The sequence below is a fragment of the Lontra canadensis genome, unplaced genomic scaffold (genome assembly GCF_010015895.1).
Source record: "Lontra canadensis isolate GAN:19392208 unplaced genomic scaffold, GSC_riverotter_1.0 scaffold34, whole genome shotgun sequence".
NCBI classification, from domain to species: Eukaryota; Metazoa; Chordata; class Mammalia; order Carnivora; family Mustelidae; genus Lontra; species Lontra canadensis.
In genome coordinates, this window is record NW_022631028.1 from 8,614,440 (window position 1) to 8,686,528 (window position 72,089).

A 72,089-nucleotide genomic window follows, 5' to 3' on the forward strand; every position below is an offset into this window, starting at 1 on the left:
TGCACTCCCATCTCCCCACTTTTTCCTGACCCTTCTCTTCTCTGCCCACCCAAATTCTCCATCCTTCAAGGGCCTGGGTAAGTTCTGTCACAGGAGCTCAATGACCAAACAAAACTCCAGAAAGGGGCAAGATATCTAGGGTTCTGGAGGCATGGCTGAACAGGTGCCCAAACCCCTTACCATGGCCTGCTTTGCCTTAGGAAAGAAGTCCCAGCGACTTCGGGAGCATTGGTTCTGTGGCCCAAGAATTCAGGTTAAGGGATCTTTGTTGTGACTGCGCAGTAGTTCACGGACTGGAAGAACAACAATTCATCTAGCTGGGAAAATTAATACAGGAAACCTGATGTAAAATGGAGTCAGGAGGCCCGAGGAAGCTCTCAGCACTACCACTATGGCTACCTGCATACCGAACAGGAAGAGACGTGCATTGCAAGCCAATACACCCACCTTCACCACTACCCCAGCAGGAGGAAGGCTTTCCTCCTCCTCCTCTAGCAACAGCCCAGCCCCTGAGATGCAGTCACAACTCAGCCAACGGAAAGTCTCTATACTCTGAGCTCCCAGTTGACGCTAGTGGATTTTTGGTTTTAACAGCCTTCCAGCTTCCCCCTTTCCTCCAGAGGAGAGCGTTCCTCTCCTTTGTTCTCTGGACTTGCCAGTGGTTTGGCGGTAATTGGCTTCTACCAGATTCTGGTTCTCTGCTACTCCTGAATAAGTAACTGGAGGTTTTATATCCAAGGTTAACATAACCCACTCCTACTGCTGGCATGCAGACGGTTACCAAGGTTTGTCCCCATTACGTGCAACACTGCAACAAGTGTAATTCTCTGCAAATCACTGGCTCCCGATCACAGACTCGTTATCCAAGCTCCTCTGGCCTCCCAATGAACCAAAGCTGTGAGGATGCTCAGGGCAGAGAATGCACCTGAAAAGGAAAGCCAGCAGGCTTCAGCTTGGTCTTTGGAAATGTTTTAAAGGGAAGGAGAGATGGTCAGTAGAGGGGCAGTCTTCTTTCTCGTCAACTGAAAAAATGCGTGGACTATTAATACTGGCTTCCCAGTGCTGCCTGGAGGTGAGGTCCTCCACGAGCCACAAAATGCCATACACTCACTGGTTCTTGTTTCCTTATTACAATTCCCGGCAGAGCTAACGCGACAGCCTCTAGGCTACTTGAATATAGGTGTTCTTCTTGGCACTCTTCAGAGATGGAGATAAGAGTGTATAGATCCAGCCATCCCAGTTTGTCTGAGACTGTCCCAATTTCAGCAACAGACATCCTAGAACCAACACCCCCCCTAACCCGTCCTGGGTGATCCAGAAGCCTTGGTCACACCAGGAGCGTGTCCACAGAGTACTTGGTGGCCCGCATCCAAGCAGGAAACCTCCAGTCCCCACTGCAAGGTGACGCTTGCTTGCGTGGTGGGGTAAGTCCACAGCAAGCTGCTTACTTCTTCATAGTGAAGAGGTTCTTCAGGGATAAGATCGGATTTTGCGCCTTCACTTATGGCTCAGAAATCACTTAGGGGAAGCTTGTGCAAGCCTGTACTCTTGAGAAAGGGCACTGTGCTTTCCAAAACTTCATTTTTTAAAAAAAAAGATTTTATTTATTTATTTGACAGAGATCACAAGTAGGCAGAGAGTCAGGCAGAGAGAGAAGAGGAAGCAGGCTCCCCCACCAAGCAGAGAGCCCAATGCAGGGCTCGATCCCAGGACCCCGAGATCATGACCCGAGCTGAAGGCAGAGGTTTTAACCCACTGAGCCACCCAGGCGCCCCTCCAAAGCTTCATTTTTAAGCCTAAATAATCACATTATTATGACAGAAGAAATCATCATACAGAAAAAATATAAACTTACTCAGCAAGATATTAGGAGGTGATGAGTCATGTTACAAAATGACCATCTATACCTTATTTCTGGTATTAGTCTATGTTCCTTGTGTGTGGGGGGGTGGGGAGAAGGGGCGGGAGGTCACCTTTGTGTTCCTCAGAGAGTATTTTAAAGATTCCTCATGTACTGAATATTCAACAAATATCTGGATAATGAATCTATGATTAAAACATTCATTAAAGTGAATATTAAAATATTTTATAAGTCATTTACTTCTTAAGAGCTGAGTCCTCTAAAATTTGCAAAGCTATTATCAATTGATGGGCAATTAGAAAAGGAAAATAAAGCAAGTTTGGAATAAAGCCATATTATTTGTTTCCCCAAAAAAATTGTAATTGCATAAAATTTTCAGAACTGCAGCTACTGAGCAAAGTGCAACATTAGGAATCAGAATTTGGAAACAGAATTTGAGGTCAAAGAAATCTCTGTGGTTACTCAATCTCTTTCCATTAACCAAGTGCTAGAATTGCATACTCCCAATACATAGAGATATTGTGATTTTTTTTTCCTTCTTTCCTGTTGGCTTTAATTTTTTACATATTATGCAGATGACATTAAGTTGCGTGGTATGGTATATCTTTAACAGTTCCTTAGTTTTGGGGCACCAGGCTGGTTCAATTGGAAGAGGATGGGACTACTGATCTCAGGGTTGAGTGTAGAGATTGCTTAAATAAATATAAAAGTAAAGCAACAGGGGTGCCTGGATGGCTCAGGCGGTTAAGCGGTTAAGCGTCTGCCTTCAGCTCAGGTGATGATCCCAGGGTCCTGGGCTCAGCAGGCCTCCTGCTCAGCAAGGAGAGGAGTCGGCTTCTCCCTCTGCCCCTCCCCCCACCACTCTGTTCTCTCTCTCTCTCTCTCTCTAACAAAATCTTTAAAAAATGTGGTTTCTAATGGGAGTTATGGTAAACCTGGTACCCCACAGACCACTGTGCACACGTGTTTTGGGTCACAAATATTTATCATCATTGAGCACGATCTTGGAGATAGCTAAGAATCACTTCTGTCCTTTCAAAACCTTCCAGGTCCCTCAGAACTAAACTCCGAATTACCCTAACTTGGAGTTAACTCTCTATCGTTCCTAAAATGCCCTAAAAGGGCCCTAAAGGGGTCATTCTTTCTTGCCTTATGGACTAAAATATTTCATATGACATAAAACATCATCTTGTCCATAAAATATAGTACTATCTTTTTCATGTTTTGCACAAGCATAGTTTAATGATGCAAATAATTTCCTATCGTTCATTCTGAGGGAAAATCATTAATAAAACCATACTCCTTGCAAGAATTGAAATTCAGCACTAAGAGGACACAGACCACCCATAAAGGCAAGACCTAAGTTCATAGTGAGGAAACAAGCCTAATGATTAGAGTGTCCAGATGGCAATGAGTAACTGAGTCATTCTCTGTCAAATTAAATAGCATCTTAATAAGTTGTTACATCACCCTGTTGATTTGATTTAACTGGAAGATGTCAGAAAATGAGTACAACCTACAGCAATATCATTTCCTGGGTTCATTAGCATTTGGCCTGGGAATCCTCTCCTTTTTTTCTGAAGGTGGAGTTACCTCCCCTCCCCACCCCACCCCCCAGTGATCTTTGGGTTTGTTTCCTTCAAAAGCAGCCCATGTTAAGAAGAGACATACCCCTAAACTGGAATTAAATTATTGGAATTAAAAAACTGGAATCCCAGTGTCTGGTCAAATCTTCTTTCAAAGAAAGAATTCAAACACTTCTTTTACCAGGCAAGCTGGTAAGTACAGGTTGTCATGGAAACAGGATGTATTCAAATTATACGAGAAATGACGTTCTTCATCTAACTAGGTGCTCATCTCCTCTAAATGGGGAGAAATTGTTGTAGCTGAAATCCATTATATTTCTTTCAAATCTGCATTAAAAACAATCATTTCCTTTATCTTATATAGGAATACACAGACACAAAACCTCACTCTCATAAAAGTGAGAATTAAAATTACTTGCAAAGGAACTGGTGCGTAAATAAAAAGACATAAAATGAAAATGAATCCCCTGATATAAATCTCCTGACACATAGTGAAGGGGTGGGAGGAGGGAAACCAGAGAATATAATACATCCTTCACCTGCAATGGGACATATTTTTCTTCAGTAGCATTAGTGACTATTTGTTATAGAATGATCTAGGCCAGCACAGTCCTCTAGAAGTTAGGGTGGCTTGTTACTTGTCACTGCCGCTGATTAGAGCAGAGGTCCTCGTTCATTTACACAAACCTACGGAAGACACAGAAGAAAGGCAATGCTGTGCTGAGCAGGTATTTCCTACTACTTAATAAGATAATTATTAAGAAACACATGGAATAAGCTAATTTTGTAGGGAGGGATTTACAGCATGGAAGCCCCATGAGGCCACCGTTGTACCTAAGAGGCAGCCTGAAATTTTTTTGGATCAAGGTAATCCTGGGGAAAACTCTTGTAATTTTTTTCAGGTGAAGATAATTTTTCTACTTCCCTCCAAAAAGAGAAAACAGATTTTTTTTTTTAAATTTTGCAGCCTAGAATGCTGAGGTGTCAAGAAAACCCATATAGCACTGAAGACAATAATAATTCAAATCAAAATGCCAACAACTCCAAAATAAACAAAGAATTCTTAAAACTCAACAAGAAGAAAATGAACAGCCTAATTTTAAAATGGGCAAAGATCTGAACAGACAGCTCACCAAAGAAAATATACAGATGGCAAATAAGCATATGAAAAGAGGCTTCACATTGTCTGTCATTGGGAAACTGAAAATTAAAGCAACGAGATTCCATTCCACTACACACCTATCAGAATGACCAAAACCCAAAACACTGACACCACCAAATGCCCCTGAGGACGTGGAGCAATGGAAACTCTAATCACACTGGTGCGAATGCAAAATGGTACAGCCACTTTGGGTGACGGTTTCCAGTTTCCCATAACTCTTACCATACAATCCAGCAATACAGCTACTTGGTATTTACTCAAAAGTAGTTGAAAATGTCTCCATACAAAAATCTGCCCCCAGACGTTTATGGCAGCTTCATTCACCGTTGCCAAAATATGGAAGCGACCTTGAACGTCCTTCAGTAGGTGAGTGGGTAAATGGAAGTGGCATGCCCATTAAATGGAATAGCATTCAGTGACAAAAAAGAAATGGGATTATCAAGCCATGAAAAGACATGAGGAAGCTTAATTGAATATGACTAAGTGAAAGACGTCAACCTGAAAAGGCCCTATACCCTATCAGTCAAAACAGATGATACTCTGGAAACAGCAAAACTACAGAGATAGCAAAAGGGTGAGTAGTGCCAAGGGTTAGGGGAAGGGAGTGTCAACAGACCGAGCAAAGGGGGTATTTTAGGGCAGTGAAACTCTTTTGTATGATCCTACCATGGTGAGCACATATAATCCTACATCTGTCGAAACCTACAGAATATACAAGACCAAGAGTGAAACCTAATGTAAACTATGGATTTGGGGGTGATAATGATGATTCACTGATTATAACAAATGTACAAATCTAGGGGAGGATTTTGATAGTGCGGGAAGTTGTGTATGTGCATATTTAAGGGAAATCTCTGTACTTGCTGCTTGATTTTACCATGAACCTAAAGTGCTTTAAAAATAAAGGCTATTGGGTCACCTGGGTGGCTCAGTCGTTGGGCATCTGCCTTCGGCTCAGGTCATGATCCCAGGATCCTGGGATTGAGCCCCACATCGGGCTCCCTGCTCGGCGGGAAGCCTGCTTTCCCTCTCCTAGTCCCCCTGCTTGTGTTCCCTCTCTCACTGTGTCTCTCTCTGTCAATAAATAAATAAAATCTTAAAAAAAAATAAAGGCTATTAAAACAAACTACCAGCAATGACAATAGGTACCATTTCATGAGTGCTTAACCATGTTCCACATTTACTTATCTATTTCACATAACAGTCTTGTAGGTAGGTATGATTATCATCCCTATTTTATACACTGAAGGCTCAGAAGGGCTGAAGAACATTCCCATAATCACACAGCAAGAGGTGGAGTTCAAACCCAAGTCAGCCTGGTTCCAAGTCTGTGTTCCTACATTTGCAAATTCATCTCTGGAGGACAAGTTCCACTTCCCTCCATTTATCTCTCTAACATTTAAAAGACGAGATGGGCCTTTGACTTAGGGAAGTTTTCAAATTATGCTCCCAAGTGTTTAAAACTAAAACACCTAGGAAAAGGGCCTGTGTACCTGGTGTACACAGCATATGTACACCTACTAAATAACGATATGGAATCTGGTGAACAACTGAGTTGAACTACAAATGAACAGTAGTGGAGCATTTGCCGTAGGGTTGGTTGAGTCCTTTGTTTTTGGAGAGGGGCTGCTTAAGAGATGTAAACCCACTGGTCTAAGAATCTCCGTGAACTCCAGACACAGAATTATAAAGAAAATTACACTGAGGCAGAGCATAATCAAATTGCTCAATACCAGAAAAAAAAAAGACACATGAACAGAGAAACAAAAATAAAGATTTGAGAAGATTTTTCATAGGAAATAATAAAAGCAAGAAGATAGGGAAGCAGTCTCCTTAAGGTACTGAAAGAAAAAAAAAGTCAACCTATAATTCTAGATGCAGTGAAATGTCTCTTCTGAAACAATGGGAAAGAACGCTGCCTCCAGAAAGATGGAGTCGACATGCTTTTCCCAATTCCTTGTACTTGGTACAGTGAAAAATCCTCAGTACTGCGTATAAACTAAACAGAAGAGGACTGTGAAAAGTGGCAAGAAGGTGGCACACCAGCTAGGAGCCTTAGCACCCAAGGAACAACATGGTGGTGAGTGCTGTGGGTTTTCTTTGTGCTTCATATATCCCAGATTTGGAGCTGGAAGAGCTGGCATCCTCGAAATGCCAATGAGCAGAGGCAGATAAAACCCAAGAAAAATTGGCTTTCTCTCTAGCCAAAGGACAAGAAAAGCAGCAGCCTGCCAAAAAAGAAAACTTTCAGACAAGAATTGCTATACACCAGCCAAACACCACAGAACATCTATGATCCCATCTCCCACCCAAGTCATCAAGGCCAACACAGGAGTGTAGGCATCTACCATCATGGGGGGAGGAGATTAAACAAAGAAACAAAGACAAGAACAAAAAAACCCCTCATGATCCAATAATATGCCATCTATTAAAAAAAACTCACTTCAAACAAACAATATGGGTAGGATGAAAAGAAAAGGATAGCAAAAGATAATGTAAACATTAATCTAAAAAATGTTGAGTGGTTATATTAATATCTGTTAAAGTAGACTTCAAAGCAAAGTTTACTAGAGACAAAGATACCACATAATGAAGAACAAATCAACTGAAGAAGATATAATGACCCCGAGTATGTGTGCACCAAACAACAGAGCCTCAAAATACAACAAAGAAAACCCTGAAAGAGCGGAAAGGAGATGGACAATTACATTTCAGAACTTAAACACCCACTATCAGCAATTGATAGAAATATTAGGCAGAAAATCAGCAAGCAAGGAAGAAAGATTCCAGAAGTTTCCAGAAGAAATGAATAACACAGTTTAGCCAACAGTACGTAAGTGACACATATTGCACTTCAGCAGAATACACATTTTTTTAAAAGATTTTATTTATTTATTTGACAGACAGAGATCACAAGTAGGCAGAGAGGCAGGCAGAGAGAGGGGAGGAAGCAGGCTCCCTGCTGAGCAGAGAGCTGGATGCAGGCTCAATCCCAGGACCCTGGGATCATGACCTGAGCCAAAGGCAGAGGCTTTAACCCACTGAGCCACCCAGGTGCCAAGGCGCCATTTTTTTTTAAATGCTCCTGGAATATTCACCAATGCAGATTACATCCTGGATATAAACAAACCTCAACAAATTTAAAAGAAACCACTAATAGAAAGACAGCAGGAAAATTTCCAAACACATGAAAACTAACAGTATACATATAAATAATCCATCGGCTAAAGGGAAATCTCAAAGAAAATTTAAATATACATACAACTAAATGAAAATGAAAATATAACATACAAACATGTCAGATTCAGGTACACACAGCTGAAAGGGAATTTTAGAGTGTGAAACGCTTACTTTACAAAAGAAAAAAAGTCTGACATCAATAACATAAATACCTACATTAATAAATTAAAAGGAGATGAGTAAAGTAAACCAAATCAAGAAGATGGAAGGGAAAAAAACAGCGAAAATTTAAAAATTAAAAAAAAAAAAGATATTTACAGACATCCAAAAGCTGAAAGTATCCATCACCAGCAGACCCATGCTACAAAGAATGTCACATGAAGTTCTTCAAGAAAAAGAAAAATCATACCAGAAGGGAAATTATATCTACAGAAAGGAGTAAAGAGTACTGGAAATGGTAGTCACATGGGTAAATAGATGAAAATTTTCCTTACATTTAAAATCTCTTTAAAAGACAATGGACTGGGTGCCTGGGTGGCTCAGTGGGTTAAAGCCTCTGCCTTCGGCTCGGGTCATGGTCTCAGGGTCCTGGGATCGAGCCCCACATCGGGCTCTCTGCTCAGCAGGGAGCCTGCTTCCTCCCTCTCTCTCTGCCCTCCTCTCTGCCTACTTGTGATATCTGTCTGTCAAATAAATAAATAAAATCTTTAAAAAAAAAAAAGACAATGGACTAAAAAATTAAAAAAGTAAAAAAAGTAAAAGAAATCGGACTGTCTAAACAACAACAAAACCTCACAAAAAACAAGGCAGTATGAGATTTAAAACACAAATAAAAGAAAAATATGTGACAATAGCACAAAGTTTGGAGAAATGAAAGTACACTATTTGTAAGCTTGTATACTATATGTGTAGAGGCACAGTATCCCCTGAAGATAGGCCATGGTACATTGAAGACTACACTATAAACCCTAAATAAAGCACTAAAATAACAAAGTAAAAGATTATAGCTAACAATCCAACAAAAGAGACAAAAAAAGAAATCATAAGGAACATCTAATTAATCCAAAAGTAGGTATAAAAACAGGGAAAAGGGAACAATGAGCAAGTAAGACGAGTAAAAAATAGCAAGATGATAGATTTTGATCTTACCACATTAAAATTCACATTAAATGTAAACAGTCTAAATATCTTAATTAAATGTTGGGATTGTCAGACTGGATAAAATAGCAAGACCTACCAATAATACTCCCTATCAGAAATACACTTGAAATGTAAATACAGAAAGGGGTGAAAAGTAAAAGGATTAAAATGTTTTCCTTTCTACAGGTAGTACACAAAAACTTTCAAGTTAACAAATATTTACTGAGCACCTACTATGAGCCAAGGATATATGAAAAAAATTGTTAAGAGAACAAAAGAACTGTAAGAATTCATTCAAAACCACACACTTGAGGACATGCACAAACACAGGTGCACACCCTAAATCCCAGGTTTAGACTGTAAGCAAAACTGTAAGTTACCTCGATCCTTAGCTTGATTTCATGAACATAATCTACCATAAAATAATTTTAAAATAAAAAAAATAAGAGTAGAAAAGATATACTGTGCTACTTCTTATCAAAAGTAAGCTGGAGATGCTATATTAATATCACACTAAGAGAATTTTAGACCAAAGAATAGTATGGAGAATGAAGAAGTTAAATTAATTATATAAACAAGTTAGTTCACCAAAATGACATAACAATTCTAAGCATTTTTACTCCTGACAACATAGCTCTAAGATACATGAAAAAAAAAAAAAACTGTTAAAGCACAAGAACAAATATGTGAATCCACACTTACAGCCCAAGATTTTAACACTCCTCTCAGTAATTGATAGAAGGGGTAGACAGAAAATCAGTAAGAATATAAAATATTTTAACTTTACTGAATATAAAAAATTCAAATTAACCTGGTTGTCGTTTACAGAATATTCTACCCAACGACCACACAATACATATTAAGGGGCACATGAAATGTTTAGCAAGACAAACCATATTCTGGACCATAAAACAACTCTCAATGTAAAAGAACTCAAGTCCTACAAGTACGTTCTCTGATACAATTGAATTAAACAAAAAATTAGTAAGAGTAATATCTCTGAGAATCCCCAAATATTTATAAATTAAATAAAAACACTTTTATATAACCTATGGTTTAAAAAAGACACCAAAAAAGAAATTAGAAAGTACTTTGAAATACAGGGCGTCTGGGTGGCTCAGTAGGTTAAGTGTCTGCCTTCAGCTCAGGTCATGATCTCAAGGTCCTTAGATCGAGCCCCTTATGGGGCTCCCTACTCAGTGGAGAGCCTGCTTTGTCCACTGTCTCTCCCCCTGCTCTTGCTCTCCCTCTCTCTCAAATAAATAAATAAAATCTTAAAAAGAAAGTATTTTGAAACGAATGCTTGTGAAATCACACAGGTCAAACTTGTGGGATGCTGCTAAGGCAGTAAATTTATAGTAGAATTTACAACACAAATTTAGGGAAGAATTTATAATACAAATGCTTAAGTAATGGTTTCAAATCAATGAACTTGATCATTAACTCATGTTAAGAAACTAAAATGAAGAGCAAATTGGACCCAAGAAAGGAAATGATAGAGATCAGAGTAGAACCCAGCAAGTAGAAAACATAGAAAATCAATGAAACAAAAACATAGTTCTTTGAGATAAAACAAAAAATTGATCAACCTTCAGTCAGACTGTTCAAGGAAAAAAACTGAGAAAAAAATCAGCAAAATCAGGAAAGAGGTGATATTAACACAGAGTCTATAGATAATAAGGGAATTCTAAGGATAATGGGGGAAGATTACTAACCTTACAACAATGATAACATTGATAAGCTGGACAAACAACATGAAAGACACAAACTACCGAAGTTTACTGAAGAAATAGATAACTCGAACTGCCATACATCATACATACATACATACATAACTCAAACTGCCATACATACACCATACATACATACAAGAAATGACATGTATAGTTAAAAACCATCCCACAGGGCGCCTGGGTGGCTCCGTGGGTTAAAGCCTCTGCCTTCAGCTCGGGTCATGATCCCAGGGTCCTGGGATCAAGCCCTGCAGAGGGCTTTCTGCTTGGCTGGGAGCCTGCTTCCCCCTCTCTCTCTGCCTGCTTCTCTGCCTACTTGTGGTCTCCGTCTGTCAAATAAATAAATAAAATCTTAAAACAAAAAAAAACATCCCACAAAGAAAACTTGCTCAAATGGTTTCACTGGTGAATTCTACCAAACACTTACAGGAAAAATAATACCAAGCACAAAAACTCTTCAAAAAAAAAATTGCAGGGACACCTGGGTGGTACAGTTGGTTGAAGGGCTGACTCTTGGTTTCAGCCCAGGTCATGATCTCAGGGTCGTGAGACTGAGCCCCACATCAGGCTCCACATTCAGCATGGAGTCTGATCAGGACTCTCTCTCTCCCTCTTCCTCTGCCCCTCCCCAGCTAAAATAAATAAGTGTTCTTCAGATAAATGTAAAGGAGGGGTACTTCCCAACTCATTCTATTAAGCCAGCCTCACCCTCAGAACAAACAAAAACAAACAGACAAAACAAGGACCAGAAAAATATCACTAAAAAAAAAAAAAAAAAGTAAAGAATCAATAACCTTCATGGATACAAAAATTCCAAACAAAATTTTAGCAAGTAGAATATAAGAATCTATAAAAATAATAATATATCATGATCAACTGGGATTTCTCTCCAGAATACAGCTTGGTTTAACATACGAAAGTCAATCAATACATCACTTAACAAATTATACTAGTAAATCCATGTGATCATTTCAATAGATGTCAAAAGCTGACAATCATTTTTTATTAAAAAAAAAATTCTCAGCAAAACAGGAATAGAAAGGAACTTTCTCATCTACAGGCATCTACAAAATCCTACAGCTAATATCAAACTTACTGGTGAAAACATGAATGCCTTCTCTTGATATGGGGAAGAGACCAATAAGGTCTGCTCTCATCACTTCTATTTAACATTGCACCAGAAGTTCCAACCAGTACAATAAGGCAAGAAAAAGAAACAAAAAGTATCTGGATTGGAAAAGAAAAAAATAAAAATGTCTTTATTTGGTGATAATACATTTATCTATGTGAAAAAAAAAACCTCACAGAACTTACCCACAAAAGCTACTAGAATTGGTAAGCTTAGCAAAGTTTCAGGATGCAAGATAAATACACAAAATTAAATTATGTATTTACATAATGGCATTGACAGAAACTAAAGTTTTTCAAAATGCCATTTATAATACTATGATAAATATGAAATGCTTATGAAAACATCTGACAAAAGATGTAAAGAACTGAGTGCTAACAACAGAAGATTACTGAGAGAAATTAAAGAAGACTTAAATAAGTAGACATATATGCCTTGCTCACGTACAGAAAGCTGTACTATCATTAAAGTGTCAATTCTCCCCAAACTGATCTACACACAACCCCAATTAGAATCTCAACAGGTCTTTCTGCAGAATTTGATAACTTGATTCTAAGATCCATATGTGAATGCTTATGGCTTAGAACAGTCCAAACAATTTGAAAAAGAACAAATCTGGAAAAATAACACTCCCTGATTTTAAAGCTTATTAAAAAGCCACAATAATCAATAAAGTGTGGTATTGGCATCAAGCTAGAGAAAGTGAACAGAATAGAGTGTCCAGAAATAGACGGAGACATATATGAACAATTGATTTCTTTGACCAAGATGCAAAGGCAATTGCATGTACAGTAATGTTCTTCCAACAAAGAGTGCTGGAACAAGAGGATATCCATGTGCAAAAAATAAAACAAAAACTTCAAGCCATATCTCACACCATTTACAAGAATTGGCTCAATGCAGAGCATAAAACTAAATGTAAAACTTAAAAAAAAAATAAAACTTCTTGAAGCAAACATAGAAGAAAATCTTTGTGACTCTGGTGTAAGCAGGAAAGGGACCAAAACTACATCTATAAAATAATCCAAATTGATACATGGGACTTTGTGAAGACGAAAATCTTCTGCTCTCCAAAAGACACTACTGAAAGAATAAAAAGATAAGCCATAGACCAAGAGAAAATATTTGTGACTCATGTGTCTGAAAAAGAACTTGCTTCTAGAACACATAAAGAACTCTCAAAAGTCAAGAAAAATAAGTGACTTAAGGGAAAAAAATGGACAAAAATTTGACCAGACTTCTCAGAAAAGAAGATATATAGATGGCAGATAAGCCCATATATATAGATGGCAGATAAGCAGATAAGCCCATGAAGATATATAGATGGCAGATAAGCCCATAAGTGCTCAATGTCATTAGTCATCATTTCCAACCTGGTAGAATTCTGTTCCTAGCCACACTACTGCAGAATAAAGGCAAAATAAGGGCATTTTCAGATGTATAAAAGTTTAAAACAGTTACCTCCAAATCACCTTTCTCAGGAAGTTTCTGATGTACATACAACCCCCTAAGAATGAAATGAAAGAACAAAACAAGAAAGAGAAAGATGTGGGTGTCAGGAAATGGGAGATGTGACATAGCTGCGAACTGAAGAGGCCAGCATGATTTTGATGGAAAATCCGAGGGCAACAGCTGTGCAGAGAGCTGTCCAGACCAGAAAGAAGAGAAACAAGGTTCCAGGAGAGAGGTCTCCAGGGATGAAAACACTACCGATCGACCAGATGATGAGAAACTTCAAGATTCTGTCAGAAAGTCGGAGGTCAAAGTGGCACATATCACATTAAGGGCGGGGAGGGGAAAGAGAAAAGATAATTATTCACTTTAAGGAAAACAAAACGGTGGTGCAATTGACACAAGGCAATTAATGTGATTCCCCTGTGATCTACACTATCCCACATGGAATCTCATGATCCCACATCTCACTAATGCTAAGCGGACTTGAACTTGTACTCATTAAGTGAGCTTTATGCAGGTTAGAAAGCAATTTAAGAGAGGCAGGGAAGGGGTGAGGGTTCAGAGGAGTGGAGCTGTTTAACCATCATGTCAAATAAGAAATGTGCCCAAGTCGTTACCTTCTATGTGACTTGTTTCACTGTCCAAATCTGTCTGCCTTGTCTCTAAGGTAAGCCTGGGTCTTACTCTTGAAGCTGCTCTCCCCAAAACAATGGTAATAATTCTGGCCAATGAAAGAGTCTGTCTCTGCCTCATCTAAATCAAAATCCAGTGCCAAGGCTGGCGGGTAGGGGGAGAGAAAGAATTGGTATGCGTGTGGGATGTGTACGCATACAGGGGGCGGGTATTTTAAATAGTCACTTTCCTTTCTCATTACAAGAAAGTTGTTGCATAATAGGTAACACAGTGAATCGAGAAATAGGAGGTACATCTCTAGAGATGTGTCTTGTGGGTCTCCTTTCCACAGCTCAGAGCATTTTATAAGGATGTGCCCCACGATCGGTTATCTTACAAATTACCGTCTCGGTGGTTCCTGGTCTGGACAGCAACAGTGATCAATGCACAATCTGACTTCTGAGTCAAGAGGACAGAGGTGGGAGAGAGGATTATAGCAGCAGAGCTCTGCCACGTGCGGTTCATACCCTTAGTCCAAACATAGCAGGGAGTGTGTGGACTAAGTCCAGGGACAGGTGTGACCCTACAGTCTTCGGCATTCAAAGAAGCACCCTTGTCCAGGGGGTTGCACTCAATCTCTAAAAAGCCAAGTTTAGGGTCACATCATGACTTAACCACTAGAGGGAGTTTCAACAGCTATTAAGCATAGTGGGAAAGAGAGGGGTCACCTAAAAGGCGGATTTTTTCTCACTTTGAGCCGTGGCTGTAAATCTTAGGGGGAAAAAAAAAAGAGAGAGAGAATTTAAATGGTGATAACATGTTAGTGCAGATTTTTGCTTCTTTTCCATATTGGAAGGGTTCATTTTCAGGGGATTAAAATACTGCCTACAACATAATGGTTTTTCTCAACTCTGTCTCAAGTGGTGCAACCCCCAGCTTAATATTTATATGATATCGATAGGTTTTCCTTCGTTATGAATTCATCAATGCAGCCCCGTACATATTTGCTAAGCACTTGGACCCATCAGGCCAGATGGTCTCAATTGTAACCTTGCTTCACCACTTTGTGCTGTGTGACCACAGACTTTGTGATTAACTGCTCTCATTAACATGAGACTCTGGGCTCCTCTTCTGTAAAATAGGAGTATAGGGCTTTGTAGGAGTAAATTGCATAATGTATGCAAAACCCCTCTAGAACATTAGCGGGTCTAAAAAAGACTAGTCTTCTAGTGGGCAGACAGCACAATATAAAGCAACTAAATAAGAATTTTACCCCCTCCTTCCAAGTTCACTTCTGCATCAAAGCATGTAAAAGCTGAAGCCGATCAAAGAGGCAACACGTGACCACAGGGTAAGGCACGACTTATTTCTGTGGTTCACCCCAGGAAAGGACATATGAATTCACACCTTAAAGGCATACATTCACTCAGAAAGCAGGAACAAGAAGTTCCCATTGTTTTCCAGGGCCTTATCCACCATTCATTCATTCATTTTTAAGTAGGCTCCACACCCACTGTGGAGCCCAGCGGGGGCTTGAACTTCCAACCCTGAGAGCAAGACCTGAGCTGAGATAAAGAGTTGGATGTGTAACTGACTGAGCCACCCAGGTGCTCCATCATCTACCTTTCAGAAAGGACACTGCCAAAGGACACAGAGGTGACCTGACTATATTATGAATTTTTTCACAATTCCGTATTTTCTTAGGACATTTACAGAGTTGGGGAACTACTAACACCACCTGAGTTTAGAACATTTTCAGCATCCCCCAAAACAAACCTAGTAACCCATTAGCAGTCACTCTCCAATCTCTTCTACCCTCAGCCCCTGGCAACCGCCAACTTACTTTTTGTCTACATGGACTTGTCTATTTGACATTTCGTATACACAGAACCCTATAGTACGTAGTCTTCTGTATTTGGGTTCTTTCTTTCAGCACAATGTTTTCAAGGTTCATCCATACTGCCGTAGATATCAGCACTTCATTCCTTTCTATGAGTGGGTATTCCATTCTATGGACCCGCCATATTGTGTTTATCCATTCACCCGCTGACGGACATTTGGATTGCTTCCTCCCCCTGGCCCTTCTGAAAAACACTTCTATAAACAGTTGCGTATGAATTTTTATGTGGACATTCTTTCACTTCTCTTGATTATATATATCTAGGAGTCTAAGTGGGTCATATGGTAACTCTATGTTTAACTTTTTGAGGAACTGCCAAACTATTTTTCTGAAACACCTACATCAAATTACATTCTTGCAGGAGGGTTCCAATCTCTCCACATCATCACCAGCATTTGTTATTGTCTTTTTGATAACAATCATCCTAGTTGGTATGAAGTTGTGTCTCATTATGGTTTTGATTTGCATTTTCCTAAGGACTAAAGATGTTAAGCATTTTTCCTTGACTTTATTGGCCATTTGTGTATCTTTCTGGGAAAATGCCTATTCAACTCCTTGGCCCATTTTTTAAAATTGGGTTATTTGTCTTTTTATTGTTGAGTTATATGAGTTCTTTATATATCCTGTACACAAGCCCCTCACCAGATGTAACTGAAAATATTTTCTCCAATTCTATAGGTTGTCTTTTCACTTTCTTGAAGGTATTCTTTGAAGGACAAACTTTAAAAGTTTTTAATAAAATCCAATTTATCTATTTTTCATTTTTTTAATTTATCTCTTTGCTGGTATATCAAAGAAATCACTGCCTAATCTAAAGTCACGAAGTCATGAATATTTATTCCTATGTTTTCTGCTAAGAGTTTTATAGTTTCAACTCTTGCTTCTAGGACTATGACCCATTTTGAGTTGATTTTTGTATATGGTTTGAAGCAGGCGTTCAACTTCATTCTTTTGCATGTGCAGAACCCCAACCATGAAGAGTTTTCACTACAGTGTTACACTACACCACATGTATACACATAAAGATACTCATTCAACATATACATGCAGCAAGAACAATATTTGAGATAGGAGCTGACCATCTTCTTCCTCTATTTTCCAAACTATTCTTTCCCAACATTCAAGTACAGAGCAGGCAGCCTTCCTTTCCTATGACAGGTTTATGTCAAGGTGGCCTCCTGGCTTTTATTTTTCCAAACACCTACATTCTGGAAGCACAGATTCCTAGGAGAACTGACCCAATCCCAGAAACACAAGGAAGGACTGGTTTTTCCCACTGTCGGAGTAGATAGGGATTCTCTAGGGATGAAGCAGAAGGGGAGAGGGGGTCTTCTGAGAGACAGGGGACCTGCACTTGGTATCCCAGACAGTGCGGAGAGGGTGTGTGGCTACATCGATATCATGGGCGTCTCCGCTCAGGTTCTCAACCCTAAGTCTGGCGGGAGGCGCTAAGAATCACAAAACCACAACAACGACCGACCAAACATTGGATGGAATACCTGACCTACACAGGCACACACTCTCCTTAAGGACGGCCTGCCATGGAGTGTGGGACTACGGCACACCATGAAAAAGCAGGCGTCGTGATGAAACCCAAGAAGCATTGAAAAGTTTACATTTTCTCTCCCCACCAGCAAGGCAAAATAAGCATTCAGAGTCAGAAATGAGGTTCCTAGGAAGCGGGGCACGAGTAATGTAGCCTTGATTTTACAGACTGACCTTCACACCACCACACAAATTCTGAGGAACCTCTATGTATATGGCATCCTGTTAGTCTAAGCTGGGGCAAAAAATACAGAAGCTCATCAAGACATGGTTAGCCAAGGCTAGTGTGGTAACAGCAAAAAGAGTTACTGTAGTAATCACTTATTACACACCACCTGTGTGCACACCCTGTGTACACTCTTTGTAATGGTTGACATCGACAATCTTCCCCAGAACAGACCTTTGAGATTCAGAGGTTTAAAGGATGCAAGGGACATGGCTAAAGATGCATCCTCGTAATGTGTGGGGTTTAGATGTGCACCCAGGTACACTAACTCCCAGTCCCTTTTCATTCCTACAGTTATGACTCCCTCCCACGGAGAGGCTAATGTGAGAGCTCTCCTTTGATAACCCAGTATCCAATAGGTATAGACTCTAGCTCATGTTTTCTAAGAGTTAGGATGGGCTTAAATCAAACCAATCTTCTCTGACTCAGTATTCAATGCCCCCATTGGCAGGCGACTGGTCAGGGATCTGAAGTTGGACAAGAGAGATCAGCCAAATTGGCTTCCATGACCATGGGACCCATGACTTTGAGTCTAACTGTCAAGATGCATCAACCAGTTCCTCCAGTTTGGATTCCCAATACCACTGACACTGCCTACAGGTGCAGCAAAAGAAGTGACATAATTGATTTGGGGGTAGAATCCCAACTTTTCTATCTACGTGCAAAAGGAAGAATTTGGTTATACGCAGAACAGACATTTTAGTCATAGAAAAAAGTCTCATAGAGCTGTTTTGCTTTGAAATGCAGCAACTTAAGTCTGTGCCTTAGAACTATATTTTAAATTCTTGTCTGATGCTTCCTAGAAACAATAAAAGGAAAGTAAGTTGGTTCTGGCAATAAAATGTTAATAGTTTTTCCTTAAGTATTAATCTACTGAACAAATGTTGAGAATGAAAGTCGTAGTCATGTAAATGCTGTGAGAGCCATGATATATGTATTTTCTTTTGCTGCTTCTGCTATTTGATCTTGGGCAAATAACTAAACCAAATCTCGAATCCCAAGCAGAAGCATATTGAACCATAGAGAGAAGTAGAAAACACATGGAAATATAAGTTATAAGAGACAGATGTCCCTCCTTTTGTGTCCTTTTCTGAGGAATAAACTCACCCCATTTGGGATTATATAATCATTTAACTTTCATTTTCTCATTGACACACTGAATATCATCACTGATGACCGCCAGACAGTCCACCATCCTGTCTTATAAGTCTTGTAAATGGCAACATTTGAGACTCAATGAGGTGAAGTGACTTGTCCAATGTCATGTGTTCATTAGGACAATTAATATTATTATTTCAACTAACCAATCTAAGAGTGAAAAGACCTGGATTCGCCTTTGCATTCAGCCATTAATGAGACTCTATAAAATAAAAGTGTCAGATACGATGGTTTTGAAAAATCCTTCCCTCTCTGAAAGGGCTATAAATCTGTGAACATGGACTTCAGTAGTTCTTGTTTGTTTTTCTTTCCAGAAACTCAGGAACTTTCTTTGCAGCTATGATTAAGACACAATACAAACAGAAGTTATGAGTTTGAGAGTCGAGACTCTGCCTCCCAATTCCAGCCCTTACATGTATGAGGAGGGAAAGCCTGAACAGATTACCTAACCTGTCCACCTCATCTGCAAAGCGACGACTGTCCCAGTACCTACTACATCCGGCCCTCACAATGATTAAATGAGGTAACATTTAACATCGGGGATTCAGGGGTTTCAGCATGGCGCATGGTACAGAGCAAATACTCCGTAAACAGAGGCTGCCATTAACATGACAGTAAAAGAACCAGATTTGGTGTCTTTGTGTGGGTTCTAAGAAGGCATCCCTTCTTTAGGGCAGAAGCAGCCCAAGTGCTAAGGTCCACTTCAAGGCAGGATTTCATTCTTGGCTATGGTCTGGCTTGCAAAAAAAAAAAAAAAAAAAAAAGCAAACAACAACAACAATTTCCCAATCTCCCTTCCTGCTAGGGGTAGCCAATGATGTGTTTGTAGTAGGAGAGGACTTCTCAAGAGCTCTCCAGAGGGGGCCTACTTAAATGGCAGGAACACTTTTGCACTTCCCTACTTTTCCTTTGTTTTTGCCTGGAATGCAGAAGCAATGGCTGGAGCGTCAGCAGCTTATGGGTCCTAGGGGGAAGGGCTAAAAGACTTTCAGAGATTCGGTCCTTGAGCCAATAATTCAAGGCCAGCAACCACTGACCTCCGGACTTCTTGTTTCATGAAGAAAATAAACACACATTCACATTCAGGCTACCAGTATCAATATGCAATTCCTAGCCAAAATATTCTCCAAAATCTATTTCTCTTTTCTGTCAACAAATATTGCAGACCTACAAGGTCAGCCACCTGTTTGTACCAGGCCCTTCTAGGAGTCCTAAGACAGACTGTCATTGGCCATCCCTTAAATTTTTACAAAAGGTCCAAACTGTCCTCGAGGTCCTTGTTACTCAGTGTGGTGTGAGGACCAGTAGCATTAATGGCACCTAGGAACTTGTTAGAAATGCAAAGTCTCTGGCTCCATCCAGACCCACTGAGTCAGAATCTGCATTTTAACAGGATCCCAGTGATGTCTGTGTACCTTACAGTCTGAGACTCGGACTAGACTTCCAGGCTCTACTCTGTTCTTCCTCTTAATTAAGCACTACTGCCAAAAGAATCTTCCTGAAGCACAGCCCTAACAATATCACTCTCCTTGGGATACTTCAGGTTACCTCACTGCCTATAGACTAAAGTTTAGACTCCTTAGCCTGATGGTCAAGGCCTTCCATGAGCTTATGTTCTCCTGGAAAGGCCCATCAAAGTGCCGGTCATGCACACCGTAGGTGGGCAATAAATAACGTTCTGTGTAAAAAAAAAAAAATAAAAAAAAAATCAGGGTACCTGAGAAACAACATATTCCTCATTACTGTTTTGGGGATAGAGTAGCACCAAAATCAAAACCAAAACAAAGACCCCCCCCCAAAAAAAAAAACAAACAACAATAAAATCAGCCAAAAAGCAAAACAGACATGGCCACTTGCCTTCATGGAGCTTACAGACAGGTTGGAAGGAGAGACGTCTAGATAATGAAAGGACCAAACGGTAAACGGTAAGTGCTATGAAGAAAATGAGCAGGCAGCCGTACCGAAAAAGACGGACTGGTCAGAAGGATGGCCCGCAGAGTGGGAAGCTTGCTCTGGGGCTGGACCAGGCAGAGGGAAAGGCACATGCAAAACCTTGAGAGAATTTGGTGTGTTTCACGACCGGAACACGCGCTGCCCTTTCAGGCTCACCCAGAAAAGAGATTCCCCTGGAGAAAGGTGTCATGGGGTGCACCTGAGAGAAAATGCTGTATTTCTGTTCCCTGACATAAGTCTTCACTGGGACCACAGGTGAGGCCGAGAGTAGGGCACGCGGCGGAGTCCCTGAGAGTCCAGCCCCGGCAATCAGACCCAGCGAAATCGGAGTCCCCGCTCGGCCACTTACTGGCTCTCACCTCCCTCGAGCCCCAAGCTTCTGCTCCCTCAGGTATAAAGTGATGTTAAGGATAGAACCAACTTTGGAGTTGCTGGGAACGTCAGGGAGATGACGCTTGTAGAGCTCCCCCAAGACTGCCACCCGCATCAGGGCTCGCCTGAAGCCCGGCGGTTACAGGAGGACGACGGTGACGATCGCTACTGTTAATCATTAGCTTGCGGCCAGAAGCAGCCTCGACCCCCAGATTCCGGTCAGCCTCCGCCTCCCCAGGCCCCCCGACCCTGCCGTCCCTAGCCACCTCCCCTTGCGCACGGCCACCGTGACCCCAGCGCGGACGCCGGACGCCGCCGCCGGACCCCCGTTACCTGGGGCCAAACGCGACTTGTCGCCACCTCGCGTCCTGGGCCCTGCCTCCCTCCCGGCCGCCTCCCGGCCCCGCGGCTGCCGCGGCGGCGCCCCCAGGCCAGCCCGGCCCGGGCCGCGCGGGCTGCCTCGGCGGGGCTGGCGGCGGCGGCCACGTTGCGCGCTCCGGCGAAGGGGAGGGGGCTCCGCGGCGGCGGCGGCGGCGGCGGGCCCGGCGGGGGGCAGAGCCAAGAGGCGCGGCGGCGGCGGCGGCCGAGGAGGAGGAGAAGGCGGAGGATGCGGGGGGCTGCGGGCGGCGGCGCGGCCCTGTCCGCAGTGAAGCCCGCGGCGCCCGAGGTGCAGGGAGTGGCCGTCGCCTCCTGCGCGCATCATTCCTGAGATGGCGGCGGCGGCGGCGCGGCGGCTCGGAGAGCCCGGGAGGGGCCAGCCGGGCGCGGGCTGATCCCCGCCGGCCGGGAGCTCGCCGGAGGGCCCGCGCGGCGGCGGAACCCGGGCGGGGAGGCCCGGGGGGGCGGCGAGGCCGGGAGCGGCCCCGGAGCGGAGCGCACGGCCCGGGGAGGCCGCGATGGCGAACGCTAGCGAGCCGGGCGGCGGCGGCGAGGCGGCCGCCCTGGGCCTGAAGCTGGCCACGCTCAGCCTGCTGCTGTGCGTGAGCCTGGCGGGCAACGTGCTGTTCGCGCTGCTCATCGTGCGGGAGCGCAGCCTGCACCGCGCCCCGTACTACCTGCTGCTCGACCTGTGCCTGGCCGACGGGCTGCGCGCGCTCGCCTGCCTCCCGGCCGTCATGCTGGCGGCGCGGCGTGCGGCTGCCGCGGCGGGGACGCCGCCGGGCGCGCTGGGCTGCAAGCTGCTCGCCTTCCTGGCCGCGCTCTTCTGCTTCCACGCCGCCTTCCTGCTGCTCGGCGTGGGCGTCACCCGCTACCTGGCCATCGCGCACCACCGCTTCTACGCCGAGCGCCTGGCCGGCTGGCCGTGCGCCGCCATGCTGGTGTGCGCCGCCTGGGCGCTGGCGCTGGCCGCGGCCTTCCCGCCCGTGCTGGACGGCGGCGGCGGCAGCGACGACGAGGACGCGCCGTGCGCCCTGGAGCAGCGGCCCGACGGCGCCCCCGGCGCGCTCGGCTTCCTGCTGCTGCTGGCCGTGGTCGTGGGCGCCACGCACCTCGTCTACCTCCGCCTGCTCTTCTTCATCCACGACCGCCGCAAGATGCGGCCCGCGCGCCTCGTGCCCGCCGTCAGCCACGACTGGACCTTCCACGGCCCCGGCGCCACCGGCCAGGCGGCCGCCAACTGGACGGCGGGCTTCGGCCGCGGGCCCACGCCGCCGGCGCTCGTGGGCATCCGGCCGGCTGGGCCCGGCCGCGGCGCGCGCCGCCTCCTCGTGCTCGAGGAGTTCAAGACGGAGAAGAGGCTGTGCAAGATGTTCTACGCCGTCACCCTGCTCTTCCTGCTGCTCTGGGGGCCCTACGTCGTGGCCAGTTACCTGCGGGTCTTGGTGCGGCCCGGCGCCGTCCCCCAGGCCTACCTGACGGCCTCCGTGTGGCTTACCTTCGCCCAGGCCGGCATCAACCCAGTTGTGTGCTTCCTCTTCAACAGGGAGCTGAGGGACTGCTTCAGGGCCCAGTTCCCCTGCTGCCAGAGCCCCCAGACCACCCAGGCCTCCCTCCCCTGCGACTTGAAAGGCATCGGCTTATGAGGGGCTCTCGAGCCACGGACGCCCCACCCGGCCTTTCCCTTTGGCTCGGACAGTGAGGTCGTCCCTCCCCTTGCGGCCACCTTGTTGATTTTCTAAGCTGCCTTCGAGATGACTCTCCCAACTGGATCAGCACTTGGGCTGTACAGAGAGACTACTTTTTCGAGGGGGAGGGATGGGTTTCGATGTTCCAGCCCCACCCCAGCTCCGTGCATTTGTCCTACTAAGTGTATTTTCATCCTGACAATAGGCCTTGGAGTCTTTGTACTGGTACTGAAACTGACGTCTTTTATTCTATGTGTTTTTCTTTCTTCCTTTCTTTCTTTTTTTAATACAGGCTAAACTAATTTTCTTCATGCAACGTTTCCTAAAGACCATGGCCTGTTTTCTACAGAAGCTATTTTTGACAACCTCAAGTGGCATTACATTTTGCAGTGAAGTAGAGGAACCTAGGGGGACTTCACAAGTTTGACTTCTTGAGGGTCTTCTGTTGGAAGCAGGAGAAAGGGGGAGAAATTGTCTTAAGTTCCCTCTGAGTTGCCGGCCGGCCGTGGGGTCCGTTGCGCTGCCCTGGCTCGTTGAAAGGGTTGAAAACTTTGTTCGGTATTGATAATGAATTTAAAGAGCAGAAACGGGAATGTCAAGTTGCAAGGCGGTGTTTGTAAGCAGTAACAAGTAATGGGATTTGTTTCCTACCTTACTTTCTACTACTAGAAAATACACATCAGCTACAACTGCTCTCTGTATTATACCAATCTTGAGTGGAAACATTTCTGTAAAATTGTAACTTTTAAAAGAGTAAAAGTGTTTTGGTTAGTGATGGTGTGGAGAAAATACAGTATTGCATGTTTTTGTGCTGATTGTGGCTCACGGATTGGGAAGGCTCTGAGAAGCAGAGTACGAAATCAGAATTGCTTAGGTATTTTTTGCCAATAAAGATTAAAATACGTTTAGGGAAGCAGCTTGTGCTTTGAGAAGCCCAGTTTTATTCTGTCTTATGAAACGAATTTCCACTTTGAAAATGGTTCTTCTTTTGTTCATGGTATAAATGAATGGAACATAATGATACTCTACTTCTACAAGACAAAGCATTTCCTTAAAATGTTTGCTAGATTAAGCTGTGCTGTTCATCTGATGGATATTTTAAATTAATAATGACAACCATAATTTTAAATACTTGTTAGACATATTGTAATCTTAAATGGAAAGACTAAATTCTGCAAGTACTGTATAATATTTTTTGCTTATAATGCTACATTTTTATTAATGTACCTTACGTTTTGAGGATTTATATCTGTATTTCTCTTTGCATTATACAAATATACCAGTATTTTCATTCTGGAGTGGTTTCTTGTTGCTGTTGCCTGAGGCTGTGACTGGTGGTAAGACACTTCTAAATATGATATTCATGTTCCATTAGCCTTTTGTGCATGCCTATTTGGTTGACCATCAGCATATTTAAGACATTTGGAGTCTTGTTAACTTAAAATGCAAGATAAAAATCTGCAAATCTTCTCTTTAAAGAAACAGTAGATGTATATACTGCTTTTATAACTTTTTTAATGAACATACAAAACACGAGAGTGAGCATTTTGATAAAAATAACTAAATAAGGTGCAGTAAATATCTTGAAGTTTACTATAATAGAGGATAATATGAAGTGTTCAGTCCCAGAGACATAAGCCAAAATAAGAAGGGGTGGCCAGTTTATCTCTGACAAAGGCATTGCTTTGTCTGTAGCAGACAGTCTGTGAAGATGGTCTCATATTTGGAAAATATGATTAAATATTACCCTATTTCTTCCCAGATCATGAGACCAGATAGATATTAATTCTCCAAGAGCAGCTTGTCAGAAATCTCAGCTAACCTGAAGACAGAGAGGCGGGGAAGTAAATCTCATCTTAAACCGCCCCCCCCATCCTAGTGATCCATGTTAAAAAAAAAAAAGAAGAAGAAGAAGAAGAAGTCTCTAAGCCAATGGCCCTATATATATGGCTTTGAGTTCATGGATATTTTTTTCATAGGAGAATCCATAAGCCAGTGATCCTCAAATTTTAATATTCATTATAATTACATGAAGTGCTTGCAGAGTCCAGAGATTTCGTATTAGGAGGGGTTGAGGTTGGACCCAAGAAAGAACATCCTTAAGAGGTACCCCAGTTGTCCAGAGAGAGACCAATAGGCCTTTGTGTTCAGACATAAGATCTATTTTAGATGCCATGTCTATAAACTCGGTTATCTGGTTTTGGTTTTGTTGTGTTTTATTCTGATTAGATGGATGATTTCTAATGAGAGTTCAGGTGAAGAGTAATGAGAAATGACAGCCAACTGTAAAGGGAACAGAAGAACAAAGGCAGAGAAATGAGCTATCTATGGGAATAGTGTGTAGAGGCAAAATGCCCCTCACACCTCCACAGCTTTTTGGATCAATGACTCTATTAACATGTACTTTGATTGCTAATTATATTAATAAAACATCATCAAGAAAAAGTTTAGTTGTGTTTCAGAATACTCTACTTGTTGTACCAGGGCAGGTACAAGGTCTTTGGGGAAGACTTCCATTAAAATAGCTCGTTTGTTTATTTGGGAAGTTAATTTAGCACATCTCTACCCTCCCCCTGCTCCCATGAGATAACAAGTTCTCCCTGAACTTGAAGCAATAGAAAGTAGATTCCTTGTGTATAAATCTTCATTAGCACATCCTGGCATGGAACTATTGGGTCAAAAATAAGAATTCTTAGGTGTTTTCATATCATATGTCTAAAAGTTTCACAGGAAAAGGATTATTTATATTTCCACCTGTGTTCCCTTTTTAAAAAAAATGAAATATCTCAAATGGGAAAGCTGTAATAAATCAATAACCATAATGACAATAATCTCTGTATCCATTATCCAAGCTTGACAAATCTTACCAGTTTTGCCATACTGGTTTCCACTGCCCTTTTCGTTCCTTGACTCTTTTTTCTAATCTTTGTTCCTCTTCTCTTACTGCCTTTCTCCATCCTTTCCTCCCTCCCTTTCCTTTCTTCCTTTTTTCCCTTTCTTCTCTCTTTTTAAGAGAAATAAAACAAGACACAATTATTTTTGCCAAGTCTTTGGTCTCACTACCACCCCCTACCTTTTCTAATGCCCTCCCTATCTGCTAAGAGGTAAAAGGTCCTGCGTCCTAGGGCTGAGTTAGGGGTTCATTTTGCAGGGGGATGACTGGATGGGCAGGATTAGGTCTACCGTTTATGGTCTTTCTGAGGCTTACAGGAGGGAGTGCAAACTTCTTTGCCTGACACAAAAGGCCTTTCACTGTCCGGCCCCTCCATGCCCCTGGCCTCATCCTCTCTGTGCATTTCCATCTCTTCCTTTTCTGATGACCTTTGTATAAGCTCTCCTTGGAAAGCCCATGTCCCCTTCTCTGCCTGGAAATCCTTCACCCACCCCTCCAGGGTAGAGGCAATAGTCACGATATTTAAGAACTGGGATGGCAGAGGGCTAACTCAACTCTACATCCATACCCCTGGGTCCTGGCTGACCATCAGGTTTGTGCTGGCCCCAGATCTAAGATTTCTGCAAGCCCTTCTAGGCCCAGCCACCCCTCCTCTGGGTTCTCCTGGCCCATTTTGTTTACCTGCATGAATCCTCATGTGTGGCCATGGCTCCCAGCTCCCTTAGGTCTCACCTCTTCCCACTCCTTTCCCAGGCCCTGTCTTCCAGCCACTCCATCAGTGCCAGTGCCCTGAGCAGATAATACTGTCATACCTACATGGCTTTACATGCATTGTTCCTTGTGTCCAAAGTCCTCAGGCCCTTGACCCCAACTCAATTGCTACTAAGCCTTCAGATGTAAGGGATGAATTCCCAGATATAAGAGGTGAACTAACCTATGCAAAGAAAGAGGGAGTTCATTTTAGGGCAGACCTGCAAAATATTCAAGTCTCCAAACCCATGCATTAGATCCAAGTGCCATGGTGGTAGCAAATGTATCGTCTTACCAGCATTTTGAGTAGTCTTTGCACCAAGATGGCCTAGGTTATAAAATGTAGTGGATGCAAAATACTCTTCTCTAGTAGATGTGTTTTTCTTTGTCACCTGCCAAGACCACTGAGTTTCAGGATTCCCTCTATGAGGGGTAAAGGGGTAAACCTTCTCTACTCACCCTCATTCTAGACCACTGTGGCACTATTAGCTGCTTCTGGAGTGAATGGAAATTAAGGCAGACTTGATCTGACTCCAAGGGGTTCCTTATACCTTTCTTCCAACTTAGGCAAGACTTTTGGGGTCCAACCCAGCCCACGAATAGAACTCTCTTGTTTTCCCCCACCCCCATTGCTTCCTTTCTTTTGGGATGTTTTGGTGAGGATTAGATGCTTGGAGCCACAGCAGCCATCTTGCAGCCATGAGAAAAGATACTGTCAACACAGTGAAGGTAGCAGACCAGAAAAATAAAAAGAACAGGCATCTGTCTTAACATTGTTGAGCTATTTAACCAAATAAGCAACCTCATATCTACAGACTCTGGTCTTGAAATAAATACTACTATTGCTTCAGGCACTACTATTCGGTGCTTCAGGCACTAATATTGCTGGTTTTTGAAATAACAGTTAACTGCAACAATACTTAAAATATTCAACTCCCTCCACTCCTTTGATGGGTATGCTAGATATCTTGGAACTGTATTTACAAAGTTAAAAAAAAAAAAGACTTATTTAATCACTCTTTCCAACTATCAGGTCATTCAGCCTGCTGTTAACTGTTAAATTAACCTGTCTCTGGAGAAAGTAGATTTGACTTGATTTCTTAGAATGAAATAAATCTGGAAGATTAAAAATATACCTATTACTAGGCTGGTTTTGATCAGTGTATGTTTAAGATTTTGATTTCATAAATCTAGTTACAAGAAAATGGAAAACCACTTGAATGAATCCATCTACAGTAATCAACAGGTATTGTAAGCTAATAGGGCAGTTTCTGTTGGCAGTGCAGGAGGACACAGGGGTATGGAAGGTCTAGTTCTCCTGCTAATGAGTTAGCAAGCTAAGTGGAGAAACCTGGCAAACATGCCCCAAACCACAAATCAAGTCAGAACATAATATATGCCCAAAGAGAGATCTAGATAGAAAGCTTGGGGATAATGAGGAGATCAGACATCATAATCAATTGTCTGAGACAGGCCCTAAGCATTCTAGCCCTGGTTACCCAAATGAGGAAAGCAGAAAGAACCAAAAGACTGGAACAAAAATTGCCCAGTTGCCATGTTCCCCCACCTCTCATGTTCTTAAGTTACCTTCTCACTCACACATCTTCCCCATTCTGGTGTCCATTTTTAAAGTGAATCCCTCTAGGGGCATCTGGGGGCTCAGTTCGTTAGGCATCTGCCTGGTTAAGTGTCTGCCTCTGGCTCAGGTCCATGATCTCAGGGTCCTGAGATCGAGCCCCTGGTCAGAGTCCCTGTTCAGAGAGGAGTCTGCTTCTCCTTCTCCCTCTGATCTCCCTCCCTGCTTGTGCGTGCTCACTCCTTCTCTCTCTCTGCCTTGGATTAAAAAATAATAATAAAAGAAAAAACTTTAAAAAATAAAAAATGAAGTAAATCTCTCTAATGCAATAAAACCACCTAATTCTCTCCTCAGCATTTTCTATTACACTTCTCCTCAAATAGTCAAGTGCCAGTAAAGAATGTAGCCATTTTAATGAAGTTTGTTACACAAAATCTTGCCTCAAGGAGAGCCAGCAAAGACATTATTGGTTAGAAGAGTCAGAACGTAATAGAAACGAAACAGTTAGTCTTTAAGAAGACCACTCCACTACCCTCCCAAAAGAAGAAAAAGTAGCAGGTTTACCCCACAGAAAAGGGTATTTTGTGCTTTGGGTCAAGGATAAGGGAGGGGGAGAGACTTAGTAGGTATTTAACTCACTCTGTATCCTGGTTGCAGTCATGTCAGATAAACAGCTTGAAATTTATATGCACAAGTCCCAAGTCTTGAAGTCACCTCAAATTACACATGAAAACAGGTAAAACTATTTTAAGTTGCAATGTCAAGGCATAAATGCAATTCTTTTACTTCTTGGTAACATTAGACAGACAGGTACATTAAGGTTATTATTATTTGGCTTCTAGGAGGAATAATTTAGTCATTTATAAATTAAGATTTAAGTGGCCAGCCTACGCTAGGTGGAGAACATGCAAACTATTGGTTAAGTGTATGTTTTAAGATTTACCTGATTCATTTCTATTACCTGAATTATGCCAGCCTGTGTAGCCTTCTAGGATGGGAAATCTTATTTTCTGCCCGGCTATGATATCTGAGAAGCACATACTGTTTTTTGGTTAGGACTTGTCTTGGAACCTGCAAAGTGTAATAAACGGTTTCATTTTCTTGAAATATAGATGTGCTGCAATTTCAAAAGGCTTTGAAAAATTATCAAAGTTTCAATGCTGACTTAATACATGCCTTACAGAATATTCTCCGGAGATCATGAAATGTAAATGCATGAGACGATGAAAATTTTCCTTGTCTTTTTCATGTAACATATTTATTTTTTCCCCTTTTATTCCTCCAGGTGTTTCTCCCATGTGTTTCCTGAGTACTGACCAATTTGCATGGCGGTATGCTTCTACGAAGGCAGAAGGAGAGGAGATAAGGAAGAACCCCTGTCCCACGTATTTCTTCGGCAGAGTGACATAAAGAGTGAAACTGTACAGTGTGTAATTCTTTCAACCCACAGTCACGAGCCATTTAATTAGCATATCTATCTTGAGGAATTATGGGATACCCGGAGCTATTTCTAGAATTTGATTTGCATAATTGTTCTAATCCTTTATGAGTATGGTGACATGTGGTCTGACAAAAGATTTTTTAAAATTTCTAAGTTACCTTATAAGTTTTATAAAGATATTAGAATTAAACACCTTTAGATATATATTTAATAACCTGCCTCTATTGAAAGGAACACAATTATACAAAGGCATAATTAGTCTTCTGCTAATGGCATATTATTTTACTTTTTGCTACTTGAAAAAACAGCTTTGTTCACTGAAAGTTTGTCATTTAAAGTTTTTATCTAGCACCTCTTGGTGAGATTAAAATTCACTTAAACATCCTAAGAAAATTTACAGCTGTAATGGACCTCAGTGATGTTCCCTGTCTCTTTCTTAATCCATGGGTAGATGACATATTTTAGAAGAGTGGGAGCAGGAAATGGATTTACGCATTTTCTTAGGTTGCTTACTTTTATGTCTAAAAATTTCCATAATAAAAAGTTTTTGGTTTGGGGGTACCTGGGTGTCTCAGTCATTAAGTGTTAAGCGTTAAGCATCTGCCTTCGGCTTGGGTCATGACCCCAGGGTCCTGGGATGGAGCCCCGCATCTTATCAGGCTCCCTGCTCTGCGGAAGCCTGCTTCTCCCTCACCTCCTCCCCCTGATTGTGATCCCTCTCTTGCTGTCTCTCTCTCTGTCAAATAAATAAAATCTTAAAAAAAAAAAAGTTTTTGTTTTGCCTGGATGAGCCACATACACTCAAGCCAGCCTCAGCCCCGCCTATAGGGAACAGGTCCATTCCCTGTCACACTGAGAAAACTCAGTTTGGGAAGCTTACCAATAGCTATTCAGATCTAACAATACAAAAACAGTCTTCTCCAACTTCTTGTAAAGCTTTTGAGTTTCTGCAACAGAAACGTTTTTCACAAATTATATCATATTTTACTCAAGACAGTGAAAATCTGGATTTAAACAACATGGAAATTTGCTCAGAAGTGCACTATAAAGCTATGATATCTCTCATCTGTGACTGAGGTTATTTTATGTGAGCCCTTTGCCTTAAGCTTTAAAGAGTGGCTTATAAAAAAAATGGCTTCCTTGCAACAGTAAACTGTACAGAGCTGATGTACAACTGAGAGTTCTTTGGTTGGCTATTAAAATGTATCCAATGTTTACCTTTTCATGACTTTGAATACAAATGATACTTTATTTTCAGCAGACCTATTTTGTAGAGCCCCACTTGGAGGTTTAACTTATCTTTTAATACTGTCATCTCAAATTTTGTTTGATACTGAAACAAAATTTAGGGGCCCCTGGATGACTCAGTTGTTAGGCAGCTCCCTTGGGCTCATCAGGTCATGATCCCAAGGTCCTGGGATTGAGCCCTGCATTGGGCTCCCTGCTCACTGGGAGGCCTGCTTCTCCCTCTCCCACTTTGCGAGCTTGTGTTCCCTCTCTTGCTGTGTCTCTGTCAAATAAAAAAAAAAATCTTTTAAAAAAATATTTATACGAGCAGATGGAAAATATCTTCAGACTAAACCAGTGTCTCTCGCAGGGGGACTATCTACCCCTACGCATTCACTTGGTAAAATCTAGAGACATTTTGGGGTGTGACAGCTCAGGGGAACTAATGGCATCTGGTGGGTGGGGGACAAGCGTGCTGCCGAACAGCCTATAAAACACAGGATTGTCCCTCAGAACAAAAAATGGCCTGGCCCAGAATGTCTGTAGTGTCGGTGTCCAGAAATCTCCACTAAAGTGAGTGGATGCCTGGAAACATCCCTTCCAGCTGCCGTTCCGGGGGGCAGGCCATGGTCTTGTCTGGCCAGCACAATTCATGAGTAGGGACCCCAGGGCTCCTTCATAGGGATGAAGAATGCCGTGGACACATGTATGCACGTGATATAGATGAGACCGTGCTTTTATCATCAGAAATCAGGTTCACATCATGATTTTCCACTTTCTGGCTTTTACTCTCTTGTGGCATATATGTTTTATTTAAATGCTTACTAGTGGGAGTTACTCATTTACAATTTGCTGCAACATTGGACTTTCTCGAGCACTGGGATGATTTATGGGCCCTGTAAGATGGAATGAAATCTGGAGAGTTATTGGAAAGTGGGGCTGGCAGAGGGGCCAGCTGGGAAAACTGTCACCTGGGAGGGTTTGCCTGGAGGAAGAGATCCATGGCTCCACGCCCTGCCTCAGGGCTAGTGCCAGAGCCCAGGGACCAGTTAGGCTGCATCCGGCCTGCTTCCCTCATCTAATTCCAAGAAACTTTGAATAGACTCCTCAAATGAGCTATGAAACCGCAGCTAAAACTCTCACACGGGACCCTTCTGTGATTATCCTTCCAGAAGTCGTGGTGGGGGGGAAAATCCCTAGATTCATTTATGCTTAAGGATCATGGGAACTTCTGAGGGTGGCAAGACAATTAGCTACTTCTAATCTGACTACAAAGTTGTCTTGCCAAAGGGTGTCCCAGCGGAGCAGTAGCTTCCCTTTAGAAGCATATTTCTTTATTCTTTCTCAGTGGCTCTCAATCATGGGTGCACCTGAGAATCAAATAAGTAGCTACAAAAAAAAAAAAAAAAAAAATCCCGTTTTTCAAATCAAAATGGTCCTCAAATTTAATCCTCTCAAAAACTGAGGTTAGGAAATTCTGAGTGGGATGAAATTTCTGATATTAAAACCAATGAAGAAGAAAATTGGCTTACATGTGTGATCTCTCCCTGGACTGACTTTGTAGAGCTCTGACCACAGAACAACACTGAAACGCTGGGAAGGATGAAGGTCTTCAGTTAGATAAGAAGGTCTGTAAGGAAATAGTTGTGGCACAAACTCTTCCATGGTTTAAAAAAAAAAAAAAAAGTGATGCTTAAAGAAAAAAAAAGAGGTTGAAGTCAGACATGACAGTTTTCATGAAAGTCAATGTTTGTAAAGGAATCTAAGGGTCCACCTGAGTTTGGCTGGTGCTGGCAGAAGATCTATTTCTATCTTAGAATGGATAGAATCCATTCACAATATTTACATCAAAGTAGACTGCTGACTTTTAACAACTTCTTATGTAAATTCTCACTTTGCCTTTCCTTGCAGACATTCTGGCCTATGAGATGTGGCCAACTTCAGTGAGAAAGCATCCTGGGGATGGGAAGAAACAGTACCACGGTCTTTATAGTGCAAGACTTTGTGTGCTTTGCATGCATTTATCTTAAAAAATCTCCATGGAACATGACTATAAGTTTTTTGAAATAATTATTTGAAAAGTGCTAACTTCGGTGACAAGCTAAAAAGAGTACTAACCAAATAAAGTTGTAGGAGTTATTCCCCAATAAAAATAATAACCCAGAGCAGAGATACCAAATGATGAAGTTCTGTTTTTCTCTGAATGGCGGCGAGCAAGTCAGGAAACATGGTTCTGTTTCCCACACACACTTTACATTCCTTGTCCTGGCTGTGTCCTACGGTCTACCTCTTTGTAGTGATTTTTTTAAATTGAATTGGTATATATAAAACTAAAATTTTATGAGTTTGTTTGATTTTTTTTTTAACTTGGGGGAAAATGGATGATTGATCCAATCAAGTGTTTACAATTTATGGAAAAGGGTGTCTCAACCATTATATGAAGGCGACATTTAGCCCAACGGCTGCAGTACGTTTCTTTATCTGTAATTCCACTTGCTGAAGTCGGTGTTTTTTCCAACAGACTCACTGAGGAATGCTTCTTGCACACATAGGAAACTGAACCAAAAATAATACTTCTATGCCCAGGTATGGTAATGAGTACAGCAAAATCCCATACATTTACAGGACACATTAGCCCCAAGGGTAAAGTTACACACAATGTGCAACTGTCAGCCTTGGCTGAATCAGTAACTACAAAATGGACAAATTTTTTTTTTTTTTTTTTTTTGCAACAGTCGGTTGGCATGGTCAAGTTTAGTCAGTTAAACACATTTCATAAGTTGTTTATTTGCGACATTGATTCCATTTACAATACTTGGTGGGGTTTTTCAAGGTTCTTCATCACTGTTCAGCTAACACCTAGCCTCCTGCCTAACGGCCCGTGATAAACACTGGGTCATGATTTGCTGAATCAACAGTGACATCACAGGAGTCCATTCCTGATTACAGCCAGTTTAGCACGTCACAATCTTCCTTCATGTTCCCAAACCTCACTGATTTACACATTGTTTTTTGTACGACCTTAAGATTCATGCAAACAGAACTTTCCTGTATGTAAAGTGAGTGACAAGCAGGTCTTGTGAGTGCCATCTGCCCAGTGCTGGGGGTCTTTGCCCATTTTAGAATGTGAGCTAAGAGAAAGCTGCTTTTAATAAAAACTGACGACAACAGTGACAAAAATAAGGATATAATATTAAAATAAATCAAATGTTATACAATACTGTCATTATTCTGATACAGAATTTTTACACAGCAATATTGATATAGGTACACATGGCAGGATGTCAGGTAATCCATTATAAGAGATCTTCTGGTTACAAATGAAGTTTAAATTACAACTTAATACCAATTTTAAAATGGTAACGGGGGTTATGCCAGATTAAAATCAATACTTCCTCTTCAAGTGGCATTTTCTGGAACATCTCTGTGAGACTTCAAAAAAAAAAACTTCATAAAGAGAAAGATAAATAAATGTAATGTCATATTGGAAAAGTTTTTATTTATTTATTTTTTTTAAACCAACCCAAATCTAGATATATGGACTAACTTGACTTTCCCTTCCCTCTGGACTCACTCACACCTGTCACACAGTGGACCTGAAGTCTTGTTGCATGGACAGGTTCCGTGAAAGTTTGGAAGCACTCCAACCTCTACTCCATCTAGAAGTCTGGAGTGTCTAGTTCAACTACACACCTTTTACTGTTTAAGTATCAGGCAAAAAGCTCGAGTCTCAACAGTGATTCTGCGAGCAAATTAGAGCCTGTGGAACAACCCTGCTCCCCACTTTCAAAGGCTAGAGGACTGGTGAGGGAAATGGGGAAAATAAAGTGAGAGCCTTAAAAATTCTTTGAAGACAGAAAAGAGACCCCAGAGTGTGTGTATATGTGTGTGTGTGTGTGTGTGTGTGTGTGTGTGTGTGTATGATGGGCAGGGCTGGTGGGAGAGGGTTTAAGAAAAAAATTTCCTGTGACAAAATATCAAATTCTTATTCTTCTCATTTCTGTGAAAATAGGTGAGTTATTGGCATTAAAAGAGCCCAGCCAAATCAAAACACTGACGGGAAAATGAGAACTGGTTCCATAATGCCCTGCACTTTACATTCATATCCAAAATTAAAATCCGCTTTGAATTAAAAAAAAAAAAGTCATTTAAACATCAAAGATAGAAATGTTACTTGGATAGCCGAGGAAGCAACAGCATTTCTTTCTGGCATATTATTTGTTTGGCACAATCACAAGTAAATAGACTTTACAGACATCATGTGGCTGTTCACATTTAAAGTTTCTACTCTCAAGTGATTACTTTCGGGCTAAACAAATAAATCGATTAAATGAAGTCCGTAAACAGGCTAAGCCCGGCATACATGGACACGTGTGATGCATTCTTCGCCCAAAAAATGGAACCTAAGACAGAAGAAGGAAACTGAGTCAGAGAAGGAAATGTTAAAAAACAAAACCAAAAAACCTGATTCTGGAGAAATCTCTTTGAATAAGAACAAATAGTGTTACCTGGAACTCTTAATTAAGCAATATGCTCTGCACTTTATTATCCTTTTTCATCCCACAACCACTCTGTGAAGATGACAAATGCTTTCATTATACCCATTTTACAGGCGAGAGACTGAGACACAATGAGATCAGCAACTTGCCCAAGCTCACAGACGCAGACCTTGAAGCTTGGATGGCAACTGGACCAGAGAGACCAAGCTTTTAACCACCAAGCTATACTACCTTTTACTTCTTCATTTTAATTCTCTTTATAGCATCCTATTAATAAGCTCCTTAAGGAGGGCATGACATTAAGGGTATGACCACAATTATATTATAATGAGTAAATACGGAGTCACTGAAAACAAGCAATGTATAAATTCACACATTTGCACACAGATGGCAGGAGGGGTCAGAATTCTGAGCAGTGTGGGTAGGGGAGGAGCAAAAGGGAAACTAGGGAAGGAGGCAAGCCTGAGTCACAGAAAAGGAACAAACTAAACCCCGGCCCAGGGAGAGCTAGCAGAGAAAGGCTGGCTTCATTCTAAGAGGCATCCAAGTGGTATTTCTGAGTCTTGCCTATGCCACCAGTGAAGCAGGGTTGAGGGGGGTCAACCAGCAACTAGCATCATGGTTCTGTCTCAGGGCCAGTGGAGTCCCTCAAAGTACATATATGTTCCAGAGGCAAAGAACAAAATTCATTCTCTGCCCTGGGGATGGTGCCCTCTTGAGACTCGGCCTCCTTGGGAAGTTAGAGGGAGAGATTTTCCCCAGGCCTGGAGGCAATAGTTAGTCAAATGTAATGGGACAGCAAATTACTCTGGTCCAGGATAAGTTGAGAGAGGCAAGCTATCAGAGACTCATGCCTCAGGGATCCTTCTACGGTTTACACAAAGCAGAAAAATGCATCCTGTTTCTCAACTCTGCTGTTTTTTGTCTGCTCTCATTCTATCATTCTAGTGTATTTCCTAGTCTATGCCACCAAGAGAGGTCAGCCCGTACCAATTATCTGTCCTAATGAGAAAGTCTGAGACGCATCTTCCAGATGCCTTTGAAATAATTCCTTTGTTCGTAGAAAAAAACTGCCTGCAGACAGTGACAGAACCATTCTAACCTTATTTTGGGGCTGAACTAAGAGGACAGACTCAACTGTATGGTAGTCCAAACAGTGGTCAGGGCTCAGTACACCGGGCACTATCTTTGGGCGGGCACCGTGCTCATGTTCCTCTTACCTCCTTTTTCCTTTTTCTTCTCTTCCTCCTTCTTCTTTCCTGCCTTCCATTTCCAAAATGGTTCTGGAAGGACCAGGGAAATGATGGAGGTCAATAAATACAAAAAAAAAAAAAAAAAAAAGAGAGAGGGAAGCCACAGGTGGGCATTGATATGCACGTGGAGAAGCGGCAGAGCCACCCCAGGTTCCTCTGCCTTTTGACAAGGGCCTTATTGTCAAGGCTCTGGTGACAGTGCCTGCCTGCAGGGGCTGCGGCCCTCAATGCCCCTCAGACTCATGCTCAGAATGGTTCTGTCACTGTGTGCTCCAGGGGCACGTGGATGGCTGGCTCATTTCTGGGCCCTGAGAACGTGTCGGAGGAGGTGGGCCCAGCTGCACTGGCTCGGGTGATTACAAGGGGACAGCAGGAGAAGTTCCAACCCTGGACCTCTTGGATCTGCTCTAGCTGTGAGTCTCTGAGAGCTTCATTGTGTCACACCTAAGACCACTTTGTGGGCAGCTGAGGGTGACTCCATCCCCCCCCACCAGAGGACATCAGGTGGTATCCAGAGATACTTTTGTTTGTCACAACTTGGGGGAAGGAGCATGAGTGGTGGGTGGAGGCCTGGGGTGCTGCTAGACAGCCTTCAACCCAGAGGATGGCCGCCCCAATAGGAAGACCTCTCTGGCCCTAAGGGCCAACGATGCTGACGTGGAGAAAAATGAACAGAGGCAGCAACATCCGAGGTAAAGGAGGCTGACCTGAGCGAGGTGTAACTATAATGACCGCGTCAAACTGCTACACACGGACTACGCCAAGCAGCTTTTCTTCATCTGCCCATTCCACAGACATTTACTGTCCCCGGCCTACCAGGCCTTACATCACGTGCTACAGAGACAGTGAGAACAAAACAGGAAAGGCCTGGGCCCATCACGTGGCGTGAATTGTAGTGATGGAAGACAGAGGACCAGGAGGATAGTTTAAGCACCAAAGAAGCACCTTGGGGTGCCTGCCGTCCAGTGACGTGGGCCCCAAGGCACCACGGGCGCTCTCTGGCCTGTTATGTGCATTTCCTAGTCCCTTGAAAACAGTTGCAAAGAAAAATGACAGTGGTGGCCAGCCAGACCCAGGCTTCATGAGGCATCGTGCATGAATGTCACACCAATCTTGTACGCTAGCTTTTTGCCTTTTTTTGACCCAAGCTAAGTGGCTTCCTCTTGAGGTGAAGTGACACAGCTGACTGAGGTCACTCAGCTGAAAGGGAACCTGTCATCATCAAACCCAGCCCCACTTTCTTCCAGATTTTGCTCTTTTCTCAAATACCACTATTCCCCCCCCAACTCCAGGCTCTTTGAAGAAAGGACATCTCATTTGTGAACACGCGGCACTCAGCCTGGGACACAGGAGACGCTTAAGTGAATACTTGTTAAAAGCCTATCTCCTGTCAGTGACCCCTCCCCTCTCCCCAGACGTGCTCTGCCTAGAGGCAGAGGGGTGTCCTTCCCAGGTAATGTGGCTTCTCCTCACTCCATACACCACTGCCCGGCACTGAGCAGGCCCAAAGTGACCCATGCCACCAAACTCACAGAGAGGGACTCACGTGAAGCCAAAGACGCAGAGGGCCTTCCTGGGGATAGTTCCAGGATAGTTCTAGGGCCTAGGGAGCACCCTGGCAACGTGCTCCCAAGGTCATATGTCTCTGTGAATCTTTCAAAAATATCACGGATTTTCCTTTTTCTTATTGAAGGTGACAAGGTACTATTGGCCTTAGCCCAGATCTGCCCCAACAACCTTGACATCGTGATCACACTGTCCTGCAGGGATCTTTATAACTTGCAGCCCTGTTCTTATTCTTCACAAGCCCACTCCCCCTTTGCAAGATCTGCTCTGTGTCTCTCCCCCTGCCAAGCCTTTTTACCTGTGCCCGCTCATAGCAGTTTTCCTCCTCTCCTTCTCTCGCCGTGCCCCTACTGACAAAGGGCACCATTTCTAATGTGATACACTTTCTCCACTGGCCCCTTCATTTCTAGTTCTACACATATTTTTCTTCTTGAAGATTTTATTTATTTATTTATTTATTTGAGAGAGAGAGACAGAGAGACAGAGATAGCAACAGAGATAGTGAGAGAGAGAGAGAGCACACAGGCACACACCAACTGGGAGCAGGAGGAGAAGCAGGCTCCCGGCTGAGCAGGGGGCCTGGCTCAGGGCTGGATCCCTCATGACCTGAGCAAGGCAGACATTTAACCGATGGAGCCACACAGGCATCCCCTAGTTCTACACGTGTTGTGTGACAAAGTCGATAGGCGTCTAATAGCCAGAGACACAAGAAAGGACACAGGAGAGGCACAGAGAGAGCCCGGGAGCCAACCGTTCCGTCCCAACCAGACGGTTTATTTTAGAATCAACTCACTCCAGCATTTCCACAAGCCCAGAATGCCAAACAGCAGATTCTCAAAGAAACCGAGGTTGGACCTGCAGTGCTTTCCACAAGGCACGATTCCTAGCCATCTGCAGCACTTGTAAAGAGAAGACAGTACTGACCCAAAACACATGTATTGTTTGTGATTTCTCTCAAAACAGAGTCAACTTTGCTAAAGAAAGAAATATAGAGAAGGCTGGTCATGTCACGTAGAAAGTGCTGGTCTCTTGTGGGAAGGAGGTTTGGGGTAGGAAAATGAGTGAAGGGGGTCAATTGAACAGTGAAGGATGGTGATCACTTTGTACTTCAGACAGATGTCAAATTACAATGTTGTATACCTGAAACTTATATAATTTATATACAATTTTACCTCAATAAAAAAATGACAATTTTAAGGAATGCCAGTTTTGTTACCATAACTTTTATCAATAAGTACACAGTTTAAAAAAATTTCAAATAGCATGATGGCACATAAAATACGAACTAAAGGTCTCACAGTTCCTGTCCCTCTCTCACAATTTCCAGCTTTGACAACTGGGAGGGTTGCCAATGTATTTTAATTTGGTCAATTCTTAAAATGTTTCTTCCAATGAAGATTGTATGAATAATTATATATTCATACAACCCTAAATAATGCAATGATTTATCTTCTTGTGCATAGAGGGTTACCATGGGATCTGGCCTCCCACTGCTCTGTGTCCTCGGAAAGAGTAAAGGAAAACAGGGAATAAGGGGGTCAGCCTCGTGGGTTGTGCGGAACTCGAGTTGGACTGGAGAAGCTGTTGGCTTGTAGGCCTGGGCCTCTGGGTCTAGAGAGGTGCAAAATATTTGCAAGAGTAAGGGTGGTAGCTTCTGTGAGTCAAGGGGAGCCTCCCCTTCCCCCGCTTTAGCTCTCAAGTGGGGCAGCTACAAGTATCCTGTTCGGAAGAGAGGGCAAGCCAAGCTGTGGGTTTCAGTAGCTGCTGAGCTCCCAATGCAATGATGCTGCTTCATCTCCTACACTGTTGTCCTGTGAGGCAAAGTCAATGTAGTGTTTGGCCAGGGGTGCTCAGCTAGGGCAAGGTCCATGCCCCAAACCGTCACAGTGACATCTGTCATAGTCTGGGGACATGGCTGGTTGTCACAACCGAGAGAGGGAGACTACTGGCATCATGTGGTAGAGGCCAGGGATGCTGCTGAACATTCTCTGATACATAGGCTTGTCCCTACCACCAAGAGCTGTCAGGCCCATACCATCAAGTTCCCGGGCTGAGAAACTGTATTTATGTCCCCTGAGTCTCTCTGACAAGGAACTTGTATTCACAGCAGGAATGCTGCCCTGAGAGAGAAAATGCAGATAATGGCTCTTGAGCTCTATGGTAGGAAAGATGAGGAAATTAACATATTGGGCTTTCATCCACCCAGCTTTCACTAAATTCTGTAGTTATATTAGTCATATTTTAATTAATATTTTTTAAGGTTATACTTTATCCTGGAAGTATGTTTACAATGTTTCATCATTGGTTGGTTCTAAAACAGAAACGGCTAATAATTTTTTAAATTTTTTTTTTTTTTTTTTAAGAGTTTCACAAGTAGGCAGAGAGGCGGGCAGAGAGAGGGGGAAGTAAGCTACCCGCTGAGCAGAGAGCCTGATGCTCTATCCCAGAATCCTGGGATCATGACCTGAACAGAAGGCAGAGGCTTTAATCCACTGAGCCACCCAGGCGCCCCTTTGTTTGTTTGTTTGTTTGTTTTTTACAAAGACAAACCCCAGGCTTTAATTTCAAATTTTTTTTCCAGAAAAGAAAAATACATTGGTCAAATCTTAAAGTGTAGCTAAAAAAAACAAAAGCAAAAAAACACGCCAGAAAACAAAAAGTTAAACTGATACTAAAAATGTTAACATAAAAAGTGAAGCAAAAGGGCACCTGGGTGGCTCAGTGAGTTAAGCCACTGCCTTCGGCTCAGGTCATGATCTCAGGGTCCTGGAATCAAGTCCCGCATTGGGCTCTCTGCTCAGCAGGGAGCAGCCTGCTTCCCTCTCTTTCTCTCTCCGCCTACTTGTGATCTCTGTCAAATAAATAAATAAAATCTTTAAAAAAAAAGTGAAGCAAAAACAATTTTGGGGGAGGAAACACAGTCGTTTAAATTGAAGAAAATTATAAACTAATAAGCAATAAAAATAAAAGTATTAACTACATAATTATAAACTTCCAAAGCCAAGCAGTAATCAGAATGGGATGGAAATAGCCAATCTTTGTAAACTCTGAAAAGTTTTAATAGAAATATTAAATAGTGGGATTTTTAAATAGCAAAATATTCCTTGCAGACATGATTCAGTAATTCATCCCTAAGTATTAAAAATGAATATATGTTAAGAATTTTATTTGACTAAAAATGTGTTTGGAAAACCTACATCCTGTTCTTCTTAAGTAAACTGATCTTTTATTCTACTTTTCAATTATCAAATGTAAATTTAAAAACTGTACAATTATAAAGGTATACCCTAGCAGTCACTGTAAACTCCACAAATTAGTGGATATATCTCAAATAAAATAGTAAACTGAACTCTGTGACTATCAATTCCTACCTGTAGTCTGCAATTTCATTCATCAAATATTACTCACTTTATCAAAATAAACAGACATTTGTGGCTATGACTAAGTCAAGCCAGAATGGAAAGTTTAAAATTTAAACAGGTGTAGTCTTGACTTATTCATAGACTTGTGTTTTTAAAACACCAAGCCCTGTGACCACAATCCCCCCTTAAGAAAAAAAAAAAAAAAAGGAAGAAAAAAGAAAGGAATGAACACATCATATTAAAATAGAATTTTCTATGCAGTGTCTATACTTTTACTGTTCACTGATGAACCATCAAACTACAGTTTGAAGTTGAATACTATATGTTACACTCACTAGGACACATTTACAAAAATTTCTTTTCTCAGGTTGTTTTGAATAGAATATAGCGGAAAGATAATCTGGAAGTAACTAGATTTTTTAACAGGGTAAGTTAATTTCACCCAGAACAAGTAACAACTCCAGGACCTACTTTAAAAATAGAAATGACATATGAAAATGTATTTTTAAGACAGAGAAGTATCCAGTAGGAAAAGGTGTAAAACTGAGTTCTAGAAACACTTTCCAAATGGGTGTCTGAATAGGGGAATATTTAAGAGCTGACATTAAAACCTTTCTCTTTTTTTAGTCTTTTAGTTCTTTTATCACTTAATTCTACTATGAAAACCATAACTTGTTATTAAAGACTTCGTTATTAAAACTGTGACTAAAAACAAAGGTGTAGAGGTGTACCTGGGTTTCCGGGAGAAGAATGGTATTGTTTACTCTCGGAAATGACCTTGCACTTCATATACTTGAACTGGAAGTTATTCAGGCACCAGGGAAAGAGAATTTGGTTCTCTTATTAAAATACCTCGGATTTGGAAAACTCATCAGAACTACAGGATGTGACAAATTCCCACGAGGGACCATTGTTTCTCATCCCACACCAACCAGCTTTGGTAAAGTGTTCAGGTAAACCCACTTTCAGGGTGGTGGGAGAGTATGGGGACTAACACCCCACAACCAGGGGAGCACCAGCCAGACACGAAGTCCCATGCTGCTGTGTGCCCTCTCACCTGGTGACCTCAGCCTGTCACTGAGTCCCTCTGAGGCTTACCGTGGTTGAATGCAGAATGTGCAAGAAATAAATGTGCCTCACGGGCTCGTTGTGTGAAACGAGAAACTCATATACAACATTTAGGGCAGGGTGTCTGGGACATCACAGTCCTCCACAAGGGACAACTGCGCTTTGCTATGGCAAAGAACAGTTGCGTATTCACTTGTTTTAGCAAAAAGGCTGCACAATTCTGGTATGCAGGGAGTGGAAGGGTATACCAACACTGCACAAAACCCACAACATTCTTAAAAGACTGAGAAGAAACTTTTCAAGGACAGTGGCTCCGATGTACAAAAGTTGACTCGCACTTTTTTAAGGGTGAGGGCAAAAGTGCCATCAGTGCCCAAGGTGGCTGGGCTGGTGTCACCTCCTCTCTGGGAGTCAGGCATTAAGACAGACCACTAACAGTTTACATCCTTTCCTGTCTTAAAGTGGCCAAAAATAAAAGGTGCATGTCACATGTGACAATGACAGTGAAGCCAAGGGGAGGGATGGTCTAAATGGAACAGGAAGTATTTCTCAAGGAAACCACAGGAAAGCCAAACTCAGTCTTCAGAGCAACCCAAACAAGTGGGGTTCCTATTACAGCTTAAATAGTGGGATTTAAGCTCAACAGAAGCCCATTTATTTCATTACCTTCACTCTGAGAAAGTCAAAACAGTAACTGTCATCCACAACTGTCAAGACAGGGAAGATGGTGGGCTCTACCACAGCTGTCCACCCTAAACCACATGTGGGGGGAAAAAAAGGTGGAAGGCAGAGTCCAGAAGGCAGACTACTTTGCAAACATTCCATCTCTTTTAAACAGGAGAGAACGCTGAGGACACACGCAGCTCTGTCTCCAACAAGCCACCTGGCCTGGGACAGGTCCCTCTGTGGCTCCCGACTTCCCTTTGTTGCTGGGTAAAACCAGGAGGTGGCGCTAGGGGAGCAAGACACAACCACCAGGCGGCTCTGGGGCATCTTACTGAGATCCCACTGTTTCAAGTTTTGATTCAGAAACGGCCAAGACTCTCCAAACTCCACATACCTTTCTACTCCCTTCTGCCTCTCACCCACCCCGCTTCCTGAAGTGATGTCGCTGACTGGCCTCGTGGATAGGAGTGTCTGCCATCCCACCTCAAAAGCACCATCCAATCCTGCCTACGTCAGGTCATGCCACTCATTGCCAAAACCGTTCAAAAGTGTTGTTTAGGTCATCGAGACACTGAGCTGTTAGATAACAGAAGAAGTTGGAAAATTAAGTATCATTAACCTCTACGATTACGAACAGTGTCCTGCACAGATGGAGTGAAAATAAAGGACTTTTAAATTAAGATACAAGGATAACTGTATCATGCATAATTTTCTGCAAGAAACAAAACACAGTCATTTACTTCTGCCTTATCAGTGGGTCTGATGCGAAAAGTCTTTTCAAGAACTTCTGTACTCCGATTTTGGCAGAAAGCATACACTGTACTACACACATGTATTTTTGTCCTAAATCCCTTTTAGGCAAATTCCCGTGTTTGAAATTATTTTTTTGAAAAGTTGCCAATGTCATGACAGCAAGGTTATGAAAACGATTCAGTAGAGTAATGATGGTAGAGGACCCAGTTCTTTAAAATGGGAGGCGAAAGGAGGGAGTTTTCCATTGCCGTCTTTCCTAACTTACAATTTCAAGCACAACACCCTGGGTTCCATGTCCTACAGGCCTTGCTGGGAGTTCAGTTACCACAACGTAAGAGAACCACCGTGAATACGAATATATGTACTAACTTTACGAGTCAGCGGATGGCAGCTGTCTCCCACTTTGCCCATAGGCGTGCAAATCCTTATGCTCTTAACCCAGATACTAACAGCACAGCACATGCCTCCGGCACACTGGGGGTCCTTGTCGCAGGCCTGAAATGTAACAAACAAACAGATAAATGTAGATGGTGGGCAAGACTCTGGCTGAGGAAATCTAAAATTAGCAGTCAAAAATGCTCTTTATATCTCCAATCACTAGGATTTTAATAATCACACATATAAAAAAGAACTGTAATCTTCATTTGCTTGCACATATTTACCATAAAATCTGAACAGAAGAGATCTTCCTTGTTTAAAAAAAAATGGCCTAAAGAATGGCCCACATATTACAAAAATCTTAAATAAACACACAGAAAATCACCTCTCTTTTTCTAGTGTTTTGTGGCTGAATTGGCTTTGAATTTGAAAAACAAGTCTGGATTAGTCTTATACCATACATGGCCATTAGGAACTACATAAATTGAATCACAAGATTTTATGACTATTAACCGCAGAATACGTTGGGCCCAATTTTTAAAAAGGACTTAATTTATTTATTTTTTTAAAGGGATTTAAATGGTCTCTAAATCTGGCATGAAATGCTCCAGAACCACAAAGGTACTGATATAAATTTTAAAAATGCTCATTTTCCCTTTCAAATATTTGCATTTGGTTCATGAGACTTGATGTTTCTCAAATCACTGGCTTGATTTTCACATTTCCTCTTTAAAGAAAGAAATTTCATAGGTTGGGAATGGACAAACCAAGATTTTTTGCCTTAGGTTACTGTTTTGTTTTGTTTTGTTTTGTTTTTTCAGGTGAGTAATCTGCAAAAAGGAAATTATTGGCTTAGGGTATACACATGTGTACATTACAAAATCAGTTGAACTATTCTTTAAGATTAATCAGATTTAGAAATTCAAATGACATGCAATTCTCAACAACGATTACTCGAGGCATCTGTTCTCAATATAAAAATTATAAATACAAATAATTAAAGAATCAACTATGGAGGAGTTTTTATACTCTATCTAAATAGAAATAAATAATGCTGTCTGAATTTATTTGCATGAAAATAGATCTGAAGAACTATTGTTCCTTCCTAGAATCAACAAAAAAATAGGATGCTTTGTTTGAACGGTATGTTAATAATCTGTTTTGCTAGTGATAAGGTAAAAATATGCTGTACTATATATGTAAGAAACTAAAAAGTCTATAATTTAGACAATTTTTTTTATATTTATTGGAAACAACGAAAACATTCCTTCAAGGCTTTTCTCCTTCAAAGTTTGGGGGCCAGCCACAAGTCTTGAAACATAAGTATATGAGCTCACCTTCATTCACTGTTTTTTTTGTTTAAAATTATCAACCATCCTATTCTAAGGTTGGTTTATTTCCCTCATTAGAGTTTTTTTCTCAGCCTATTTAAAATGACTGTGTGGACAAAACTCCAATTTTCACCTTGGGGCGTTAGGACATTCAGAGGAAAACATCCAAACATTTCCATTTTCCAATTTTTAGCTGTATGGCAGAGACATGTATACGTGGCCATGACAATTTGTAAATGAGAAGTACAGTATGTGATCTTTTCCAATATGGTTTTAACAAATCTATGTGGAACATAAATCAATTTCAAAATAGCTACACCTATTACCAAAAAAGGTAAATATTTAAGGTGGAGTTTTCAGGCAGTATTTTCTGTCAACAGATGCTCAAGACCTGGAATTCGGAGGCCCCACTAACCCTTTTTAAAAGACAATGAAAATCCAGCCAAAATTTTTCCAAAATTCGGTCAGTCACTTGGATATTTAACATCCTGAGGATGATAAGTTACCAGGTTTTTCATTTGGCTCCAGATGGTTCCTGTCATGAAGACATAAATACATTTCTTTATTGCTACATTGCTTAGAGGAATTTTTAAAAAATTCTCTTTTGGTTACACTGAGTTAAAACAACAAAAACAGCTCATAGAAGTCCACTCTAAGCCTCCCTAACAGATAAATATCCCATATGATAAAATTTCACTTTTGTAACAAAAAACTTCACTTCTTGGAAATATTTACAAAGAAATGCATAGGTTTATATAATTTTAATTAGACTGCTGTTTCCTAATGCCCTTCATACTTAACCCATTGCAGATCTATTCAAATAGTGTTGTCCTGTGAATGGAACAAAAAGATACTTATATTGCAAAGGAATTCTGGGCTCAGAGGATTAGCAGAAATTTAAAATGAGCCAGCAGGGGAAGAGTGGGAGAAAAAAACCAATCATGTTCCAACTCTTATCTTAGAAAGACCTGTAAAAAGTTTTTTTCAACCACACTGACTGACTGACAAAGCTATTCAAATACACTTTCAAAAAACCTCTATTTTAATAAATATCACAATGCTTATAATCCTATTGCATATAACCAAATACTGTTATTGTACGAGGGATTTCAAGATACTATAAACCTAGGAACTCACTTGGGAGACTATGGAACTTTTATTTTCTCAAGACCAGGACAGATTTCCCTCAAATTTCAATATTTCATTATGTATCATCAATTCAAATTTATTTAAAATCCCATAATGTGCACTTAGATAATTTAAGTAATTTAATGGAGGTGTAAAATAATTTAAGACTTAAAAAAAAAACAAAAGATAAAAGAGTAAAGCAGGGGCACCTGGGTGGCTCTATCCTTAAGTGTCTGCCTTCAGCTCAGGTCATGATCCCAGGATTCTGGGATCAAGCCCCGCTTTGGGCTCCCTGTTCAGCTGGGAGTCTGCTTCCCCCTCTCTTACTCTCCCTGCTTGTATTTCCTTTCTCTCTGTCTCTCTCTGCCAAATAAATAAATAAAATCTTTTTAAAGAATTAAAAGAGTAAAGCAGTTGAGCAATCAGGAAAAGGTAGGGATTTTGCATTGTTGATGTAAAGTAGACTACGGTAAACTCATCCTTCAGATCCACACAGAAAACTGTTGGTGAGAATAGGAGAGAACTCACTCAGTTCCTACTTCCGGAAATAATGAGGACAACTACACGAAGTTGAAACAAACATCTACATTGTAACCTACTCCATAATTACGCCTGAGCCCTGGTGGTGTTTTATCAGGAATTGGAACTGGAAACGTTTTACAAGGAAAACCTCAAGAAGCTGGGGGGTGGGCGGGGGTACCCTCTGGAAACCAGAAGGAAGCGCCCACATTGCTTTGCAAAACATACACAGGGCCTCGGACCAAGTTATTTCAAGGGGTTTCTGTGGAGAGGGCAAGGGGAGCAAACTCCTCGACCAGAAGGTTAAGTCTCAGGAATGGGAGATACTCGTCTTGCCCCCTGTGCATTTCAGAAAGGGCCTCCCAAATTTTACGGTTCGAGGTTGGAACGCCTCGAAGAAGTGCTAGAGAAGACTCTGAAAGCAAACTTCTTTCAGCTTAACAGAAAAACAGACCAAACTCGAGGAGAGAGCTTGCAGGGTTCCAAGAGGGAAGCAAGGGGGAGAAGGTGGTGATAAAGGAGGTGGGTGACACTTTGGTCACTTTTTCTTCCATAGCGCACCTAAGATCCCGGGCCGTCCGCTGCGTTTGGAGTAGGGCACCTCTCCCAGAGCGCCAAAGGGCATCTGGGACAGATGTCCCCGCCCGGGGCGACCCTCTCCGAGCCGCTCCCCTCCCAAGCCCCCCGGGGCGCAGCGCGGGCGCGCATCCCGGGCGGACAGGTGCGCCCGGGGCTGCTTACCCCGGTGATGACGGCGGCGTCCCCGGCGGGGGGTATGAGCAGCAGCGGCGACAGCAGCAGCAGGAGCAGCAGCGGGGCGCAGCGCGGGCCCCTCATGGCGTCCTCGGGACTACGCGGCGGTTGGGGGGCCGTTGGGGGCGCGGGGCCGGGGCGCGCTCGCTGGAGCGCGGAGCGGAGGGCGGGCGGACTGGCGGGCGGCTGGCGCGAGCCTCCGGGCCGTTATAAAGGCGAGCCCCGCCGTGACTCACGCCGGCGCCCGCCCGGCAGCACGCGCTGGGGGCACGGCGCGGGTACACACCCCACGCCCCCACGCGCACACGCGCGCCCACCCCGGGCCGGCGTCCCCGGGACGAGCACGTGCCGGCGCGCGGCTCCCAGCGCCCCCGCCCCGGGCGCCACGCAGGCAGCGCCCCCCGCGGGGCGCCCCGCTCCCGGCCCCGCGCCTAGCCTCCCGCCTCTCGCCTCCGCCCGCCGCCGCTCCTCGCACGCGCGGCAGCCGCTTTGTGGTCTGAGACGCGCTCGTTCACTGCCCTGGTTTCCAAAGCTCCACGTGCTCGGCGCCGAAAACTTGCAGCTCATTTGCTGTGCAGATGTTTAGGGAGCGCCTACTACGTGCCAGGCGGTTAGACACCCCGGGGAGGCGGCGAGAGGAGGGACAGGAGCCTCCGAACCCGTTCAGTTGTTCAGCAGGTCTTCACAGGGCGCCTGCTGCATGCCAGGTACTGGCCACTGGGGTCTGGCCTCATGGTCCAATAACCGAACAGAAAAGACACATCAAATACACGGGGAAACGTGGAAGACAGGAAAAAAGAACAAAGGGCAAGCAAAATCACCCCTAATCCCACATCCCTGACGACACTGTGCGGTTTGTCCTTCCAGCTGTGGGCGTCCAATTTCTTTCTTTCATTTCTAATGCTTTCCTTTATGCTCACATCTGTTCCCGACCCTCGCCTCCCTGATTCTCCTCACATGCATTTCCTCCCTTCTGTAACGTCGCGCCAGCGCCAGCGTCAGGCAGAGCAGTTCAGGAGGATGCCAAGTGGAAATGAGAACGCCTGGCTTCGGGGCCGCCAGGATGAGGCCCCCTGAACTGTAGGTAGGCAGCTCTCTCTTTTACTTTCCAGCCCAGGAAAATCACCCTTCAGTCTTGGAAGATGCCATACATCATCACTGTGATGAATTCATTCACGCAAACAGGACTTGAGTGCCTACTGGGTTCTAGGCTACCCACGAGAGAACGGGTGACAAATTTGCCTTCCATCTCTGACCCAAGCATAGATCCAAGAATCACAGCCCGTTTTTCTTCAATGAAAACGATTTCAAGAATACCTCGCTGTGACCACTGCCAACTTTGCTTGCGCAGAGGTTTTGGGAAGCCCAACTATGTTCCTGTATGGTGAGAACCTCTGGCTTTCCCTGGTCCCTTAGGGACCAGAAACTGTTGGGAAGCAGATGCGTCTTTCAGCCTCTTTAATAAACGCAGTGAGGAGAGTCGGGACAAAGTTACTTTCAGACTGTGGGGTTCCCCATGCCAAAGCATTCAGACTAAATGTGGAAAAAAAAAAAAAAAAGGAAGGCAATTATCTGAATGTTAAACAGCTGAATATTTGGAAAACCAAATTTTTGATGGAGTTTTAAAATCTTTTTGCCTGTGTTTTTGTGTTTGAGAAACATTCTGAAACAAAACAAAACAAAACAAAAAAAGAATTAAACTTGTTTTAACTTTAAAAAATTGTTAAAATTGGACTCCCAGTAGAGTGAATGGAAACAGTAGCAAGTGACAGATTGGTGGAAAGTTTCCTTTTCCAGTCTCCATGCCAACGCTAGCATGGGAATGCTGCCGGGGAAATGTAAAAACCAGTCAACATGGGTTTTAACATTCCTACGATTTTTTAAAAATGGTCTATTTCATATTTGCTACAACTGAGTGCCAGCTTGGGTATTCCCTGCTTCTCCAAGCATAGAAAACAGGATGTGTCTACACAGGAAAATCAGATTTCAAAAGTGGATGGCTTCATACATGGCTGTTGGGAAAACAATCATCATAAGACTGTTTTGAAACAAGGTTGGAAGCACTTAAAAATAGGGTTGGTTGGTTCCATGTTGTTTCTTTTGATCATGTTGTTTCTTTTAATCACTTTTAATGCTGTAGAGGAAAAATGATGGCTCCTGATATGACAAATCTTTGCATCCATGGCCAGCTTAGAGAATTAAAGTCTGAAAGTTCCATCTTATAAAGGGAAAGATGAAAGGTTGAGTTTGGATTAGTTCAGACAAATCAGGTGGAAAGGCCCATTTAACAACACTGAGATCGAAATTGAAGAGTAGCTTAACTATTTTATTCTATTTATTACTGCAAACCATTGATACTGCGACATGGTAAGTTCAGCCCAGGGATGACTGTATAAGGAAAACCAAACTTGGTGTAGTTCAAGAGTATAGACTACCATATACTAGCAGGCTACCAAGGCTGATCTGAATTGAAGGGTCAGTCAAGTCCATAGGAACCCAAATTCGTTGATCAGACCAACCTGGATTTGAATCCTGAATGACCATTGGGCAAGCTGCTTAAGGCTTTCTAAGCTTGTTTCCTCACCTGTAAAACAGATACAAAATACCAGCCCAACACGGTACAGCCTCCACAAGGATGAAAGGATAGAACACCTGTAAACTGCTTACCATAAAACCTAGAACGAACCAGATGTCCTGTTGGCGTTCCCTCTTATTAAGTCATATTATCTGGTGTCCTCTGATAATTTCAGCCAACGCTGATGGTTTTTTTTCACCCACCAGATTAGATTATATACTCCTTATAATTGGGTTCCTTGTGTCCAATATCCCATACATCCCTGTTGGCACACAGCACAAGGATACGCATATGGCAGGCACTCAGTAACTAAGGACCAAGAGGAATATAGAGTATGGAAGACAGTCCAGAGACAGGTCACAGGAAATAGATATACAGCGCAGGCATGTTTAATTTGCATGAATCAGCAAAACGTCATCATCAAATAGCCATTGGGATAAATACTTGACCCGGGGCAGGTGATTCAGCCCACCACTCTAACTCAGGGGGCGTCACGGAACTGAATGGAGGTGAATGGGGAGACACAAACCTGTCCCACTGCAGTGACCCAGGGAACCAGGCTGAGGAAGTCTCCACCTCGGCGTGTGCTGCACAGGGAGAACGGGTTTCCTTGCATCCCTGCCGAAAGCTATGTTCAAGTTGTCACCCTTGGTACCTGGCTGTGGGGCCTTGTTTGCAAGGAGGGTCTTTGCAGATGTGATCAATTTAAGATGAGGTCATCCTGGCCTAGGGTGGGCCCCAAATCTAATAACTGGCATCCCTATGAGAGAATGGCATGGGGGACCTTGACAGAAAGACACAGAGGAGACACAGGAGGAGACCACCACGTGAAGACCGGGCAGAGATCTGAGTCATGTTTCCACAAGACAAGGACTGCCATGGATTGGCCAGCAAGGCCCAGAATCTGGAAGTGTCAAAGGAAGATTTCTCCCTAGACACCTCCGAGGAAGTATGGCCTTGTTCACACCTTGATTTTGGACTGTTAGCCTCCTGAACCAGAGAGAATGATTTTCTGTTGTTTTAAGCCAATCCGTCATGACGCATTCTTTCAGCAGCCACGGGAAACAAACACAGGCAGGTGGAACTGGAGGGTTGCATGCCTGCTTTTGAATCCCTCTGCCTCAAGTTGATGCCAATCACTTTTGCTCAAGTTTAAATGGCCAAAGCAAATCACATGACTCAGCCTGTCTTCAAAGGGCTGGACAATGTAAATCTTAGCGGAACCAGAAGTCTGGTGAGCAAGGCCATATGTTACAGGAGAGGAGGGATCCATCATGGCTTGGATTCCTGGATGGGCATACTAAACCCTGGATGAATATAAATGGTAATGTGTTACTTCCTTTGTGTTTCTTCCTAGTTCAGTACTCCTTATGCTAGAATTATACAAAGACTCTGCAAGAGAGTAAATGTATAGGCTAATATTTTGGGGGGTGGGTGGGTAATAAGCCATCATTCATACATTCAGCAGACATTTACTAAATACTTACTATATGCCAGATACTGTGCGAGGCACTAGAGGTACCATGGTGAGTAAAACAGATGTAAATCCAGTCCCCTGGGAACTTACAGTCTAGTGGGAAGGCCATGAATCTAATAATCATACAATTACATAATTACAGGAAACAAATGTAGTGCATTAGGACATGACACAGGGGGAGACCTGCAGGTTTCCTTCAAGTAAAGAAGCAGAAGCTGAGATCTGAAGCTTGAGCAGGATTTAAATGGGATGGAGAATGGGGGCAGCAGAAGTGGAGAGTGCTGGGTACTCCAGGCAGGGGAATCAGCTTGTGCTGGAGATTAGAAAGAGCATTTGTGTTCAAGGAGCTGAAGAGAGACGAGCGTGGTTGGAAGAATGAGCCTAAAGAGAAATCTGATACAAATATGGGGCCGGAGACGTGGTAGAAACCCAATGCAGGGTCATAAGCCTAGAGGAATTCCATCTTTATGTGGCCAGGGAAGACAGAAAACATAAGGATGAACCAGGCATAATGAGACTAGCTTTTGAAAAGAAGACCTTCATTGAAGTGTGATGCAACGTGTCCAGAGCCAAACTCCTTGTGGCCCCCACCCAAACCTGTTTCGTTGAAGGCAAATCCATCCTGCTGAGGTTGACCTTGGAGTCATCTTTGACCCTCTTTCATAACTCATATCCAATCTATCCAGAATCTTGTTGACCTTGCCCTCATAATATATCTAGAATCTGACCACTTTGCCCTCTTTATGGCCACCCTTCTTATTCTGAGCCACCATCATCTCCAGCCTGGATTGCTGCCATCAGCTCCTGCCTGGTGTCCTGGTTTCACCCCTGCCCTCTATATCCCATCATTGCCCCAGCTGCCTAAGCTCTTCTTTAAAAATACAAGTCAGGGGACACCTGGGTGTCTCAGTTAGGGTTAGGAGGCTGACTCTTGATTTGCAGCTCAGGTCATGAGGCCGGAGTCCAGGGACCGAGCCCCTCATCTGGCTCTGTGCTCAGCAGGGAGTCTGTTTGGGATAACCTCTCTCCCTCACCCTCTGCTCCTCCCCTGACTCACACACTCTCTCTGTTTCTGGAATAAATGGATAAGTCTTTTAAAAAAAAATTGTAAGTCAGACCTTTTGGTCAAAACCGTTCAGTGGTTTCCCATTTCCTTCACAGAGACTTGAGCTCTTCAGCTTCATCTACTCTGACTACCACTTGTCTTCCTGCTGGCTCATCCATATTGGCCTCCTGGAGTTCCTTAAACACATAGGTATGCTCCCACCATGGGAACTTTGTCCTGAAATTTCTTTTGTCAGGACTGCTCTTTTACCAAATAGACAGGAATGCAACTGACTCCCTTTTGCTCAAATCTCATCTTCTCAAGGAGGCTTCTCCTGACCACTCCAATTAAATTTGCAACTGCCCCAGCACTCCAGAGTCCCTTACCCTACTTTCCATATTTGGCTTTCTCCTATAGCACTGAACATCTTCTGGCATACTCTGTTATTTACTAATATGTTCATTGCTTTGTCCCACTTACCCTACACATAGACCAGAATATAAGCTTTATGAGGTCAAGAATTTTTTAAAAAATATCTTTTGTTTACCAATTTATCTCCAGTGGCTAGAAGAATGCCTGTCACATAGTAGGTACTCAACAAATATTTGCTGAACGAGTTACTAGGAATGTAGAAAAGAGATTGCCGGTGGGGTAGAATGGACAAGGATGGAACCAATAACAGGTTACTGGAGTGGTCCAGGGGGCTTCTACTAACATCACTGGCAGTAAAGAGGAGTAAAAGTCAACTGATTCATTTAAAAGTGAAACAGGTAGAGTTTACCATTGGTTAAGATAAAGAGTGGAGAAGAAAAAAAAATCAGATTTATCCCCAAGATTCACCTTATATCAACAGTAGTGATGCTGGGGATGCAGAAAATGTACCCAAGTGTGGAGAGAGGCAGTCAGACAAGCCTGGGGTATAGAAAAAAGGCTGGGCTGGGAATAATTCTGGACTGTTTCCATTAAAATCTTTTCCCTTTTTTGTATCATATAATATAGTTCCAATGGTAAGAATTTAGACTGGAGGTTGGCAAACTGTGACTTATTACCTGTTTTTGTAAATCAAGTTGTATTAGAACACAGCCACACTTTTGTATGTATTGTCTATGACTGTTTTTATACCAAAGCAGCTGAGTGCAGTATTTTTGAGAGAGAGATTGTATGGTCCACAAAGCTAAAAACATATATCTGGCCTTTTATAGAAAGCTTTTATCAAAAATTTGCTGACTCTTGCTTTAGAGAATAAAGAGGAATCTGGAGTTTTTCTACTGTTCCTCAGGTCAAACTTCTTACCGTGAGAATTTTCTGGGCCTTGTATGGGCTGTACTTTAATTCTCCCAGTTTATCAGTTTAATCCATAAGCTTCCCAAGTTTGGGAAGTTACCCCAAATGCTGGGGTCCCAATGGACCTCTAGCATGTTCACCTTGTTGTATGTACTCCCACTTCAACTGCTTGTTACATAGTAGTACTCAATGAATGTTTTCTGGTAGAGCTGGAGGAAGAAGGACAATAAATTTGTTTTTCTGCCATGTTGAACTAGAAGCCAGAAACATTTTTTCCACCATATACATGAAGAAAACTATTATTACTATTGTATATGAAATTCTAGTTTTTAAAGTGATTCCAGCGTGATTGAGGACTTACTTTCTTGTGTGTTTCCTTCATATGACTTCTGATTATTATAGCATAATAGGTGGGCCTGTTAACTTCATATGAAGCTGGCTCCCATTTGTCTTAGTCAATGATTTTCATTTAGATGGGTTTTTTAAAAAAAGTAAAATTAGGGTGCATGGTTGGTGCAGTCAGTGAAGCCTTTGCCTCTTGGCTTCTGCTTAGGTCAGGATCTCAGGGTTGTGAGATGGAGCCCCACGTTGGGCTCCGTGCTAGGCACAAAGTCTGCTTAAGATTCAGTCTCCTTCACATAGACAAATGGAACAGAATAGAGAACCCAGATTTGGACCCTCAAGTCTATGGTCAAATAATCTGCAACAAAGCAGGGAAAAATATCCAATGGAAAAAAGACAGTCTCTCCAATAAATGGTATGTGAAAATTGGACAGTTATATACAGAAGAATGAAACTGGACCATTCTCTTACACCATACATAAAGATAAACTCTAAATGGGTGAAAGACCTCAGTGTGAGACAGGAATCCATCAAAATTCTAGAGGAGAACATAGGCAATAACCTCTTCAACATCAGCCACAGCATCTTCTTTCAGAACACGTCTCCAAAGACAAGGGAAACAAAAGCAAAAATGAACTTTGGGAACTTCGTCAAGACAAAAAGCTTCTGCACAGTAAAGGAGACAGTCAACAAAACAAAGAGGCAACCCATGGAATGGGAGAAGATATTTGCAAATGACATTACAGACAAAGGGCTGATATCCAAGATCTATAAAGAACTTCTCAAACTCAACACCCAGAAAACAAATAATCAAGTCATAAAATGGGCAGAAGACATGAACAGACACTTCTCCAAAAAAGACATACAAATGCCTAACAGACACATGAAAAAATATTCATCATCATTAGCCATCAGGGGAAATTCAAATCAAAACCACATTGAAATACCATCTTATGCCAGTTAGAATGGCAAAAATTGACAAGGCAAGAAACAAGTGTTGGAGAGGTTGTGGAGAAAGGGGAACCCTTTCACACTGTTGGTTGGAATGCAAATTGGCACAGCCACTTTGGAAAACAGTGTGGAGGGAACTCAAAAAATTAAAAATAGAACTACTCTATGACCCAGCAATTGCACTATTGGGTATTTACTCCAAAGATACAGATGTGGTGAAAAGAAGGGTCATATGCACCCCAATGTTTATAGTAGCAATGTTCATAGTAGCCAAACTGTGGAAAGAGATGAGATGCCCTTCAACAGACGAATGAATAAAGAGGCGGTCCATATATACAATGGAATATTACTCAGCCATCAGAAAGGATGAACACCCAACTTTTACATCAACATGGATGGGACTGGAGGAGATTATGCTAAGTGAAATAATTCAAGCAGAGAAAGTCAATTATCGTGTGGTTTCACTTATTTGTGGAACATGAGGAAGAGCATAGAGGACATTAGAAGGAAACAGAAAAATAAAGGTGGGAAATCAGAGATGAACCATGAGAGACTATGGACTCTGAGAAACAAACTGAGGGCTTCAGAGGGGAAGGAGATGGATGGATGGGTTGGTCCAGTGATGGGTATTAAGGCAGGCACGTATTGCATGGAACACTGGGTGTTATATGCAAACAGTGAATCATGGAACATTACATCAAAAACTAATGATGTACTGTATGGTGACTAACAGAACATAATATATACACACATACATACATACATACATACATACATACATACATATTCAGTCTACTTCTCCCTCTGCCCCTCCTCCTTGTGTATGCTCTCTCTTTCTCTAAAATAAATAAATGAAGTAAAACAGATATTCTGCTTGTTTTCTCACTTTTCATCTTTTATCACCGTACTATTACACAGTGGCTTTTCTTGTTAACAAGCCCATATTATCAGACTGAAATATTTTTTAAAAATAAGAACCAGGCTTTAAATGTGACATATGAAAAATGAACCACTTTTCTAATTCTAAATAAGACACCTATTTTAATCTACTTCAATGATGATGATTTCTCTTTATTTTTAAAAATAAATCACCGTGCTTCAATTTGAAAGCCAATTGTCTATAGAGGCACTAAAATTATTTAGTCTATTCAAGTGATAATGTACAGTAAAGTTTACCTATTTTTAAATAGTTGGAATATAATCCCGCAGAAAAGGTTTTCTTAAAACAATTAGTAGAAAACTCATCTGAGAGAATAGGAGGGGTCAGGATGAATAGTTGTTTCTAAAAGATTTAGGTTTTATTCATTATAATGCTGAATGTATTTAATATTCATTTTTAGTAATGAAGATAGGGCTTAAGGCTAAGGTTTATATATCACGTACTTCACTAAAAGGAAGAGATTGTTATGCAAATCTGTAGTATATTTAGGAACTTTCCACAGAGAAAGAGAAAAAGCTCATATAGTAAAGAGCTTTAAGATAAAAACCAGGACTAGGTAATTACTGCTTTATTATTTTAGGTCAACATTCATTAGCTATCCCACGCAAGTAAATTTCACTAAGCAATTTGTTTTTCTCCCCTAACTTTGGATCATATTTTTCCACTGAGGGAAATGACTTGGAATAAGAAGGCATGTGGGCATAGGAACTTAAGGCACAAACCAGTTCACACAGCCTTTATTTCTAAATGTAAAGGCTGACTATTTCTATCTTTGCACATGGTAAATAAATTTCAATACAGCTTGTATAAGACCCCCAGTTACTCTCTGGGGTAGCTATTAGCACAATCCTCATTTTACAGATGAGAAAAGAGTGATTTAGAGAGTTGAACTATGTTGCACAGAATCATAATAATTTCTAAGTGGTAGAGCTGGGTTTCAACCCAGTCAGTCAAATACCAAATGTTTCAGTATTATAGCTTTGCCCCCTGTTTTTCTGGTTTACATAAACATTGCCATACAAAATTTGGGTAGCCAATAACCAGAAGCAAGAAACTATGGCTATGATGTGAATTTTCCTTACACTTATCTTAAAACCTTCCTTCTCTCTTTCTCCCTCTCTCTCTCTATCAACTAAGAGACCAAACTCAAGAACAAAATGTCAGAGAGCAGGTATAATCCTAGATTTTTTGTTAGAGGTTTTGTCCAAAAGGATTCCCTCAACAACAGGAAAGGTCAGAAGAGCTATTATTTTATATTTTTATTTTTATTCTTTATTTTTGTAAGTAAACAGGTGAGCAATATCTCTACTCTTCAGCTTCATTTGTCAGAGTTGGAAGAGAATACTGGTACCTCTGCTTACAACGTAACTACCTTGTCAAAGTCATCCTGCTTGCTTACGAGGTAGGAAGAGACCTCTTAGGAAGTCACCATTTCTGTCAATACGTTATAGGCCCTGAGAAGTCCTGCAAAAAGAAACCAGCCCAACTTGCTGCAACCCAGCATTTCCAACCAATTGTTAATGGAGCACTTCCTCATGTGTCAGGAATAAAATTTTAGGTACATCTAAATCCCCTAACTTGACCACATGCTAGCCTTAACAAAAAACTCACTAAATTAAGAATAAATGCTTTAACCATGTAGTGAGTCTTAGGTGAACTCCTCAATCAAATACAAGGAATGCTGAGATATTCAGATTCATCTAACTTGCTTTACAGATCAGGAAACCAAGAATCTGGAAGATAGTACCTTATAGGAACTAAGAGACAGAGCTGGGAGCAGATCATGGTTCTCCTGCTTCCTAATTCAAAATTCAAAAATTTCCCAACTATACATGCACCTCTTTGAGGTATGGGTACCCATTAACAAAACAGTTATAGACACATTTTCCAAAAAAAGGAAACTAGTTTGTGGATATTTGTGCCCTGTATGTTGAGCCATTCTAGCTACGGGCTCCACTGTCCTTACAGTGAGAGAAGACCATCAGATTGTGCATTCGATGTGAAAGCACCCTTGGCCTCTATCCACTGGTATCATTTGCCCTTCACATGGTTCAGCAGAGTAAATATATATATATAATTAAATGTATACATATATATTAAGAGTAAATGTATATATTAAATGTATATATAAGTATTACCAACATTTGGTCTGTGAATTGGTGAATAGGATAGCATAGGCTTAGGGATGGCGGGTTTTGGAAAATGGCTTTTGATGAGCTAAACCCTAAGTGGTAAGCTGCTAACTCATTTGTTTACCTCTAAAATGTCTTTGAATTGATAGGTGCAATTCTCCATAATGAAAGTATTTCCAAGCCCTAGACAATGATCCATAGTAATTGTGCCTTTATGATCTTATTACACATTCTCCCCTCCACTTCTTTTGAGTTTGTCTGTTTAATAGGCCCCCATCATAATAGCTGGAGGTGGAGGAGAGCGAGTGAGGTCAGAAGATGGGTTTACTGGGGTGCTAAAAAGTGTTTTCCTCATAGAGCAGGTGGGGCTTCAGAACCCCGCCTTGACTGAGGAGCTCATAGTCTTCCTTAAAGCTGATGACACCCCCGAATCTTATCCTAGCGCAAGCTGCTTGGGGTTATACAGTTATTCTTTTTTTTTTTTTAAGATTTTATTTATTTATTTGACAGAGAGTAAGAGAGATCACAAGTAGGCAGAGAAGCAGGCAGAGGGGGAGAGGGAAGCAGGCTCCCTGCTGAGCAGAGAGCCTGATGTGGGGCTCGATCCCAGGACCCTGGGATCATGACCTGAGCCAAAGGCAGAGGCTTAACCCACTGAGCCACCCAGGCACCCTGATTCAGTTATTCTTAAATTACTTAACAGCTAATCTGACTTGCAAACGGATTTCTTATATATTCAGTTTCTGTAAAATAGTGGACTTCAAACTTTCTTTTCCCCCCTTAGTGGAACACCCAAGTTTTGGGAAGACCACTGTCAGATAAATTCTTCCTGATTGCCCTTTTTTCCTGATGCTTTTATAGGCAGATAGGGCAGGGGAAGCTGTGAAGAGAGAGCACAAGCAATTTCACCCACTAGAGACACACTGGGTCTGTAGGCGCCTTGACTAAAGTGCCCCAAGAACGAGTCCACACCACATGCCTGTACCAGATGGCTCTTTTTAGAGCAACCATCTCACCATTACCATGTTCAGAATCTTAAACTGATTTTCTTTTATTTTAAATTCCAGGACAGTAAACATACAGTGATAGTAGTTTCAGATGTACAATATAGCAATTCCACAATTCCATACATCACAGGGTGCTTATCACGACAAGGGCTGACTTTCTAAACTAAGAGCTCGTTAATCTACACCCCTCTGAAAAGCACTCCAGGTTCTCTGCTTGGAATCCAGCTCCCTGTCTTGCAGTCTCCCCTCTGAATTCCAAGCAGGCAGATGTGTTTCCTGGACATGACACAAGCTGTAAGCATCCTCCTCCTGCTGTCACTCCTGCAGGACTGTCCCTTTCCTGTCTTATTAGTTACTGGCTCCTGAAGGCCAAAGCATTGCAACCCCTTGTGACCACGTGACTGCAGTCCACAGTCAACTTTCTTTTCTAAAACCCGAGAGCACTTGGAATGCACCCCTCGAACACTCCTAAGATACATCTCGGTCTGAGTCAGGGCTCGTGACATCATGTCTCTGAGCTTTATTGGTAAAATGAGGATCATGATGGCTCCGTCCTCAGGGGGCTGTTATGGGAACTAAATGAAATAATGACTAACTGTGATCCACCAACTGCATCATCATAAGAGCGCAATAACTGTAAGCTAAAGTATCCTCACACATCCCTAGCAGGTAGGAAATGACAGGCAGGCAAGAACAAAAGGACTGAGAGTATTAAAACGAGATTAAATGAGAAAGGAGACTGCATGGCATACTTGGCTTGATACCTATTAGATGATGGTGACGATGATGAGATCGTGTTTTGTCAACTACGTGTGTATCCCTCTTAGGGATGAGTACCCATTTATAATCCAGCTATAAAGACATTTTTCCAGATCATGGAGCTGTGGAGTAAGGAATAAAGGAAGTGACCTATCTAAATATTTAAAGTGCTTAGCACAGTGCCTGACATATAAGCATTTGAAAAATGTGAGCTATTATTACTGTGTATTCTTTCATATTACTATATTTCCTCAGAGTAAGCCTATCTACAGTTTTTCTGGTTTTCCTCAATATTAGGCCTCTGGTGGGTATGTTTTCATTATTGAATATTTGTCTCAATTATAATGAGCCATAATATCAAATGATGAACTCCTGAACTCACAGAGTGTACAAGTACAAGTCATCTACAATATACTCTATATTTGGCATGCTATTGGTTCCCTTTCTTAAATATCACAATAAATTTACTGCAAGTTCTAGCAAATTTGGGGTTTAACCATGTCATCACAATTTGGGGCCTACAGTCAACTGCTCTCCCTTCCCCGACCTGGGGCATGTGCAGGTTTAAGAGACACAGAATCCGCTCAGAGATGAAGAATACGAAAGCAAACAAGCAGAAAGCCCTTCCAGTCTGAGGCCTGCTTGTTAGTCTTTTTACCCCCGTCACATTTGGAAAGTGTCGCTCTGGGGTTAGATCTGATGGCAACTAGTCCCAGCTTGGCCGCTGACAGCCTGACCACTCTTGGCGAAGACACTTACGCACTTAGAGCATCAGTTCTCTCATCAAGAAGATGGAGCTAAATATGGTCATACCTGCAGGACAGGGCTGTTATGAGAAATAGACAATGTGCCTGATGCAGTAAAAACGACCCAATGAGACATTTGCTCTTATCAAAGGAAAAGGTGCCAATGTCAGTGTCCTGGTCCTGAAAAGGTGCTCTGGCCATGTACATGTTACTGCTGGGGGAGCATGGGGGGAGGCTCAGGAACTCTCTGTATCATTTTTGCTATGTCTGTGAGTATAAGATAAGTTCAAAATAAAGAGTTAAAAAAGAAAGAGAGGAAGAGAAGGAAAAAGGAGGGAAGAAAGGAAAGAAGGGAGGGAGTGAGGAAGGGAAGGAGGAAGGAAGGAAGGTAAGAAGGAAGAAAAAGAAAAAGAAAGAAAAGGAAAGAGAGAGAAAGAAAGAGAGGGAAGAAGGGAGGGAGAGAGGAAAGAAGGAAGGGAGGGAGAGAGGAAAGAAGGAAGGGAGGGAGGGAGGAAGGAAGAAAAGAAAGAAAGAAAAAAGGAAAGAAAGAAAAAGAAAGAAAAAAAGAAAGAAAGAAAGAAAAAGGGAGGAAGGAAGGAAAAGATAGGAAGGAAGGAAGGAAGGAAGGGAGGAGAGAGAAATGGGAGTCTCTGAATACAAATTCAGCAAAGCTGACCATCACTGGGCTAGCGGCATCTGGCCTGAGAATCTGCCTGTCTGGCTCCAGTGCTAGGCAGGTCTCCCTTGAACCTGGGGAACAGCACATTCAGACCACACAAACTTCTGCCCTTTTTTGGACTCTGGCTCACCACAGCTCTCTGCTTATGCCTGGAGGGAGAGGCTCTGGGAACCAGAGGGCCTGAGTGTCAGTCCTTGGCAGTGAGGGTTTTCATCCTAAAGCAACAGATTGGCATTCTGATTTCATGACCCAAACCAAGGAGGCCTTTTTATCCTAAGTGCCCTGCTCCTTCTCTGGAGGTGCAGACAGGTCAAGGAGACACTGGACTACTGTCACTGGGTCAAGGTGAGCAGTCACCTGTGGCCCCTTTTGGGACACAGCCAGAAAACCGTCCCCTAAATGTGCATTTTCTCCAAGCTCCACACATGGAGAGTTTTATGCTCTTCCAGTTCTGGTTTCAGTCCCTCCCAGAATAGCGCAGTGTGATACAAAAGAATTTTCCACAATGAGGGAAATATTCCACATCCTTGCAATCCACAACAATACAACGAGCCTCATATGCCTGCGGGGCACCTGAAATGTGGCAAATGTAACTGAGGAATACATTTTTCAATTAAATCTAAATTCAAATAGCCACATGTAGCTAGTGACTACCATGTGGTACAGTACAGGTACAAATTAAAATTCTTCTACACTGCTGCAAAGCTGTTGCATTTGAACATTCCCGGTGCTCCCCAAACCCTCTCTGGGTGTTCCCCCCAAATATGTATCCTCAATTTCCGGTCTGTTAACCATTTCCCCAGTTGTGTTTTGTTGTTTTGCCAACTACGTGCAGATCCCTAAATAAAGGTGGATTCTTTCTTCTTCTAACGCCAATCCACAGGCATCTCTGAGCCCTTAGTCCTTTCTAGGCCAGCAGAACTTGACTTTTGAATTCCTCAGGAACCTTCTAATGGCAAGTAATGAAATCCAACGCAAACTGGTTTAGGCAAAGAAAGAATGTGTGCACTCTCGAAAAAGAAGGCCAGGCGTGAGTCCAGGTTGGTCTTCAATCAGGTTTTGGGTTGGGTCAGTCTCCTCCGGGAGACTCTCTTGAATGGATGACCCCAGCATTTCCACAATGACACTCTCACTGTTTCTTATTTACCGAAACGGGGCTGTATACCTGTTTCCTGCCCCAACAATTCCAGCAGTAATCCAAGGACTTAGTCTCAGTGGATTATTCTGGCGTAGGTGCTCATCTCTGAACCAATCTCTGTAATCACAGGGATGGAATGGGCTATTGGACGTTGATTTGGGGGTGTGATGCTGATACACATATGGGAGTAACCCCACCAGGCTGTTTGTACTTAGGGTGAGAGGAGCTGGTTTTCCTTGGGAAAATGAAGGCACTGTTAACAAAGGAAGGGGGGTGTGCATAGCCGGGCCAAGGCAAGAGATCCGTGCCCTGCTTCTGAGCAAAGAGGGTTACTCTGTACACATCTCTGTTGCTGATGGGCCTTGTATACACCCCTCACTCCCCCAACCAAGACACAAGAAACAAGATAACTGCTCCTGGGTATGGCTGACTTAACCTCTTAGGATATTTAAATCATTATCCTATTCCAAAAGGAAAACACGACTGAAGACTTTATCTTTGGTTTTCTATTTTTCCATGCAATACTCTTTGACTCTAAAAATGTACTTTATTTATTTAAATTGGATAGTTACGACTCTAACTTCCTACTTGATGACTACATATATTCTTTCTATACCACAGTGAGGTAAATTAAAAAGAAATTAGTGGGTGCTATTTCAGAGATGTATGGCACAGAGATCAGCAGAACAAGCCAGAAACAAACACAAAAGCAACCCATGATTAGTCATAATAAAGATTACCACCAAACAATGAGACTTTATGGGGCTAAAATGATGAAATATTTATAGACCAGTTCATTTTGTTTGCCACTGCAAACTAGTTTTCATTTTTCACATTTCTCTCTGCTTCTATTAGAAGCCATGGAAACAACCCCCTCTTTTTCTCCCCTATGCAAACTGACTCACCTCAGCATTTACTGACCTTTCCTTGGCCTATTCTCTTTTTGACTGTGGCCATGTCAGTTTTTAGGAATGCAGAGAATCTGATAATGAATGCTTTCAGAAGATAACAATATCAAAACCTGACCTTGAATCAATGATAGACAATTGCTTTGTAGAATTTATACATGTAAATTTATATATATATATAAAAATTTATATATATTATAACATATATTTATATATGGTATATAAATATATATATCTACATATAGATATATAGATATAAATCAATGACTATTTTCCTTCTTTAAAATAATTATATTCCTATATTCCTCAATAAGACTTTTGGAAGAAAAAACAGTATGCCTCATTCTATAGACCTGTTTTCCACAAATTTGCATGTAAATCACACCTTTGTAAACTGAATCATCATTTCAGGTCCAGGGTGACACCAAAAAACTTTTTCGTGTATCATGGAATAATTTTAATTTTAAAGGAAAAAAAATACTTCTGAGCTATCCTATGTAAGTTCTTCCAATTGTAGTTTTGGAAATTGAGATACATGGTGAAGAATGACTTACCTAAGGCACACTTAAAGTGAGTTTCTTCTGTGATTTGTATTACTATTCTTTTTTTTTTGATAAAGGCAGATTTTGTTTTCAATGTTTACTTAAAAGAACATAAGCCTATAGGAACAAAAGAAGATTGTTTTCTTCATAGCTCTCTTGTAGTTTAAACATAATTTATCATTTTAAAAAAGATTTTATTTATTCATTTGACACAGAGAGGGGGAGCGGCAAGCAGAACGAGAGGGAGAAGCAGCCTCCCCACAGAGCAGGAGCCAGATGAGAGGTTCCATTCTAGGACCCCAGAGTCATGACCTGAGCTAGAGGCAGACACTTAAGGGACTGAGTCACCCATTTGGCCCTGTAATTTCTCATTAATTACAAAGTTTGTAGATAAAATTTAGAGGTTTTAAGTTGTATTTTGAAAGGAAAAGATCACAGGTTAAACCATTGGCATTCAACTGGGTGTGATGCTGGCTGGCCCTCAGGGGACATTCAGTAACCTCTGGAGACATTTTTATTTGTTACAACCAAGGGGGAGGGGATACAATTCAGCCACTGGTGGGTAGAGGCCAGGGATGCTGGGAAACATCCTACAAGGCACAAGACAGCCCCTATAGAAAGGAATGACCCAGCCCCCAAAGTTACTAGTGCTGATGTGAAGAAAAGCCTGGGTTGAATGAACCCATTACCGCAGGTAAAGATTACCATGTTCTTGTACTTCGTCTGTTCAGAGCTACTCTATTAAAGTGTCATAATGACCCTGTATCTCTGTAGAGAAGCTAATGTGAGAAGCCTTCCAGCTTACTTCTGTATTTATCCTCTGCTTCTTCCTTCCTGGGAAACTGATCTTCCCTCCTCCACAGCTTGGGAGCTGCTTAAGATTAAATTCTGTTGGGGCACCTGGGTGATTCAGTCTGTCAAATGTCCAATTCTTATTTTCAGTTCAGGTGATTTCAGGGTCCTGGGATGGAACCCCACTTTAGACTTTGCACTCAGCATGGACACTTTTGTCTCTCTCTCTCTCTCTGCTCCTTCCCCTGCTTGTGCTCTCTCACTCTAAAATAAATAAATAAAATCTTAAAAAAAGTAAATACATTTGGCTGCACCCTTACAGAAATATCCAATTTTCTCTGGCTTCAACAAACAGGAGTTTTGTTTTCCTCACAAAAAAAGAAGTCTGGAGGTGACTTTCCAGGATGGTACACTGGCTCCATGATGCCATCAGAGACAAGGGACTGTTCCACTCTTCCACGCAGCCATTCTTAGCACTTTGGTCCCCATGCATGTCCCCTCAGGATGGTAAGATGGCCACCCCATTGACAACCGTGGGGCAGAGGGGAGAAGAGCAAAGGGTAAAGGGTGCCTGCGGGATGAGAATGTCCACCTCTGGTGACCATTCCAACTAGATCCTCAACTGTTAGTCTCTAAAAATCATACTCTGTTCATTGCCCAACTTACCATATTTGATAATGACATAGTTTAGTTATCCATTTTCTTGCTACTGGTCCCTTTTCTCAACCAGTAGATGATAAACTTTGTAAGGAGTGTTAGGGCCAATTTAATGTTAAAACCTGTTTAACTATTAGGGCCTGCTTAGCCAGAGCAACTCCATATTGCCTAGGTAGCCATATTGTTGTTTACATCCACAGACTTCATTCTGGGAATAAATGCCCCCGTAGTTCCGGGTATGGTTCCGGGTATCGATTCCGGGAGTAAACGCCTTAACAATAGAAGCCACGTACCTTGAGTCTGCGATTATGCCCTATAAAACCAGCCTATGCCCTATAAAACCTGGAGGGGGTCGCTCTCTTCGGAGGCAGCCCTGGCCGGTCAGTCTGACCTCTAACGCTTGGCATAGAATAAAGCTTCATATAACTTTCACTTTGTTTCAGTCTCATTCCCCTGGCCGGTCACTCTAACTTCTAATGCTTGGCATAGAATAAGGTTTTGCATAACTTTCACTTTGTCTCAGTCTCGTTCCTTTGATAACGAACCCCAACAGGAGCAGGGAGCAGCCTGGTCTGTGTTCTGCCTGGCTGCCCTCCCATCCTCCTTGTTTCTGTGCTCTCCTCTCCCAGCCGCTTATACCCTTTGCTGCTAACAGTAGACCCAGGGACAGGACTGCTCACAGGCCTTATTCTGCCTGTGCAGGAAACCAGAAATGCCTGCGTGTTTCCATCCCAGAGGGGTGGCCCATACCCAGTGAGTGCTAGTTATGTGCTAGTTGTTGGAGGCAACTCAGAGGTGTAGTTACTCTCCAGGGCTCTCTGCAGGCGGGGGTTTTGCCTGAGAGCAGCCCCTGGCTTGCCTTCTTCCTTTTCTTGCTCTGTCCTCCCACCCTCCTTCTGCTTTGCAAGAGTCTCCTGGGAACAGTGCCTTAAGAAATAATTTTCACTAGAATCTTTTTTCCTAGTCTGCTTCCGGAAAACAAACCATATTATTTTTATTCACCAGTGCCTCGTACAGTGCCTGACACAAAGTGGGTTCTCAAAAACCTCTGCAAGATTGCTTTAAAAAAACAAACAAAACAATAGTAAACTCAGCCAAACAACCAGTTCTAGTGAAAGATGTTTGAATTCAGTCAAGTTCATATGATTCAGTGACAATTACTAATTCTCTATATAGATTTGATTCTACTTAATGGAACTCAAATTCAAAGTAATCCCTTCAATGTTGAATATTAAATTTTCACTTAAATTTGAGGTGATGGATTCATATAATATGAGAGGGGCTAAAATTTTAAAATGTGTCTCATTCCTCAATTAGCGTCAGGTGCCCAGTGACAAGCCCAGTAGTCTCACTCTACTACAAAAACTTCCTTCTTGTAAGCAGGCTAACTATGATGGCATCCCAGAAGCAAAGCTACAGGTGACATTAAATGAAGTTACTACAGATGAGAATGGAGGTTGGGAAAGAAGAGTGAATTCCTATGGGGAGTTTAAATCTATGGAGAGCTTTCCCAGGGCCTCAGAGCTCAGAGTTTCTGTTCATTACTCTCTTTCTTGTGCTGTCTATGCCTCATGGTCCTGGGTGTTCTCCAGCAATGACTCTGCTGCAGGTCTTGGTGCCTGAGTCCTGGAGCACAGCCTCTTCCCAGCCACAGAGAGTAGAGGCTTGAAAGAAGGGAGTCTAAGATTGGCTAGGTATTGTGTCTGAATTTCAGTTGTTATCTTACTTCACATTTGTATTACATTGCTTGGAGCCAAACATTTTCCTGTTACTACTCACTCTTGGTGCTGGAGTTAGACTCCTCAAGTTCAAATCCCAACTCCATCACATTCAAGCTTTGTGATATGGTACAACTCATTCAATCCCTCTGGGCTGCAGTTCCCTATTTATAGAATGGAGAGCACATGAGAGAAAGAGGTCTTGGTCTTTTTTGACCCTTACTATCTTCCTAGTGACTAGGCAGTGCCTGAAATATGGTATGTGCTCAATGAATATTGCCTTATTAATGAATGGGGCGTTTGTGAAGATTGAAGGGAACAGTGAACATAAAGGACTTACAGTGTCTGGCACAAAGTACTTTCTCAGTAAATATTAGCTATACATATTTAAATATATATGTAAGTATATACTTTCATTTTTTTACTCCTGGTTACATAGTTTCTAAGCATAATACAATGTGTTAGAATTCATGCTTTTGATTAATAGAGGCATCTCCCTATTTTCTGACAGCAATGGCACATGTAGTCAACATTGCTGATTGTCCAGTCAGCCTCCTTTCCCCCCTTTTCTTTTTTCTTAAAACAGAACCCAGTTTCTGGCCAAGTATTCACCATGGCACATGTCTCACCACTCAGGAGAATGCCACCCAAGACTACGTTCTGGGGGTGGATCTTAAATAGTCTGAGCCAGTCATACATCATCCCTTCCCCTTAGCTCTGCTTCTCTGTTTCTGATTGGTCACATAATTAAGGCTGACCCAGTCACAATAAAGGAAGGATTAACAGCTCCTTCACTGGGTGTGGTTTTTCCCTCTACCATCAGACGGTTGAGAACAAAGAAGCTGTAGGTTCAAGTGCCACTGAAGGGGTGTCGCAATCACGTGGTACTCCAGAACTACATTTCGATCATCATGAGAAAATGGAGCAGAGAGCTGAAATGAGCCGGGTATTTGATAGTAACTTTGATGGTCCCACTCTTTCTAGTTATGTCAGATAATATATTGCCTTTTTGTGTAAGTCATTTAGCATGGGCTTTTCAGTACCTTGCAACCAAAAACATCCTACCTAATGGACTTGAAAATTATTTAGGTGGTGATAATAAAAGTGTCTTCTTCAAATAATAGTAGTAATGATAACCAACACTTACTCATCACTGTGTCAAACCTTGTACCAAACTCTTTGGCTCTTTTACTTACTTATGCTTCTAAACAATCATATGAGGTAGAGATTGTTATTAGCCTCATTTTCAGATGAGGAAATCTTTGTTCTCAAGGATGCGCACACACGTGCACACACAAACACCCCCAAGACAAGTCAGCGACAGAGCTGGGATTTCAACATCTGCTGTCTGGCTCTGGAGCCAAACTTACTCCTTGCGCAAAACCTAACCATTGAACTCTACAGTTTTTAATAATATGAAGGTTCACAATGACGGATATATACACCAGAATCACAACAAAACAAGAATAGATTATGCTTCACTTTTTTAGAAAAAAAAAGTATATACTAAATCTTTCTCAGTAAATAACTGAACACCAACTCAGTTTTATTGCTGGTGTACCCTTTTACATAAAATTTATCCCTTTTGAAAACATGTGTTCATCCATTCACTCATTCATTAAATATTTATCAGGCCCTTATGTGTCAACCGTTGTGCCAGATGCTGGAAGTACATGAGTGGAAAACTTCCTGTCCAAGAGGAAATACAGACCAGCCAAAGAGCGATCACCAGGCCAGGTGAGGAGGATTTTCACAGGTGAAAAAACAGTGCCTGCACCATGGGAGCATCAAAATATGGTGCCTAAACCAGTTGGTGCCAGAGTGGTGTCAAGGAATGCTTCCCAGATGAGACACAAGACTTCCCTAGGGGAGACAAGAGAGCACCCCACAGAGGAATTTCAGGAGGAAAGAGAGAACGTGGCGTCATCATGCTGCTGAGGATGGGGGCTGGGCAAGCGTTCAGAGAGAGGGTAAGGCAGACTCCAGAGTCAGGGAGCTAGGCAGTGGCCAGAGAGTTTGATTTTGGTCTAAGCGCAGGGCCTCTAGAAAGTGGACTCTGACTCAAGAATGAAAGCAGTGGCTCTTAATGTGGAAGATGCAAGCCCAGGGCAGCGGGGGTAAGTCAGAAAGGGAAGTAAAGCAAATGCAGAGGCCAAGCAGTTTGAGGGAGCTGTAATACATGGTCTTGATGGCCACCAAATTACAATGAGCCAAAATCAGACACAGCAGATGACTAACTCAAGCAAGTGAATCCTCTTGGGACAAGGGACTTTGTTTGAAATGCTCCGAGAAGAAACCCCTTCTTATCGTAGTCCACAAAAGTAGCAAGGAGGGGAATTTCTCTGCCCAGCTCCTTTGCATCTTCTACTTTCCTTTATTCAAGGAATTTCCTTTGGGAGTTAACTTCTCCATCTTTCTGGTTGCATCACCTGGCACTGCCTGGGAAGTCAGATCTTACACCCCATTGTGTGGCATTTCATGCAATTCTGCAAGTGGAGGCTGGTGTGTGAGACTGAAAGACCATGTAGGTCCGCCACTTCAACTTGAGTCCTAGCCAGCAGAGCTGAGCTTCCTCAGAAAGGAGAAAGTTAAAAGAATCTATAAAGGCATAGAGGTGTGTGTGTGATCGTCTTTTTTTCTGAAAGAAGCTCTGAAGGGCTTCAAGCCTAGGACAACCACAATCAGGTTAGAGCTTAGAAAGCTCATCCAGGCTGCAGTGTGAAGGTGTGGAGTGGGTCGAAAGGGCAGATTTGAGAATGCGCAGATCACTCTGCAGCCTGGTCTAAGAGATCGGGAGTGGGCATGAAGCCAGGGGGACAGACCTGACCAAAGTTGATTGTACTTTGCAATAAAGTAGATGTGGAGAGTGAGGGAGAGAGATGACACCAGTCTGGCTCGGGCAGCTTAGGATTAGAGTGTGGTGCCATTTCCTGAGATGGGGAATGGATAGGAAGGATAAATCTGGAGATGGAGCATGGTAGAGGGGAAGTAGGGATGGTGAAATCAGTTTTGAACACACTGAAGTTGAGAAATCTGGAACACATCTAAGTACATGTGTTTTAAGGCTATTGGTGACACAAGTCTGGAGTTTGGGAGTAATAGCTGAGCAGGAGACACTGATTTTTGAGCCACTGGAGGTGGGTAATAAAGGTGTGGGGGTGCATGGGATATGTGAAGGAAAACATGTCAGAGAAGAAGAAAAGAGGGTCAAGGGCCCAGGCCTCTCAGGCTCCACAACGCCAGAATATAAGGACCGGATAGACAGACCAAGAGGAGACCCCAGAGGAGACCAAGAAAACGTGACCAGAGATGTCCCCAGCTCAGGAGAGCTCTTCGAAGAGGTGAAGAATGAGGTCAGCTGCTGCAGAGGACTCAACTGGGACAAAGAGTGAGATGTGTTCAATGGATTTAGAAACAAGCTGGTTATTGGTATCCTTGTTGAGAGCAGTATCAACGAAGTGGGCTGGATTTGGGGTATACAGAAGCAAAATGTGGATAAACCATCGATCTCTCCTGCAGGGCTTACTTAAAATTCAGAACAGTCACTGTGATTAGTGATGATGCAAAGGTAAAGAAATTATAGAGCAAAAGAGAGTTCTAGTGGATTTTAGCTCCTTAACCTGCTTTATGTTTCTTCACAGCATCTTTTACAATGTGAAATGATACTACTTATGTTTGTTTGTTGTCTGTCTCTCCTCTACAAGGAAGCAGCATGAAAGGTTGAAATTTTTTGTCTCATTCACTCTTGTATCCTCAGTGCTTGGCAAAAAATAGCCATTTAATAAATATTTGCTGAAAAAATTGTTGAATAAAGAGTTAGCAGAGTCTGATGAAAATATGTAAAGGACAAAAATAAATGTAATAACTTTAGTTTTAAGGACATATGTTCAGACTCTTTACAAGGAGTTATAGATGCATGTTCAAATAAGAAAAAGCAAGTTGTGAGGATGCCTATAGGACATACCCTGGGGTCAGCCTCCCAGACTCTCCTCCTAATTTAAGTGGAAATCAACAATATACAAAGACTGTGATGCACTTCTGAAACACTTTTCTTTTCTTTTTTTAAAAGATTTTATTTATTTATTTTAGAGAGAGAGAGAGTGAGCAAGTAGGGGGAGGGGCAGAGAATACTTAAACAGATTCCCCACTGAGCAGG

General features: G+C 42.3%; 2 protein-coding genes across 2 annotated transcripts; one reads left to right on the forward strand and one right to left on the reverse strand.

Moving 5' to 3' along the window:
• The first annotated feature begins 21,889 nt into the window (after nucleotides 1–21,889).
• Nucleotides 21,890–24,374, forward strand: GPR27 (G protein-coupled receptor 27). The gene has a single exon (XM_032867398.1). It carries the CDS (start codon nucleotides 21,909–21,911, stop codon nucleotides 23,034–23,036), a length of 1,128 nt encoding a protein of 375 aa, XP_032723289.1. The 5' UTR covers nucleotides 21,890–21,908; the 3' UTR covers nucleotides 23,037–24,374.
• A 10,490-nt stretch (nucleotides 24,375–34,864) lies between these two features.
• Nucleotides 34,865–48,429, reverse strand: PROK2 (prokineticin 2). Its single transcript, XM_032867404.1, has 3 exons — nucleotides 48,230–48,429; nucleotides 44,502–44,627; nucleotides 34,865–35,368 (listed from the first exon to the last, which is right to left on the reverse strand). Exons 1-3 carry the CDS (start codon nucleotides 48,323–48,325, stop codon nucleotides 35,264–35,266), a joined length of 327 nt encoding a protein of 108 aa, XP_032723295.1. The 5' UTR covers nucleotides 48,326–48,429; the 3' UTR covers nucleotides 34,865–35,263.
• Between the last annotated feature and the right edge of the window lie 23,660 nt (nucleotides 48,430–72,089).

Bases quoted from the DNA above. Each gene is read 5' to 3' on its own strand.
- GPR27 (XM_032867398.1), top strand. From the start codon at position 21,909: ATGGCGAACGCTAGCGAGCCGGGCGGCGGCGGCGAGGCGGCCGCCCTG.
- PROK2 (XM_032867404.1), bottom strand. From the start codon at position 48,325: ATGAGGGGCCCGCGCTGCGCCCCGCTGCTGCTCCTGCTGCTGCTGTCG. The intron at 44,628-48,229 runs GTAAGCAGCCCC...GTTACATTTCAG, and splicing joins ACGCCGCCGTCATCACCGGG to GCCTGCGACAAGGACCCCCA. The intron at 35,369-44,501 runs GTTAGTACATAT...CTTCTGTCTTAG, and splicing joins GCCATCCGCTGACTCGTAAA to GTTCCATTTTTTGGGCGAAG.